This window comes from Rhamphochromis sp. 'chilingali', assembly GCF_963969265.1.
Source record: "Rhamphochromis sp. 'chilingali' genome assembly, chromosome: 19".
NCBI lineage: Eukaryota > Metazoa > Chordata > Actinopteri > Cichliformes > Cichlidae > Rhamphochromis > Rhamphochromis sp. 'chilingali'.
Genome location: NC_137946.1, coordinates 18,636,457 through 18,708,545, shown reverse-complemented (window position 1 = coordinate 18,708,545; position 72,089 = coordinate 18,636,457). Strand labels below are relative to the sequence as shown.

General features: G+C 43.1%; 3 protein-coding genes, 1 long non-coding RNA gene and 2 pseudogenes across 7 annotated transcripts; 3 read left to right on the top strand and 3 right to left on the bottom strand.

Annotated features, from left to right (window-relative positions):
- Window positions 1–2,274: 2,274 nt before the first annotated feature.
- On the bottom strand, window positions 2,275–6,933 carry LOC308387139 (olfactory receptor 5AP2-like; the record flags this gene model as incomplete). The annotated part of the gene is made up of 5 exons (XM_080867036.1): window positions 2,275–2,441; window positions 2,568–2,676; window positions 5,477–5,547; window positions 5,814–5,953; window positions 6,923–6,933. 5 exons carry the CDS (start codon window positions 6,931–6,933, stop codon window positions 2,275–2,277), a joined length of 498 nt encoding a protein of 165 aa, XP_080723162.1.
- A 1,048-nt stretch (window positions 6,934–7,981) lies between these two features.
- Window positions 7,982–9,896, top strand: LOC308387309 (putative nuclease HARBI1). Its single transcript, XM_080867253.1, has 4 exons — window positions 7,982–8,599; window positions 8,676–8,788; window positions 8,874–8,985; window positions 9,066–9,896. The coding sequence occupies exons 1-4, from the start codon at window positions 8,167–8,169 to the stop codon at window positions 9,446–9,448; spliced, it is 1,041 nt and encodes a 346-aa protein (XP_080723379.1). The 5' UTR covers window positions 7,982–8,166; the 3' UTR covers window positions 9,449–9,896.
- Window positions 9,897–21,382: 11,486 nt separating this feature from the next.
- LOC308387138 (olfactory receptor 1500-like) lies at window positions 21,383–22,363 on the top strand (the record flags this gene model as incomplete). Its single annotated transcript, XM_080867035.1, has 1 exon — window positions 21,383–22,363. The coding sequence occupies one exon, from the start codon at window positions 21,383–21,385 to the stop codon at window positions 22,361–22,363; it is 981 nt and encodes a 326-aa protein (XP_080723161.1).
- Window positions 22,364–36,403: 14,040 nt separating this feature from the next.
- On the top strand, window positions 36,404–65,034 carry LOC308387096. Of its 2 annotated transcripts, none has more exons than XR_013969887.1 (3): window positions 36,404–36,517; window positions 64,597–64,815; window positions 64,897–65,034. It is a non-coding gene; the product is annotated as an uncharacterized lncRNA (long non-coding RNA). The 2 variants fall into 2 exon arrangements; XR_013969888.1 differs by lacking the exon at window positions 36,404–36,517 and adding an exon at window positions 64,367–64,519.
- LOC308387292 (olfactory receptor 1500-like) lies at window positions 37,525–38,251 on the bottom strand (annotated as a pseudogene). The gene has a single exon. The product of its transcript is annotated as an olfactory receptor 1500-like (transcript).
- Window positions 61,122–61,848, bottom strand: LOC308387291 (olfactory receptor 1500-like; annotated as a pseudogene). Its single transcript has one exon. The product of its transcript is annotated as an olfactory receptor 1500-like (transcript).
- Window positions 65,035–72,089: the final 7,055 nt, after the last annotated feature.

Here is a 72,089-nt window from a genome sequence, read left to right as displayed (position 1 = left end):
CCCTCATCACCTCTGTGGATTCATTCCGCTTCCTGGGTACCACCATCATCCAGGACCTGAAGTGGGAGCCCACCATCACCTCTGTCATAAAGAAAGGCCAGCAGAGGATGTACTTCCTGAGGCAGCTGAAGAAATTCAACCTGCCAACACGGACGATGATGCAATTCTACACTGCAATCATCGAGTCCATCCTCACCTCCTCCATCACCGTGTGGTACGCTGGAGCAACTATCAGGGACAAACAGAGACTGCAGCGTGTTGTGCGCTCTTCTGAGAAGGTGATTGGCTGCAGACTCCCATCTCTGCAGGACCTATACACCTCCAGGACACTGGGGCGTGCAGCTCGGATCACAGCTGACCCTTCTCACCCTGGACACAGTCTGTTTGACCTGCTCCCTTCAGGCAGGAGGCTCCGATCCATTCACACTAGAACCTCTCGCCATAAGAACAGTTTCTTCCCCTCTGCTGTTGGACCCATGAACAATAACCATATGACTGTTCCCACCACTAACACATGACCCTACACTGTGTTTACTGCATCATTCCGTGTTTGGCACTGATCACCACCTGCACTCATGTATATATCTATCTACTTAGCACTTTTAATTTTTATTTTTAATGTTTATTTAAGCGTTATCTGACAGTATGTTTTGCACTAAGTACTGCAGCAATTTCCTAATGTTGTAAACCCGCTCAACATTTGGCAATAAACCCTTTCTGATTCTGATAGTGGAATTGTAAAGTGCTTTGAGAGTCTCGAGAAGTGCTATATAAATGCAATCCATTATTATTATTATTATTATTATTATTATTATTATTATTATTATTAATACTGTATACTATACATTAAGACAGAGAAGCCCCAAGAATCAGACGAGCCCCTGTGAACAAGCACTCAGCACCAGTGGTAAGGAAAAACTCCTTTTTAACGGGCAGAAACCTCCAGGCTCAGGGAGGGGCAGCCATTTGTCGCGACCAGTTAGTGTTGAGGGGGGAGAGAGACTACAAAATACATACTGTGTAGAGGAGCCAGAAATTAATCATAATAAATGATATGGGTGGTGTACAGAGTAGGAGAGGTGAGTGAAGAATAACATTCAGTGCATCATGAGAAGGCCCCCAGTTGCTAAGGCCTTTTGCAGCACAACGAAGGAACGGCCTAGGGTCACCTGATCAATCCTGGCTATAAAATTGATCAAAAATCTTCTAATCACTATTAACTTTTTGATTAACATACATAATTATTTACAAGCTGGAAGACAAAGAAACAAAAATGTACTGACATTCTCAGAGCAGACAATAAAACAGGCAGTGTATTTTTACAGTTACAATTTTAAGGACAGCTGACAGAACAAAGTACAACAACAAAGTGTAACACAGAAAAAAGTGCTTTTATGCATACCTGTTTGAACAACAATAAATATATTTCAAACAATAAATATATACTGCAGTTACATTTTTAAAAAGCAACTCCTACATTTGACCAAAGTCGTCACTGACACTGTCACCAGGTGATGGTTTGAGCCTCAGATGGGACCTTTCAATGTGAGGTTTCTATGTGCATGAGTTCTTTCCAGGGTTTTTTTTTTCGTACATTTAAAAGTAACTAGCACTGTATAAACTGTGTGTATGTGTATAAACTGTCTGTATAAACTGGCCATAGTTGTGAATGAGTGATGTGTAGCTGCCTGTTTCTCTATGCTGGCCCTAATAAAGTATTAGAGGTATACAGCTGGCTCAAGGCTCACACTAATATTGCGTTCACACAATATTAAGCAAAGTCCGAAATTCAAAAACTATATAGGCTCAAAAAGATAATGTCAAGTACACAAAAAATTGCTCATCATTAAATTCAGAAGAGTTCAAGTTGTCCCTGACAGGAGACATTAACATAACTTGATGCACAGGAACTGAATTTGAAAACACTCCTTTTAAAATGGAAATATGATGTATCCCTGATTATTTGCAACATATGTATTGTCATTTTCTTCTATTATAGGGCAAAACACAAATACAACATTTTTGAAGACAGAGATATGTGATGCACAGAAACATACCTTCCAAATCCTCAAAAAAAAAAAAAATCTACCTCTTTGCTAGGTGATGTGTTTTAAAATCAACCACAATTTGCACTGTGAATATTGAATGTACCACTTCTGTTCTGTTTCAAAGTACTGCAACATATGAGCCTTTTTTAATTTCATAGTCATTCCTTAAATAATAAAAACACTAACTCAAAAGACTAAAATGAAAAAAAGGAAGTTTACACTTTTTTCATTTGACCTTTCTAATTTTGTAATGTTTTATGATTCTTAACAACTTTCTCAGAGATTCTTTGATTTCTCGTGTCTGAAGAACATATATGATAGGGTTCAGCATTGGAGGAAAGACTGAGGTCAGAGACAGGTTTATGATTCTGGCATTTGGCTCTATGTTTGCACCTAGAGTAAATGTGATTAATATTGGAAGGAAATAGATTGCCACTAATGAAAGATGAGCTGTGCAGGTTTTAAAGCCCTTCGTTCTTTCTCGAACTGTGGCTACTTTAGCTAAAGCATAGCAGATACACAAATAACTCAACAAAACAATTGTAAGAGGAAGCCAAAGAATAAGAGCTGGCAAAATCTTAGCAATTACATAGCTGGGTGTATAATCATTGCATGCAAGTCGGTACATCTGACCATGGTCACAGAAATAGCTTTTAATAACAACTGATTCACAGAAGGAAAGCCTTGTAAGAAGGCCAATTGCAATTAGTATAAAGGTAATGGCCGATACCCAGAAAGAGGCAATTAAACAGAACATGAGCTTGTGAGTCACCTTCAGTTGATAATGCAGTGGGTAAACGATCGCCATAACTCTGTCATATGACAGTGCAACCAGATTTAGAGCTTGCAATGAAAGGAATATATAGCAGAAAAACAGAAATGTCAAGCAGTCATTATAGGAAATGTGGGGGTGATTAAACAAAAAGATATCGAGAACCTTTGGCACCATGGCAGAGTTACCTAATAGATCAACCAATGCAAGATTGAAAACTGCAATATATTTCGGTGTTCTTAGATTGTGATCCAAATATATTGTGGCCATGACAGCTGTGTTTGCCAGGACAGAAATAATATAAACAAAAAACAGAAAGGCATAATAATATTTTATATTAGGAATGCCAATAAATCCACTTATAATGAAAAATGCAGGACGAAAAAAAGTGATATTTTTCCCAAGTGCAGAGTTAAAAAAGTCCATTGTAAGATTTCTGCCAAGCTTATATTGCCCAAGTGCTGATGAGACAGGTGGCAGCACTGGCTGACTGGGTTTTGTTATGCACATGCAGTACACCAGATGATGAAGCTCTTGCATGCTTTAACTGTTTGCAGATCCCCTCAATGTTTATCTTCAGGCATGATCCCATGAGTGTATTCTGCAACCTGTTTTTCCCACAATATTTGCATGGTGTGTAAAATGTACATTAAATTCAGTTCAGTGACCTGATTATTCAAACCAATAACTACTAATAATAAGAAGACAACAGAAATTCCCATATATATATATATATATATATATATATATATATATATATATATATATATTTATTTATTTATTTTTTTCAGAAATTTCAAAAATGGATTTGAGTTCAGGGCTTCTTTTGTCATATCTTACATTTTATACTGTACCAAATGTTTTAATTAGTTAAGGAGCGTTTAATAACTGGACTTGTAGTTCTCTGTAGCGATGCTGTTACAATACTGGTAGAATGTGATTTGGCATCATCTTGCTAAATGCTCAATTTGGCAAGGCCTCTCTTGAAAAAGATTCTTTCTTTATGGCTACATATTTTGCTCCAAAACCGGTATATATTATTCACTGTTAATTTGATATTTACAATATGCGATTAAGCCATAGCATCCTTTTTCTTAAAATTGCAAGTATATATATATGCACACGTATGCACACGTAAGCCAGTTTGAAAATGTACAATTTTAAGGAGTAAATAAGATGACATATCCTCAAGTATGTTTTTTATAGTTATTTTAGTATGATGAAAATAATTCTCAAATCCTCTCACACAGACTTACTTGCTTAATCATGTTTGTTTCCATAACAAATACCCAATATCCATAAAGTCAGAAAGAAAACAAATCATTTCACAAACATTTTGAGAGGCAGCCAGCAAGAATTGTGTCGTGCCGATACCAACATTAAACTTCATACTTCTTGAATGTCAGAAGTATGATGTATGAGGGTGTGTGTGAGTGTTTGAAGGTTTTATTTAAAAAATAAATAAATAAATATAGGGAATTGAATGCTATGACTTTGAAAACTGAATTTGAAGCATTTATATGATATAGAACACCCACAAAAATATAGCCAAAGAACATTAAACTTTTTGGATTTTCATTTGTATTTACACTCAGGGGAAGTTTCCCATTTTATATCATCAGTTTTATACAGTCCCAAATTTTTTATTTTATTTATTTATTTATTTATTTATTTAGTTACATTTTAGATTTTTGTGCTTAACTGATGGGTAAAAACAAATGTTATACAATGTTCTAACTAGCGTGAGCTACATTATAGTCAAGGATAAACTCAGTACATTCGGTGCCTGGAAGTACACCCAAGTTGCAAAAAAATGTCTACTCGTGATCTCATTATACTACTCAATTATCTACTCAATATCTACTCACTACAGTACACACACTCATAACTGTACCTGTGAGAAGCCCGTAGAAAGAAATTTTTATTTTGTGAGAGTTTTAAGGCAAAGGAGGGTGGAATTGACAAAATCTAATATGAAACCTTGTATTTGGTGCTTTTGCTTCCTTGCAAGAATAAATGTCCATTATTACAGTTTTTGGCTGTTGTTGTCTTTTGTCAATTTTTATTCTCACACTAACGTTTTAGATCATTTTGCTTTTCGGTGAATAAAGTAGTTATATTGTTTATTGTTCCAAATGAAATCTTGATGCATAAAAGACTGCAATACTGTGTATGAAATACTTCGCCTACATATTCAACTTAAAAAGAAAAAAAAATAGAATGAAAGAATAGAAATCGGGAACTACAAAGGTTTAAGTCTAAACACTTCCAATTTAGCCTGCGCTCTAGCTTTCAACAATCTTCTCAATGATTCTTTGATCTCCTGTGTCTGAAGAACATAGATTATTGGGTTTAACATGGGAGGCATGACACTGGTCATAGAAAGGTTTATGATCCTTGCATTTGGATGTATTACACGCCAAAAAACATACACAAATATAATAGGAAGGAAATAAATTGCCACTAATGAAAGGTGACCTGTGCAGGCTTTAAAAGCTTTCACTCTTTCCCTAAATGTAGAAATTTTTGACAAAGAATAACCGATACAGCAGTAACTTCCCACGATAAATGCCAGTGGAAACCCAAGAATTATAACTAGTGCCAAACCAGCAATTGCACGATTGGGGGTAACATCATTGCAGCCAAGACGATACATAGGACCATGATCACAATAGTAGCTCTGAATAACAACAGACTTACAAAAAGAAAGTCTTGTGAGAAGGCCAGCTGCAATGAGTACAAGAATTGTGGCAAAAAGCCAGAAAAAAGTGATCAAAGATAAAATGAGCCTGTGGCTCACTCTCATTTGATAGTGCAGCGGGTACATGATAGCCATGACTCTGTCAAAGGACAATACAACCAGATTAAAACCTTGCATTGAAATGAAAGTAAAGCAGAAAAACATGAAAGTCAAGCAGTCATTGTAGGAAATATAATAATGGTTAAACAGAGAAATGTCAACAACCTTAAGCACCAAAGCAGAGCTACTTAACAGGTCTGTGTAAATGCAAGATTAAAAACTGCGATATATTTAGGACTTCTCAACATACGATCCAAAATTATTACAATCATCACTAAAGTGTTCCCCACCACTGAAAAAATGTAAATAAAACATAGAAAGACGAAATAATATCTAATATTAGGTATGCCAATGAAACCACTTATTATAAAATATGCAGATTGCACAAAGGTGGTGTTTTTCTCAACAGCTGAGTTCAAAAATTCCATTAGATAACCCTCTGTTAATCTTCTATAATTCTCTGTGCTCTATCTTCTTAGGTAGCCTTTGTTCTCTGATATTTCAGTAAAATTCAGTTTATCAGTATATCTTAATATCACCTGTGAAGGTTCAAAGTGCTCCTTCTATCCTGTTTTAATATCTTAATTAATATATTCAAGTTTTAGTTTTCTGTTTAGTTTTTCTGTTCTAATGTTTGAAATTTTGGATTCCTGTTTTAATTTTTTTCATTGTTCTATGGTTTGACTGATTTGATTGCATTGTAGCATTGCTGAATCTGGTTTCTGTTTTTGGCTATTTTAGTGAATAGTTTTTGATTGGCATTAGAGTTGCAGTCAACATCCCTGTGTGTCTGTTTGCGGATCCTTCACTCTTGTTTTGTGTTTACCAGTGTTGGGTAAGTTACTTTAAATTAGTAACTTAGTTACATTACTAGTTACTTCTATCAAAAGTAACTCAGTTACTTCAAGTTACTCGTTACTTTCAGAGTAACTAGTTACTAGGGAAAGTAACTTTGGTTTTACTCAGAATCCTCTTGTTAATGTGTTGCTTTCGTAACTGGATATCCAGCAAGATTGCCAGTCTTCTAGCTTGCTTACTTGCCACAAGTGCACTGTGCCACCTACCAATAGAAAGGAAAAAATAATGTGCACACTTCCACGAGAGAAATCCCACGTCTGATTCTATCCTAGCCTGCTTTTTACATCCAACACAAAAACTGCAGTCGTGGTGCTTTCGATTGTACTCAGAACTCGGAAATTCTGCCTTCCGAATAGGAAGATGTAGGTAACACCAGACTGCAGATGAGCTGCATACAGGGCTGGACTGGGACAGAAAATTGGCCCGGAGAATTTGATTAGAGACCGGCCCACCATTATAGGAAAAATCATAAAGCCTTTGAATGAAAATAAACACTGTTGTGACAGTGATGTTCACTGTTCTGATGGTATATATGTATCAGTCTATCAATCATTTGTTGTAAGATTCAGATAATTATTTATTAAAAGCTAGACATTTTAAATGAGAATAAGAAAGTATTTCCTTGTGCCCCCCTTTCCCTGTTAATGCCCTACCTGCCCCCTGGCAACACTTTGCTAGACCCGCCCCTGCACAGTTACCAGCTGTCAGCTACTTAGAAAAGGATCCTGGTGTTATTTATCTCTCAGAAACAGTTCATAACTTCCCTTCAACTCATTCATGTCACCTAAAAGGTAAACCTGTTTCTCCATCACAGCTCTGATGATTCAGTAAGGACATCTCCTGGTTTCATCTTCATGTTTCCCCCTCACCACATATCCAAACCGTATCATGACCAGCAGCTTTACAGCTGTGGCTCCAGCAAACATCAGCTGATACTAGAAATTAATATTAAATAAATTCTAACAACAGCTGATCAAGCTTAAACGTGCTGCTGTTGTTTAGCGCGACATCCGCTGGTTTCCTCTTTCTGGCGCAAAGTGGGTGATAAATAAACAAGAGAGAAAAGCCGATCAGCTGATCATTGATCAGTTTCATGATTGAAGTAGCAACAGGAGAGGGAGGGGGAGAGAATGAGAGAAGAAGAGGCAGCTGTGCAGCGTAAACACAGAATAACTTCAGCTTTGTGTCTTTTTCATTGTAGCTGAAGTCCGGGACAAACTGTTCCTTTTCACCTCAATACGAAACGCGTAATATTTTCTCTGAATACGAGACGATTATGGGACGGTTGGCAACTCTAATATTTAACCTTATGAACAAAATAAAGTTCAACATCAGTAACATAGCACCCACCCAGCTGTATAGAAACCCCGTCATGCTAGCTAGCACGCAGTACGAAAAAGTCAGCATAACGAAAATAAACTCCACCTAAACTTGGTTTATATCTGACCCAGATGGACTGCAGGGCCCTGTTTCAGGAAGCCGGTTTAGTGGAAAAACTGAGTAAGTATACCCTGAGTTAACGAAAACTCTGGGTTTTCGGTTTCACAAAGCGAGTTCAGCTGCAGCCTGAGTGAGTCACTATGACGACACACTCCGTGAAGCTAACCTGCCCCCTAGCAGGTTTACTACAACTAACCCTGACTGTCTCCGCCCCTTTGTCGGAAACCTGACAGTAGGAAGTGTCGGACATGGCGTGCCACTTCCTTGAAGAGCCAGTAGATCGTGAAGCCCAAATTCTCCGCAGAGCTCTCCGCCGGGAGAGAGTGATCAGAGCGCGTTTGGACATTTTATCATTTCCTGATGATTTTCTGTGCGAACGTTACCGTTTCTCAGCACAATCTATAAGTTATTTGGATAACATCCTCAGGCCATATATTACGCATGTGACACATTGCGGACATGCTCTCAGTTCATTGCATATTATTTGTATTGCACTTCGGTTTCTTGCAAACGGGAGCTTTCTGTATAATATTGGTGACGCTGAGCACGTTTCCAAGGCTACCGTCTGTCGGGCAGTCAGGAATGTTACAGTTGCACTGAAACGTCTCCTGTACTCGTCTGTGGTGTTCCCCGGTCACAGACCCACAAGATTTATCAAAGAGGGATGCCACAAAATTGCAGGTATCAGGATGACCAAAACTTAATGTATGATGTGGTGATACTTGAACTACTACTTAAATTGCACATTTATTTTCAGGGTTCCCAGGCGTGATTGGCTGTACAGATGGCACTCACATTCCAATCATTGCTCCTTCAGTAAATGAAGGAGACTATGTGAACAGGAAGTCTTTCCACAGCATTAATGTACAGGTACATAGTTCCCTGTAGCATTTCAAACTAACAAATTATTTCATTATAGTAATGGATGCTAATTTGTGTTCTCTGCACTGTGAAGATCATATGTGATGCTGCCAACATTATCACAAATGTGGAAGCCAAGTGGCCAGGCTCTGTCCATGACTCACAAATATTCCGTGAATGTACACTGAGCACAAAATTTGGACATGGTGAGTTGAGAATACTTTAAAATATATAAAGACCAATTGCTTCAGGGACATTTGAACTGAAGTGTACCCTTCTGTCTTAGGAGAGTTCACTGGCTACTTGCTTGGTGATAGGGGGTATCCATGTTTACCCTATTTGCTTACCCCTTACCCTGACCCTGAACCGGGCCCACAGCAGCGATATAATCTGGCTAATTGCAGGACAAGAGCCAGAATTGAAATGACTATCGGAATGCTTAAGGCCCGGTTCCAGTGCCTGCAAAGACTCAGGGTCACCCCAGAAAGGGCATGTGACATTATTGTGGCATGTGTGATTCTTCACAACATTGCCACAATTAGAGGAGAACACTGTCCTTCTGAACCAAACATCAGCAGTGATCCAAACCATGAACATCCTGACCCTCCCACGGACATACAAGATGGAAGCGCAGTCAGAGACACCATATGTCACAATCATTTCTTTTGACCCATCACCTCAACATGTTGAAAGAAGAATAAACAGATTTTTTGTTCAACTGGCTTTATTGGTCGCCTGTATTTCCTGTACACAATGTATTAAAAGATGTAAACCTCATAAAGTGTCTCTGTTGCTTCCTCCTCTGTAACAGCTGTCAATGTTTCTTCATTATTTTCCTGTAGTAAAGAAATAGACAACATTGCTGTTCTACTGTAAACTCATATAATCTGTGGAGTATTACTCACAACTGCATGTTGGTCTGGCTCAACAGGAGGCTGCACCAGATGCAGTACACCACCACCATCAACTGATAGAATATGAGGTTTATACAGGTCACTTATAACTTACAAGGGACCAAATGGCAATTAACAAACATACCAAGCACCTTACACTTCATTGTCATTATGCTCTCAAAGACAACCAAGGCTGAGGGAAGGCAAAATCAGTCGGAAAATAACTTCACTACAGAATAATTCATTATGGTAAAGAGTTTATCAAATGAATGTGTCGCACTGCAAAGGTGACTGTGAAGAAAGGATGTATGCACATCATGTATTATTTTGAATTTACCCCTTATGTAGGCACTTGTGTCTTGCGGGGTTATTGACTCAGAGGATGTCCCCGCAGAGATGCCTTCAGCCACAGGGCGCCCACTGTTTTGGCTGAGGGCCAACTGCTCAGCCTCTGTGAGTGGTGGTGGTGGAGGACCCCCACCTGTTTTTCGGGCCTCCGCTTTTTTTCTGTTGGCTATAACGGGCCACATTTGAGCATACAGAGTAAGCAAATATGTACTTGTAATGTGCTCAGATAATTTCAATAAGTGCTTACAGAAAGAAAATTAATGTAGCCTCTAACTGCAATTAATTTACATGGGACAAACAGACCAAGCACTATGGCTCATAATACAATTACACCTTACCTGTTTGGACTATATTTTTATATTTCATTTTTACTTGCTGCCAGGCACGTTTGGGGCCTGTTGGGTTGCACCTGCACTCACATCACATCACAAAATAAAATGTATAAAATAACAAATAAAATAACATATGATAAAATAACGTGTTAAATGGGTGGAAATCCCTAGATCAATGTTTATATTAACACTCATGCATTGACTCTGTCGGCTATGTTTTGCCATGCATGCTCCCTTTCTTTTGCAGCTGTGGCTGTGTTACTTTTTTCCGCGGAATTTGCATGTTATCGGCATATGCTGCCATCAGAATTTCGGCCTCAAGCGCTGTGAAATACATTGACCGCGCCTTCTTTCCCTCCGTCTCCATGGTGACTCGCTTAATCTGTGCTCCGCTTATCAGGGCTTTATGTATCCTCGTCCGCGCGCTTCACTTGGGGTTAAAGCAACTCCGCGTTGACTGAACTAATTGTTATCAGCCTTTCTGAAACGGAATATTCCGAGTTGGACAGTTCGGGGTTACTCAACCGTGAGTGTCGTTTTTCACTCTGAGTTTTCCAAACCGGCTTCCTGAAACAGGGCCCAGGTCATAACTTCTTACCTGAAGTTCAGTTCACCTGACACTCGCGGACCAGCGGCCGCTTCGGGTCTCTTCTCTTGCCTCCCTTTTCCTTCATCCACCTGCTGGCTTCCACCACTTGCTAATGTTATTGAATCTGTGGAAGCTCCGCGATAGCCACCACACAAAGTAACGAATAACGAACCTATCTAAATCCCAGTAACGAGTAACGCGTTCCTGGTTTTGGCATAATAACTAGCCACCGTGCTCGTTACCACAATAATAACGTAGTTACTGTAACGCGTTACTTAATAACGCGTTAGTCCCAACACTGGTGTTTACACCTCGGTCCATTTGCATTTCCTTATCTTTAAATCCTAAGTGTTAGCATTCATATTAGTCTATTAGTCTATTTTGATTACTCCCTGTTTTACATTAAAGGTTTTTTTTTTCTTTCATGTCCTCTCCCCCTGATTGTCCTGACTGTTTTCACATGTCTTGGCTCCCTTCTTTTTCTAATTCCCAATCAGCTATTCATATATACAAGTGGCAGTTACATCAGGACAAGCAAGGCAAACACTTCATGCCTTGCCATAAATTAAAAGGTTTCAAATTAAAATGATCTTACTCTTTTAATCTCACACTGCTCTGTCATAAAGCTCCTCACCTGTGAATCAATATGTGCATCAAACATTTTTATTATTGCTGCCTTGTGGCCACTGTCAGATATTGCCACTGAAAGCTGCACTTACTTCAGTCTCATAACAAAGTGTCATTTCTGCCCCTGACAGCGTGTCGTACCCCATTAAAAGTGACTGGAGCTGTAGGTTCTAAGGGCAGCAGCTTGTTTCTGGCACATGCACATTGTATATAAACCAATGGTCCATAAAACAGGCAAGTTGAACAGGTACAGGCTCAGCAACACTTTGAGATCTATGGAAATATCTCAATTTATTACATGTAACTCAGCTGTTTTGCCAAACTCTCCCTTTACTTTCATTAATATTTTAATCTCCCCTGTAGATATTGACAGGTAACTACATCATACATTGCCTTTGAATTCAGCGGATAAGTTTGACTTATCTGACTGCTTTGTTTCACTGAATGCGCCTTATAAACAGACCCATTCATCAACAGTGCGCCTTATAATCCAGTGCGCCTTATGGTCCAAAAAATATGGTAGGTAAATAGTGGAGGAGTGGCTTTATAATAAAGCCTACTTTTTGTTTGTGTTCAGGGCATTGAACACAGTGCAGATGTCACACAGTGGAAATTTGTGTTCGTTTTAGGGTTTTTGTTGTTTTGATTGTAATATATTCGTGCATACAGTACTGATTTTATTTGCATGGTTTTACCCTGATATTTATGTTGCATGTTTTAGTGTTGTTGCATGATATTATTTTAATCCACTGTTGACTGGGCGGACAATAGCAGGCAATTGTTGAAGTGTGGGCGTGCCCTGAGGCAGCCGTGTTTGCAGTAATCGAGAGCCCAAGTGTGGAGTGCAGCTGGGCTGTGTGGCGACGCGCCCATTAGGAAGAAACAGGGCTGAGACAGGAGGTTCCTCCTTGGTTTTCTGGCTGGCGTGGTCTGTCCCTCAGAAGAGGAATTTCTATCCTGGTTTTAAAGATAAGAAACATTTGCCCGAGCGTGGCCAGACAGTGGTATTTTTTTTTTTTTTTTTTGCATAGTGTATATTTATTCCTGTCGGCAGGGATTTTAGCATACTGAAAATGTTTTTATTGCATAAAGGTCCTTTTAAAATTGTGTTTGTAATTCTGAATTTCTTCATTCTTGGGAATAAATGGTGTATTTAAGACCTGCTCAGTCTCTGCACCCTGAGAACTGATTTACTTGCTCCCCTCGTCCTTGTACGTGAAAGAACTTTCAGGTGGGATATTTAGACCTACCAGCCTTAGTAGCTACACAAACAACAACTTCAACACAAGTAACACAAAACTACTTATCCTATTTATCCCAGGGTTTATCAATCTATCTAGGAGTGCATTTTAAGGCACACCTAGATAACTCTACCACTGCATCGACTTAACACCAGAATTCCTCTTTGTCTTCTGGCATGTGAGGCATACACATTCACATTTCAACATTATCCCTTTGATTTCCAGCTGCAAACTCACAGTTCCATATAAGACTTCTTTGTGCTCTTCAACAATATTCATATACTTTTGGTACAACAATTTCAAATGGGTGGCTTTGGCTCAGGAGGTAGAGCAGGTCTGCTAATAATTGGAAGGTTGGTGTTTTGATCCCCATCTGCTACAGTCTGCATGCCAAATGTCCTTGAGGCACTAACCCCAAGTTGCTCTCTGATACAGTGGTATGCAGAAGTTTGGGCACCCCTGAAAATTTTCACGATTTTTCTTCATAAATCATTGGTTGTTTGGATCAGCAATTTCGAACACAATGATATTTGAGAAGTCAAATGAAGTTTATAGGATTTACAGAAAGTGTGCAATGGTTACCTAAATGAAATTAGGCAGGTGCATAAATTTGGGCACCCCAACAGAAAAATTACATCAATATTTAGTAGATCCTCCTTTTGCAGAAATAACAGCCTCTAAATGTTTCCTATAGCTTCCAATGAGACTTTGGATTCTGGTTGAAGGTATTTTGGACCACTCTTCCTTACAAAACATCTCCAGTTCAGTCAGGTTTGGTGGTTTCCGAGCATGGATGGCCTGCTTTAAGTGACACCATAGATTTTCAATAATATTCAGGTCTGGGGACTGAGATGGCCACTCCAGAACGTTGTACTTGTTTCTCTGCATGAATGCCTTAGTAGATTTTGAGCAGTGTTTAGGGCCATTGTCTTGTTGAAATATCCAGCCCTGGCGCAACTTCAACTTTGTGACTGATTCTTGAACATTGTTCTCAAGAATCTGCTGATATTTACTGGAATCCATGCGACCCTCAACTTTAACAAGATTCCCAGTACCTGCACTGGCCACACAGCCCCATAGCATGATAGAACCCCCACCAAATTTTACTGTGGGTAGCAGGTGTTTTTCTTGGGATGCTGTGTTCTGTTTCTGCCATGCATACTGCCTCTTGTTATGTCCAAATAACTCAATTTTTGTTTCATCAGTCCACGGCACCTTATTCCAAAATGAAGCTGGCTTGTCCAAATGTGCTTTAGCATATCTCAAGAGACACTGTTTGTGGCATGTGCGCAGAAAGGGCTTCTTCTGCATCACTCACCCATACAGCATCTCCTTGTGCAAAGTGCGCTGAATATTTGAACAATGCAAAGTGACACCATCTGCAGCAAAATGATGTTGTAGGTCTTTGGAGCTGGTATGTGGGTTGACTCTGACTGTTCTCACCATCCTTTGCCTTTGCTTGTCTGAGATTTTCCCTGGCCTGCCACTTTGGGCCTTAAACAGAACTGTGCCTGTGGTCTTCCATTTCCTCACTACATTCCTCACAGTGGAAACTGACAGCTGAAATCTCTGAGATAGCTTTTGGTATCCTTCCCCTATGATGGAACAATCTTTGTTTTCAGGTCATTTGAGAGTTGTTTTGAGGCTCCCATGTTGCCACTCTTCAGAGAAGATGCAAAGAGGAGAAAAACTTGCAACTGGCCACCTTAAATACCCTTTCTCATTATTGGATTGACCTGTGTATGTAGGTCAAGGGTTAGTGAGCTTACCAAACAAATTTTGTGTTCCAATAATTAGTGCTAAAGCTATTTAAATCAATAAAATGATAAGGGCGCCCAAATTTAGTTTAAGTAACTATTGCACATTTTCTGTAAATCCTAGAAACTTCATTTCACTTCTAAAATATTATTGTGTTTGTCTACTATATGATATATTTAAATGAAATTGCTGATCCAAACAACCAATGATTTATGAAGAAAAATCATGAAAATTATCAGAGGTGCTCAAACTTTTGCATACCACTGTATATCCATCAGAGTATTAATGCATGTGGATGCTAGAAGCAGCAGTAGCAAACTTTCCACCAGCACCATGTTGACGAGCAGCGCTGGACCTGAACTTCAAACCATTCTGACGTCATTCTATACGTTTTATTAAGCAAAGATTTTACACTAGGATCCCCTACATGATGAAACTCTCATTTGTCTAGGCTAGGAATTAGCACTAGGATTACACTGATTTATGACACCTCCCTTCATAGCTGGGTTCTGAAAAAAAAATGGCATACAGCCACTTACAGTATAACATCAAAGTACTGGAGAATAGTGTTACTTTTCACTGGTTTTCCATGTAGTTACAGCTTGAAACCTTGGGGTTGCTTTATGTTGTGTTTCTTGGTTATTTAACACTTGATCTGAATCAACTTCAGATTTAATTGAATCCTGAAGTGCATAAACTTTTCACCACACATTTATGGCACACGTAGATGTAAGGTGTTGATCTCAGAAACAATATGTTTGTTTTGACAAATGCTAACCGAGCTCAGATACGAGGGACACATTTCAGTTAAATACATCCATCTTTATCTGTGGCATAAATTGCAGAGATACTTAAATTGAAAAAAAACATGGCAATGTATTATCCAGCATATTTTTCATTATAAATTTGGTATAAAACATTAAGGGGTGTGTATGGAATCCAAATATAATAAATCTGATATGTGTTTCTACAAACAATAGCTTGATTGAGTATACAGATTGTATACATATATAATCACACAGCTTACCTCAGAAATACTGTAATAAAGTAAAGTCTGAATGAACTTGACTTCACAACAATCTTAACTCCCTAGGTTGGAAAATCTCTGTTTAATGAGACTGTTAATGAGCTGTTTGTTGCCACTGCTCTCGCGGGATGATGTAATGTCCTGAAAGGTTAGGTAAACACTTTAACAGCCAAGGGAGAAGGATTAGGGAAGTTGGTAGGTACGCAGAAAGAAAACAAGAATTACATTGCCTCATAAAATTAAATACATTTCATGACATGGGTGTTAAAGAAAAAAGGGTGTCATATTCCACTGAAATCTTTAAGCCTAACAAGGCAAATTTACATGTGATTTTCAATAATAGGCTACTTCAATGTAATTGCCTTTTGACTTGAAACGGGACCAGTGCAGAATTTAAAGGCAAGTCGAATTTATTCATTAGCACAGCGGTCCCCAACCCCCGGGTCTCGGATCGGTACCGGTCCCTGAGTCGTTTGGTACCAGGCCGCGAGAGTTGAGGCTCAGGTGTGAAATGTATAGTTTTCAGGGTTTTTATCGGTTTTCAGCGTTATTTTGTTATCGTTTTTATCGTTTACTCGGTTTTCCTTGATCTTTTCACGTGTTTTATGAATAAATTTTCTTTTTTTCGGTACCGTTACTAGATTAATTTTGTTGTATTTATCCGCGACACCTTAAAGGCCGGTCCATGAAAATATTGTCGGGCATAAACCGGTCCATGGCGCAAAAAAGGTTGGGGACCGCTGCATTAGCACATTTTAAAACAACACTTTTGTTACTGTATATGTACATATATATATGTATATACATATATACAGTATATGTATATACATATATATACGTATATATACATATATACATACATACATACACATACACATACATGGAACGCCATAACCAAGTGACCGGCACAGATGTTCCTGTACACTATGCCGGTCACTTGGTTATGGCGTTCCATGTATGCCTTGCCTGCTAGCATCTTGCACCCTGCTGTTATTTGCTGGATTGTCTCTGGGGCATCTTTACACAGCCTGCACCTGGGGTCTTGCCTGGTGTGATAGACCCCAGCCTCTATGGATCTTGTGCTCAGAGCTTGTTCTTGTGCTTCCATGATTAGTGCCTCTGTGCTGTCTTTCAGTCCAGCTTTGTCCAGCCACTGGTAGGATTTCTGGATATCAGCCACCTCCTCTATCTGCCTGTGGTACATACCGTGCAGGGGCCTGTCCTTCCATGATGGTTCCTCGTCTCCCTCCTCTTTCTTGGGTTTCTGCTGCCTGAGGTATTCACTGAGCACTCGGTCAGTTGGGGCCATCTTCCCAATGTATTCTTGGATGTTCGTTGTCTCATCCTGGACTGTGGTGCTGACACTCACCAGTCCCCGGCCCCCTTCCTTCCGCTTAGCGTACAGCCTCAGGGTGCTGGACTTGGGGTGAAATCCTCCATGCATGGTAAGGAGCTTTCTTGTCTTTATGTCAGTGGCTTCTATCTCCTCCTTTGGCCAGCCTATTACCCCAGCAGGGTACCTGATCACGGGCAGGGCGTACGTGTTGATGGCCCGGATCTTGTTCTTACCATTCAGCTGACTCCTCAGGACTTGCCTGACCCTCTGCAGGTACTTGGTGGTTGCAGCTTTTCTAGCGGCCTCTTCATGGTTCCCATTTGCCTGCGGGATCCCCAGGTACTTGTAACTGTCCTCTATGTCTGCAATGTTGCCTTCTGGTAGTTCAATGCCCTCAGTTCTGACTACCTTCCCTCTCTTTGTTACCATCCGACTACACTTCTCCAGTCCGAACGACATTCCAATGTCATTGCTGTATAGCCTGGTAGTGTGGATCAGTGAATCGATGTCTCGTTCACTCTTGGCATACAGCTTGATGTCATCCATGTACAGGAGGTGGCTGACAACTGCTCCGTTCCGTAGTCGGTATCCGTAGCCAGTCTTGTTAATGATCTCACTGAGGGGGTTCAGGCCTATGCAGAACAGCAGTGGGGACAGAGCATCTCCTTGGTAGATCCTGCACTTGATGGTGACTTGTGCTATGGGCTTGGAGTTGGCCTCTAGTGTTGTACGCCACATCCCCATTGAGTTCCTGATGAAGGCTCTTAGGGTCCCATTGATCTTGTACAATTCTAGGCATTCCAGTATCCAGCTGTGGGGCATTGAGTCATAGGCCTTCTTGTAATCAATCCAGGCAGTGCACAGGTTGGTCAGTCTGGTCTTGCAGTCTCGGCTGACTGTTCTGTCTACCAGTAGCTGGTGTTTTGAGCCTCTGGTATTCTTGCCAATTCCTTTCTGTGTCCCGCTCATGTATTGACCCATGTGCCTGTTCATCTTAGCCGATATGATGCCTGACAGGAGCTTCCATGTAGTACTGAGGCAGGTTATTGGTCGGTAGTTGGAGGGGACCGGTCCCTTCTTGGGGTCCTTGGGGATCAGGACCGTCCGACCTTCGGTTAGCCATTCCGGGTGTCTCTCGTTAACTAGCAGCTGGTTCATTTGTGCTGCCAGATGCTCGTGGAGTGCAGTCAGCTTCTTCAGCCAGTAGGCGTGAACCATGTCGGGCCCTGGTGCTGTCCAACTCTTCATACTGGAGACCCTTTCTTGGATATCTGCCACTGTGATGGTTACTGGACCCTGTTCAGGGAGGTCGCTGTGGTCTGCCCTCAGATCCACTAGCCACTGAGCATTGCCGTTATGGGTTGCGTCCTTCTCCCATATGCTCTTCCAGTATTGCTCCGTCTCCAGCCTTGGTGGTGCTGTTCTCTTATTGTTCCCTTGCCACTGAGAGTACACCTTTGCTGGTTCTGTGGAGAACAGCTGGTTTATTCTCCTGCCTTCTATCTCTCTGGTGTACCTCCTCAAGCGGCTGGCCAAGGCTGTGAGTCTTTGCTTGGCAGTTTCCAAGGCCTCAGGTATGGACAGCTTGCTGTATTTCTTAGGCACCTTATTTGTCGCACCTTTCTGCAACTCTGTTAGTTGGCTAACCTCCCTCCGTGCTACTTTGATCTTGTCCTCTAGCCTCCTTCTCCATGGAGGGTACTGCCCCTTGTCGCTGTTCAACTTGTAGCCAAGCATCTCACTGATCACTGCTGCCGTATTGTAGATCAGCTTGTTAGTGTCGGTAATCGTGGTTGTATATATATATACACATATACATACATATATACACATATACATATATATATACACATATACATATATATACATATACACATATACATATATACACATACATATATATACATATACATATACATATATATACACATATATACACATACATATATATATATATATATATATATATATATATATATATATATATATACACATATACATATACACACATATACATATACATACATATACATATATATATATATATACATATACATATATATATATATACATATATATATAAATATACACATATACATATATATATATACACATATACATATATACATATATATTAGGGGTGCAACGATACTCGTATCGATATTGAACCGTTCGATACAGTGCTTTCAGTTCGGTACGCATATGTATCAAACAATACAAAATTTTTAATTTATTTTATCAACATTCCTTCTGACGATGCTGTCTGTGTTGAGCGCTCAGTGGCTCTGCGCTCGACAGTGCAGCCTAGGCGGAGTAGTCGAATGCAGATTCACTGAGCGCAGGGCAAGCTAGCGAGACAGAAGTTAAGCTCTCCTTGCAACATGGCAAATTGAACCTCCCCCACCCTCATTCAGATCTGGCGTTTGGAACTATTTTGGTTTTCATGTGACGTATGACCCTGAAGGTAAGCGCGTCATGGACTAAAGTAAAACAGTATGTTGGATGTGCCATGCAATGCTCAATTACATGGGTGGGAACTAGTGTGTTAGCGCAGTTTGCTCGTTAACATGTTGGCCGTCCAGCCCCATGCACGGGGCGATCCGCGGTAGCTCATTAACGGAGATTTGCCGTATTGTGGCATTAACGCCGTTTCAACGAGATTAACGCTGACAGCACTAGTGGGAACACAACGAATATGACTGCACATTTACTCCGACAGCATCCTAGTGCAAAGACAAGTGGAAGCAGACAAAAACAAGCACGCATGCTACAAACTTTACCCGAGTCATTTAGACAGCCGTTAGCACATGATTCTCCTTATGGGGACCTGATATGTTTAATATGCTTCTGAGAATACCCCAGAAGAAGCGTATAGTATAGCTTTTGTTTTGGAAAGAGCCATTTCTCTGTAATAAACTCTCCATCAGAATTTTTTTATTTTATTATTTTGATGTTTCAGCAACATTTAATTTAAAAACTGTAATTTTGAGTTAAAAGAAATATTTATAATTTTAATAAATTACAAATGAAAAAAGGCATGAACATTTTTTTTTGTATTGAAAAAATATATAACCATATAACCAAAGTATCGAACTGACCCGAACTGTGAAATACACACACACACACACACACACACACACACACACACACACACACACACACACACACAATTAGATAACTCCCCCTTAATATGCTTCAAGCTCGGGTCCTCTACCAGAGGCGTGGGAGCTTGAGGGTCCTAGTCTACCAGTCGTTGGTGTTTTGCACATCTGGTATTCTTGCCAATCCCTTTCTGTGTCCCAGTCATGTATTGACCCATGTGCCTGTTCATCTTAGCTGCTATGATGCCTGACCTGTACCCAATCTCGGATGTCTTCCTGGCTCACCCTTGCTGTAGCATGTGTGTTGTGCCTTGTCAATCTCTAGCTGTGAGTACAATCCCTTCTTCTGAATGTTGAAACTCCGACTGTGAAACAACTAGTAGCTCAATGTGGATGTTGTATATTGAAGATTCCATCCTATTCGTGTAGCGCCTTTCGCCGGGGTTACTTGCATAGTAGCATTCCAACAACGCCCCATTTTCGTCTCTTGCCTACCAATGCCTTCTTGTTCCAGTAGCCCACTTCTCATCAGGGTGCCCTGGTTCCTCAACACCTGACACGGACCTTGTTGATCCGGGCAACAAGCCGGCATGACTTCACATTTATCTCTAGAAAGAGAGAACACATTTATCCTTTTTAGTATTTTTTTTTCTTTTTTTGATAGGGACAGTAGAGACTGACAAGAAATCGGAGGGAGAGCTGGGAAGACATGAAGCAAAGGGCCAAAGGTCCTATTCGAACCCAGGCCAGCCACTCTTAGCCATACGGCATATGGTCACCTGCTCAGCCCACTAAAGCTAAACCGGCACCCAAGAGCATATTTATTCTATATGGGTTTCTCTTCACCGGCTCCCCGTTAAATCTAAAATCAAATTTAAAATTCTGCTCCTTACATATAGTCTTGAATAATCAGACTCCATCTTATCTTATTGACCTTATAGTGCCGTATCACCCCATTAGAGATCTTTGCTCTCAGTCTGTGGCTTACTTGTGGTTCCTAGAGTATTTAAAAGTAGAACTGAGAAACAGAGCCTACAGCTTGAAAAGTTAAAATCCTATATCAAACAAAGAAAAGAAAATAAAACATTTACATTTGGAAACTATAGTGTGTGAAAATACACACACACACACACACACACAAACACCTATGTGTGTTAGTAGTTATGGGTTTAAAAGCATAGGCCTTTTTGGAATAGGTGTACAATACACTTAAGGGAGACACTGAGGGGATCTGCAGATAGTTAGAACTTCATCTGGGGTACTCCAGTTTGCATAAGAGAATCATAATGTGCAGTACTGCTGTCTGCATTATCAGAGCTTAGGCAATATAAGATTGTAAGATTTTTTGCCAATGGATCTTTTCAACTCTGCACTTGGAAAAAATATTACTTTTTTGCGCCCTGCATTTTTCATTATAAGTGGATTTATTGGCATTCCTAATATAAAATATTATTATGCCTTTCTGTTTTTTGTTTATATTATTTCTGTCCTGGCAAACACAGCTGTCATGGCCGCAATATATTTGGATCACAATCTAAGAACACCGAAATATATTGCAGTTTTCAATCTTGCATTGGTTGATCTGTTAGGTAACTCTGCCATGGTGCCAAAGGTTCTCGATATCTTTTTGTTTAATCACCCTCACATTTCCTATAATGACTGCTTGACATTCCTGTTTTTCTGCTATGTATTCCTTTCAATGCAAGCTCTAAATCTGGTTGCACTTTCATATGACAGAGTTATGGCGATCGTTTACCCACTGCATTATCAACTGAAGGTGACTCACAAGTTCATGTTCTGTTTAATTGCCTCTTTCTGGGTGTTTGTCATTATTGTTGTACTCATTGCAACTGGCCTTCTTACAAGGCTTTCTTTCTGTGAATCAGTTGTTATTAAAAGCTTTTTTTGTGACCATGGTCAGATATACCGGCTTGCATGCAATGATTATACACCCAGCGATATAACTGCTTGGATTTTGCCAGCTCTTATTCTTTGGCTTCCTCTTACAATTGTTTTGTTGAGTTATTTGTGTATCTGCTATGCTTTAGCTAAGGTAGCCACAGTTCGAGAAAGAATGAAAGGTTTTAAAACCTGTACAGCTCATCTTTCATTAGTGGCAATCTATTTCCTCCCAATATTAATCACATTTACTCTAGGCGCAAACATAGAGCCAAATGCCAGAATCATAAACCTGTCTCTGACATCAGTCTTTCCTCCAATGCTGAACCCTATCATATATGTTCTTCAGACACAAGAAATCAAAGAATCTCTGAAGAGGTTCTTAAGAATCACAACACACTACAAAATTAGTAAAGTCAAATTTAAAAAGTAAGAATAAATTTGGCATAAGTATTTTTACCCCTTTGTTTATTTAAGGAATGCTTATAAAATAAAAACTGTGTTGAATTATGGTTAAGTACTTCCAAACAGAACCCAAATTACAAATGTCACACTTCACGGGGGAATGTGCGTTTGAGTTTAAAGCACATGTAGCAAGATTTGTGATTTGTAATTTTTTAAGCAATTGTAATAGTTACTGTTAGGACCAACACAGAGAGACATATAGATACTTATTCACAACTATGGCCAGTTTATGAACCATTTATCATTACATATACAAAATAAATAAAATAAAAAGGAGTTGACAAGTCATGTATGGAAAGGTGAAAGATTAGGTTCAAAGCAGGGACCTTTATGCTGTGAGGTGATAGTGATAAGTAATCACATTTATCTTTAGCCTAATGTAAGGGTTGCCTTTCTGAGATGTATGCATTGCAACATGACATATGCTTGTTTATTTGTTTGTTTTTTGTTTAAAGGGAATTTATTAAAGCCCCTATATAACTAAATAAATACACTTTAATGACTGTTTAAACATATTTAAACATTGTCTGCTCTGAGAATATGTCAGGAAGTATTCCAACTTCTCTTTCTTCCACCTTCTATGTGAATATCAGGAACCTTTGATTACTGTTTCAAAGAATGTCCAACCAAAATATAAATATTATGTAAAGGACTGACTAAACTGGTAGAAACCTAGAAACTTTATTTTTTGTGGCAAATAAACTGAATCATTGTGTAGTGACCCGATTGAGTAAATTCTACTCATAACTCTATGATCACATGGTTTAATGAAGAGGAACAGACAGCTACTAAATGTGACAGGCTGTGTGGTTATGTTGTAACATTGGTTCTCTGAGCGAAACAAATTAAATATAGGGAGTTGTTTTCCCTTCTGTGTCCCTGCTGTTTGTTGTTATCAGTTTTTATTTGCAGGCAAGGTTTTCTACTTCTTTGTACATTACATACATACTTTCAACAACTTCCCACCTGGAATTTTTGAGTCCTTAAGTTGATGCTTTGATTAGTATTCATTATATGAATATGATAAGATAAGAAAATTATTATTCTCTCACTAATAAAATCAAAAACATTGGTGAAAAAGAAGTTAGAAATGCACAGGAGGAATCAGTAATACTGAACAGTCCAATTGCTATCAGGCAATCAATTTACGCTGTACAGTTTCCAAGGGATTTGCAGTTACAATGTAGCTATGATGTAGTTTTCCTGCTAAAGCATAAGTCAGGTGCCCTAGCCACCCTCATTTGGGGAACTGGATTCAGTACAGGGGGAGGCTAGACTGCACCCACCCTAGGAGTAGAAACAGGGCGTGGCTGAGCCCTAGCCACCCTCATCTGGGAAATTTTGATGGGTGCGGGGAAGGCAGGACTGCGGCTGCCCCGGGGAAAGAAACATGAGAAGGGTGCACTCAGGGATAACCACTGGTATTTACAGTCTTTTGGGAAATGTGTTTTCCACAAATCCAAAACACAATCCATCTCTCATCTTTCACAGTTTCTTCAGTCATTAAACGGAGCCTGAGCAGAGTCTCAGTATCTGGGAGACCTGATTCGGCGACACAAAAAACATTTTCAACATACATGTCCATGAACACTAGGGTTGGGCGACTGGACGAATATATTGACTGTCATAGATAGACTGAGCACAACGGTGATCGTTTTTACAAGGGTGATTTATTGATTTATTTATTTGCCCATGAGTAAGTTTGCTAATAATGATGAAGCTAATAGAAACCGTCAACAGAAAAAAAAAATAATAATAGCGCTGTTTTAATAGTACCCTCTTTCATCTGCGAGTAAATGCACCCTCCTCAGAGTGCACCCAAATGCTTGTTGATGGAGCTGCAGAAGCAGAAACCGAGCATACTCAGCTGTGGGGCACGTACATGCTCATGCAAGTTAGTTGTATTTGAATACTTTGCTCACACGATACGTCTGCACAATAGGCTCCCCATCTTCAGACCACATGCCTGCCGAGGAGTTTGTCCGTTGCTGTGGTGACATGGACTTGGAAGGACTTTAGAGGCTTTGCCGCAGCAGCGCCAACATGGATGTTGAAGGGCTTAATGGCAGTGATAGAGCTGGTGAGTATGCCGCTGGTGAGAGACGCAGGTTGCTGACTCTAATCAGTTCAGAACAACGATGTTGTGGGTGATGCTGGCAAGCCGAGACGGTAGGCAATCCATAAAACCTGGGTTGGCCATAGCAATCTGGGCCAACTGAGGCCCTTCTCTTTTCTAGTGGAGAATATCCATATGATGCGGAGCGGAGTAACACAGACACCAAACTCAAAATTGTTGCTAAACTAAAGGTCTGCTGGTTCCAACATATTCAGGTGGAAACAAAACTTGACTAAATCGGAAAACTGGAGAGTGATACAAATGGAAGACAGGAGTAAACTAAAGCAAAACGTACTAAGACTAAACTGGGAAAACTGGACTAAACTAAACACTAGGGACATGTAACATTAACTTGGAATACTTAAAGATGGAACACCTGAGCATGAAGCATGACAACCAGAAACATGGTGTAAGGTGAGCAGATGACCTGTCAATGAACAGAGGGAAAAATGAAACAAAATATACACACAAGGGTAATTAGGGAGAGTGGAAACATATAGGTCTATTCATCCCAGCCAAATTCCTAACAACACAGAGAAAGCAAAATGATGTGTTGGAGTTTAATTACGACGAGGAAGAATATGAAATCTTCATACCTCCCTCTTAGGCTGCCAAGCCTAATGTTACGACCACTCTTCAGGATGAGAATTAGAGCACACCAGCCTCTCCCACTGCAAAACATGTATAAACGTTTTACAGTGGGAAACGCTAGGACAAATGTATTAACTGAGACCACCAGATCATATTAAGAAGGGAAGAAATTGCGCAGGCCATAAGGGTAGCAAAACAGTTACTCTCCGTCTTCTTGGAGCTACTGGAAGAGGTAACTGTCTCTTGGAAGGACTGCCCATTCAGCAGCAGAAGCCCTATACAGGGGGATTCTTCACTTAATTTTGAGGGCATGGGGAAGCACGCCTTACTCTGCATGCCCCCTATGGAACAGTTAGTCACAGCCCACCTCCATTTGGGGCTGGCTATGGCCTCCTCCAGGACCCCCAGAATCCCATCAAAATAAGACTGTTTTCAGTCCACCATGACTGAAAGGAGCAGAGCCAGATTGCTCAACCTGAGAAACCTCTTAGAGAGGAAGGAGGACATCTTGGACATGTTGATCATGACTGACAACATTTTTGGGACTCCTCTGGCTTCCATGCAGCAGAAATGTGAGGTGAGGAAGAGGGATGATGAGGCCATCCCCGGAAAACTGAGCCAACGACATCTCTGGCCCTGTGATGAATGTTCGCGTGATGAAAGTAGTAACCCAGCCTCCCACTCAGTTCAAGATCCCAAAACAAATGAAGCCCCAGCCAGCCCTTGCATCTCCACTCAGGCAACAGACGAGTGCGGGCTGTCAGCTTGTCAGTCACCAGGCCAGAAAAAAGAAGTAGGCGGCCTAACAGCCCTTCCTTTCCCACAGGTTCAGAAGCTGAATGTTCCCCATTCACTCGCCGTGTTCTGGAGTGTGTTGCAAGGGCGGTCATCGACCACTCGCACACACATGGTCTGGCTGAGAGGTTTGTCAGGTTCAGCCATCTGGACCATCCTTCTTTTTCTTTTTTCTTTTTTTTTTTTTTTTGCCTGTCCCGTTTGGCTCTTTTGCCATCAGAATTGTTGTCTAAAGGCAAAGAAAGATGCCCAACGGATTTACTTTACCAAATTGACCATCCCAGCCTTGCCGTAATGGTCCATTTGATTCACCTTTTATTGTTTATTTTATTTTCACTTACTGAATACGGGACAGACTTGACTGGGGGAAAGAAGGGGAGAAAGAAAGAGGGAAAGAGAAACAGCTGAGAAGAGGGACGGGGGAGAAGGGCAAAAAACAAAAACCAACAGAACGGGCAGGAAAAAAAAGAAGAGAAAAAAATGCATATATCAATCACCTGGGTCACCTGCTGAGAAAGAAAAAAGAAAACAAGCAGAAGAGAACAAGAGTAATAGAATAAACAACATCACAATGATATATGGGAATATGACAGTAAATACTAAATATTAAACATTATTGTGCAGCACATAAGATCAACAGAACACAGTGTGCTTTGAGGTAGGAGCCAAAAAGGGTGTAATTTGTGGGTGTGATCACTCGTGTGTACACCTGTGAGCATGGACGCATTTGTTTTTTGTTTTTTAAAAGGTTCCTTCATGTAATGATCTGCTAGAGGGTGTGGGGGGGCCACAGCCCCGTCCTCCAGGGCATGAAGCAGGTATGGAGGAGATCAAAACTCCAGACATCCAGAGGCCCCCAGAACACAAGAGACCAAGGAAGACCAACAGAGGGGCAGCCGCGCCACTGTCCCAGAAAGAGCTGAGGAGAGTCCCAGATGAGGGCTCACTCAGCAGCCGCGGAGCAGAAGCCAGGGGGAGTTGCAGTGACGCGCCCGTGAGCTCCGCCGGCAGCCAGCCGCGCCTGAGTGACCGAGCCCCAGGCCGAGAGGCCGGGGGCAGCCCACCTCCGAAGTGGCCCGAGCGAGCCCCAGGCTCCAGGCCCCGATAAGCAGTCGCCAAGGAGTGAGCCGGTGTGTACCTGGACGCCCATCCCCGGACACAAAGAACCACCAACGCACCGATGTCTGAGGGGGTCCGCCACTGGCAGGGGAAGTGGTGGTAGGGGGAGATAGGCCTCCAAACCTTGGAGGGCCTGAGATGTCCCCAGAGAGGTGGCGCCTGACACCCAACCTGACATATAGACACAGACATACAGGCACACACATATACAAACATCCATTCCCACCCTCATGCTCTCATATGCACTTACTCCACACTCAACCAACGTGGAGACAGACATAAAGAGACGCTGTACACACGATCACACTCCCCAAGCGTACTCTACAAACCGGGTCTAGGTACCCTTGCCCCTGGAGGGGGGAACTGCACCCAGACCCAGGTGGTGTTACCCTTTTCCCTGCGGTGGGGGGAGGCAGACCGCCCTGACTCCGCAGCAGCAGGAAGGCCCCACACTCCAGACCGCAGTCGGACGGCCAACTCCTCCTCCTAGCCCCCCCGCTCCAGCAGGTCGCAGAGAATGGGGGTGAGAGAAGACTCCGAACCTCCCTCCACCCGCTCATTGTAGTGTTGATGCATGTGTGTTCTAAGGTGCATTTAAAACCCAGGAGGGAATGGAGCTCCTTCTTTACACCCCCCCGATATCTCCCACTTTCTCCAGAGTGAGGGAGAATCATCACATCCTAAGTTTGATTGCTCGGCTCTGGCCAACTGTGCATTGGCTGACAGAGCTTCTGTGCAGGCAGCCGTGGAAACTCCCGCAGAGCAGGGACATGCTGATGCAGGCAGAGGGGACAATTTTCCACCCACATCCAGACACTTTAGGCTTTTAATCTATAAGCAGGTCACTCTAAGCTGATAAGGCACTATTTTAATGAATAAAAAACAAAATGTAACGGGTGTATTAAAAAATCATTTATATTTCACCAAAGATCAATCCTCTAGTGTTATTTTGCTTTGTCAGTATTGGTTATGTATATGTGTTTATTTATACCTACTCAATGTCTGTATTTGTATTTTGGGAGCTTTTATTTTGTTTGTGTGACCTTTGAATTCTCACAAAGTCACTTCCTGTGGTTACGCGCTATTCTCCTCAGTCGGCTAGCGGCCGCTGAGGCGAGGTGACTGTACACTAGTGTTTCCTCGGATGCAGAGCAATTAAACACAGTTAAAGATAACAAAAGTGATTCAAACACTGCTCATTCCCTTTGTGCATTTTGTCTCACAGTTTTGTTGGATGTTTTAGTGTGAATTGTAGTGATGTGCGATACCACTGATTTTCTTTCCGATCCGATACCAAGTAATATCCAGGGTGGTATCGACGATACTGATCCGTACGGATACTTAGTACAAAAACTTTTTTTATTTATTGTATCTCAAATTATAGCATCATAATGATTACAGGACATCAGATTACTTGTTCTTATCACTTAATAATGCAGGGTTCATCATATAAAAATAAAAAAACTTAAGTTGTGCCTGCATGCAGCACTAAAGGACTCCGTGAGAGACGTCTATCTCGCGCTAGCAGCACCTGTCCCTCTCCTCCTTTTCAGTTCGCCTCAACATACGCTCGTCATATTCTGTGATATGATTTACTCTGAGGTGTTTGACGAGGTTAGTGGTGTTGCCACAACCATACATGCCAACCCTCCCGATTTTTCCGGGAGTGTCATGGTCCTGGGTCATTTTGACCCAGTGTTCTTAGTTTTCCTGTGGTTTTGCATTTCGTTCCTTATGTTCATTGGATTGTTTGGTTTGGTATTTGGATCCCCCCTTTATCCATGTTGGTATTGTGGTGTTTGTTCTGGTACCGTGTTTCCGTCCTTTGTGTTCTGTGTTCTCCTCATCCCCTCGTGTATTCATCCTTGTTGTCTGTGAAGGTTCTCAGTCATCCAGGTCATCGCTTTTCTTTGCAAGCTCCTTTGACTACGATGACCTGGATGACTGAGAACCTTCACAGACATATTGCCGTACATTTTGGGAGGAACACCCTTCAACTGGTGCGGGAGTATGAAAGGGAATCAAGGAAACTAGCGGATTATAGGAACCATCTCCGTTTCAACCTAAGATGTAGACAAAGCAGAGTTGTTCCTAAGAGCCTGCACCTTGGATCCACTGTCAGGGGATACAGAGCAGACTTGATTCTACATAGAGCACAAAATCACCTTTTAAGTGAAAGGATAAGACAGGTCCATTTCACTATAGATGCCCTCCAGATCAAGATCAGCCAGACCCTGCAGGAACTGGAAATCCTTCTACCCTCTCCAATCTTAGAAGAGGTTTACAAGTTTGTGGACAAGGCTCAGCGGGCCCAACACTCTAAAGGAAAAGAAAGACAACACAGGAAATTTCACACCTTGCTTTCAAAAACACACACTCCTCATCCTGAACCTACACAACCCAGAGAAGAAAACACACCTGAAGTCAGTCAGGAGAAATGGGTTAAGAACTTTTCAGACAGGATTCTCACTGAACCTGAAAAGAGAGTATTAGCCAAAGGACTCAATTTTGCCATTTCTCCACAACAGTTGCCCATAGTGGACCTCATCACAGCCACAGAATCTGCCATACGGATTAATAAATTATCACAGACAGAAGCAGAGCAAATCAGAATGAAAGTCTCAGCCACGCTCTCCAGTGCCAAAGTCCCTCCATCCAACCTCACAATACAGGAAAAGAAGGCCGTCGCTTCCCTGAGCAAAGACCACAACATCACTGTTTTACCAGCTGATAAGGGAAGATGCACCGTGGTCCTAAACACTACAGATTATCATACAAAGATCACTACTCTCCTCAGTGACAACAATACCTACGAAGCCTTAAAGCGAGACCCCACAAGCAGCTACAAAAAGAAAGTTATAGCTTGCCTTCAAGACTTTGAAAAGGACAAAATTATTGACCGCCTTACATATCACCACCTTTACCCAGGGTAATGCCATACCCTGCATTTACAGATTTCCTAAAATCCACAAGGAAGCGGTCCCACTCAGACCCATAGTCAGTAGCATAAACTCAGCCACTTATAACATTGCTAAACACCTTGCTACCATCCTTGCTCTTCTCGTGGGGAACACCCCACACCACATCAAGAACTCCACCGACTTCACCGACAAGGTCCAGAAACTTACCCTGGATCCAGATGAAACCATGGTGTCCTTTGATGTAGTCTCTCTCTTCACTTGCATACCCACCACGGAGGCCGTGGAGACTGTCAGAAAACGACTACAAGAAGACAGCTCCTTGGAGGACAGGACCAACTTCACACCCGATCAGATTTGCACACTGTTAGACCTCTGCCTCACCACTACATATTTCAAATACAACGAAGGCTTTTACAGACAAAAACATGGCTGTGCCATGGGCTCCCCCGTGTCACCTATTGTAGCCAACCTTTATATGGAGGAAGTGGAAAGGAAGGCGCTTGGCTCTTTCAAAGGAAGAGTACCCAGCCACTGGTACAGATATGTAGACGACACCTGGGTCAAAATCAAGACACAAGAAGTGGAATCCTTCACTGCTCACATTAACGCTGTGGATAAAAACATCAAGTTCACCAGGGAAGACACAAAGGACAACTGTTTGCCTTTCCTGGACTGCGCTGTGCACATTGAAGAGAACGGCAACCTCAACATCAAAGTTTACCGGAAGCCCACACACACGGACCAGTACCTCCTCTTTGACTCCCATCACCCTCTGGAACAAAAACTTGGAGTAATTAGGACCCGACACCACCGGGCAGAACATGTTCCTGCTAAGCCTGAAGGAAAAAAGAAGGAACACACACATGTAAAGGAAGCACTCAAAACGTGCGGCTATCCTAAATGGGCGTTCTTAAAGTCAGCAAAGAGGCACAGAAAAGAAGATCAGACACCAGCGAGGGAGGATAAGAAAGACAGACGCAACAACATTGTCATCCCCTATGTAGCCGGTGTATCAGAAAAACTCAGGAGAGTTTTCTCCAAGCATGACATCCCAGTGTATTTCAGACCCAGCAACACGCTCAGACAGAAACTGGTTCACCCGAAAGACAAAACGCCAAAACACAGACTTAACAATGTGGTGTATGCTGTACAGTGCAGCGAGGAATGCCCAGACCTCTACATTGGAGAGACCAAACAGCCACTTCACAAGCGCATGGCACAACATAGAAGAGCCACCTCCACAGGACAAGACTCAGCAGTCCATCTGCATCTTAAGGATAAAGGACACTCTTTCGAGGATGCCAATGTTCACATTTTGGACAGAGAAGACAGATGGTTTGAAAGAGGAGTGAAAGAAGCCATCTATGTCCACTGTGAGCGACCATCTTTGAACAGAGGCGGTGGTTTACGACACCAACTCTCTGCCATCTATAATCCAGTTTTGAGATCCCTTCCCAGACGCCTTAACGCCCACTCACATCCTGGGCCATCTGATCTCAGGAATTCGCATGATAAGGTGGGGCCAGGTTTCACAATGAACTCACCCGAAACTCTGGCTGATTGGGACCCACACCCAGTTTCACACCTTGGCTCAGGCGATTAGAGGATCATCAGGGGGTCCTTTTGTCCCTCTTTGGGGGGATACTCCCACTAGGTTTATATCTGGGACTCTCCACCATTTGACCTTAGAACTGAAGAAGCTTCTCGGATGAGAGGTGAAACGTCTTCAAGTAACTTAAAGAAGTCCAGACGCTTTTCTTTGCAAGCTCCTTTGATTCATCCTTGTTCTATGCCTGTCTCTCTGTGCTCTTCTCTGTGTACTGTGTTGTGTTTAAGGTCCACATCTTGGTGTCAGTATTTTCAGTTTCGTGTCCTCCCTGCCCGGTCATGAGTAATTGTCTTCAGCTGTGTTCCCCCTGTGTTCCCACTTCCCTCATTACCTTCTGTGTATTTATGTCAGAGTGTCCCTTTGTTCTGTGTTGTGTCGTCCCTCTAGGTGGCGTGCATTTACCGTGTCTTCCCAGCGCCTCAGCTTTAGTTGCTCCCAGTATAGTTTTTGTATGACTTCTTATGTTCCTGTTAATAAAGACCTGCCTTTGAGTTCATCCCCGTGTGTCTAGAGCCGTGCATTTGGGTCCTCTCTTGCCTTCACACAGCCGCCGCATGACAGAACGACGCAACCACGAAATGGACCCAGCAGGCTCCGCCCGTGAGGGAGATATTCTCCATGTACAGAGTCTGGTGCAACGAATAACCCACGCCTCGGACTCACGGACAATTTCCGTCGGACTTAACACCATAAAGGCAATAATCGAGGGAAACCCTTTCCTTCACCAGCTCACCTGCTATGAAGGTTTTATCGACGAATTGAGCCGAGCCAAGGAGGCATTACAAGCCCGTGAGCTGGAAGACAGTGTCCGTTCCCGGGATTCCACACCACAGCAACTGCAGTCGGAGATCTCCACCCGTCAGCCGTCGCAGCAGCAGACGGGGCTCTCGGTATCGCAACAGCGGCTGCTAAAACGAGAGGGTTTTTCGGCGCCGCTGCCGCGGAGCCCTTCTCCATCCCCTCTCAGCTCTGACCGTCGCTCTCCCGCTGCTTTCCTAGCAGCGATGTGGTCGGATGATGAAGAGGAGACCGTCACTCCCGCATCATCACCGGTTTCCCCCGTCACCTCCGTTCCCTCATCAAGGAGGAGACGCCGTCCACGCTGTCACCGGTCCTCTCCTCAGCCGGATTCCGGGATTACTGAGCAACCGGCTGGGGTGAGTGACAAAGACACTTTTTCTGTTCACTCTGAGGCTAGCTCTCACTAACCTGAATGCAGGAATGCAAACTCTGTGACTCTTGCCATAGGCTCTAAAGGCTCACGATCTGTAAATGTTGAATCCGAACCCGAACTTCTTATGGACCTTTGTACTGCCCAGAGGGTCAACTCAGAGACCGTTTCTCCTACGTTTGGACTCATACTCGAGAAAGATTATCCTTCGCTAGTGATTCCTCGGTCTAAAAACTCGAAGTCAGCATTTCCTGAGTTAGAGACACCTGTTTCAGTGCCCTTTACCTGTGTGTCTGCTGAGGATGATTGTTTTGCAGTTAAGCTCACCACTGGGGCTTTACAACCTGCCTCCTTAGATGGTAAAGCAGTAAAATCCAAGACTGTAAATGTTCCTGTGATAGCTCGACCCCAGCTCGTTACTTCTGAGCCATCACCCCCGGGGATTGTCCATTCTGACGTATGTACTGATTCAAATGTTCTTGAGTCAGGGGGCTCTACACCCACCACTGTTTTCCCTAGGTTTACTGCTTCCAGCGATCTGGAGGTAAAAGACTTTGTTTCATCTGCCTCTCCGGTGCACAGACCTGTGTTTACATCGGCTATTAACCCCTCCTCTGTCAGTAAAAGTATGGTTAGCTCCGAAGAAAGAAGCTCTAAGACTGTTGGTGCATCAGCTGATCACATTTCTCTAGAGTCTGTAAACACTGAAGGCAGTGCATTAGTGCCTGTAAGCTACAGCTTTAGCACACTTAATGCTATGAAGTCAGAGCGCTGTTCCTCATTCGATCACTCAGGGCAGGGAATTGATCTCTTGCAGACTGTTCTTTCTAGGCCCGACTCCCAGGCCCCTTGTGTTTTAGGGATAGCTAAAACTCCCCTGCACCTATCTCAGTTCCCCAGGTGAGGGGGGCTGGCGCCCAGCTGGTCCCTGTTCCGGTTTCCGGGTCGACTGAAGCTCTGCTGGTCCCTGCACCCGTATCAGCTCCTCGGGTGGGGACAGCAGCCGCTCAGTCCCTGCCGAAATCTGTGCCAACCGCTGAGGTGAGGCCCGCCAGGACCCAGCCGGTCTCTGCACCTGTACCTACTCCTCAGGTGGGAGCGACTGGTGTCCAGCAGGTGCCTGCACCTTTCATCCGCGTTGTAGGCCCAGAGGAACCGACACCGCCACCTGTCCTACATCCGCTCCCACACCCAACATTGCACTTAGCTGCACAGGATGCCCCTCAGTCAGTCAGTCAGCCTTCTCCTCAGTGCACAGTCCAGCCTTCTCTCCAACCGCCATTACTACCACTAGTTCAGTTTGCTACCCAGTCTCCCTCAGTTCAATCGCTAGCCACGTCTCCTGTGTCCCGGCTAGCCACGTCTCCTGTGTCCGCTGGAGGGTCCGAGGGGCCCGTTCAGCCTCCTGTCTCTGCTGGAGGGTCCGTGGGGCCCGTTCAGCCTCCTGTCTCTGCTGGAGGGTCCGTGGGGCCCATTCAGCAACCTTCCTCGTCTACTGGGGGGCCCGAGGAGCCCGTCCAGCCACCAGCTGCTCCACCAGCAGCCTCATCCGCGTTTGCAGCAGCAGTGTCATCCATGCCGGCACCTGCTGCAGCGCCTCCGTCTTCAGCTTCCACGCCGCCGCCAGCTGCAGCCTCAGAGTCTCCGTCCCCGGCTTCCACGCCGCCGCCAGCTGCAGCCTCAGAGTCTCCGTCCTAGCCAGCTGCAGCCTCCGTGTCTTCGTCCTCGCCAGCTGCAGCCTCCGTGTCTTCGTCCTCGCCGTCGCCTGGTCCAGCTTCGGCTTCATCCTCGCCCGGTCCGGCCTCCGCTTCAGCTGCTTCATCCTCGTCTGGTCCGGCCTCCGTGTCTTCGCCTTCGGCGTCGCCTGGTCCAGCCACATCTGGGTCTGCGGTTTATCGGCCATCTTCCAGGCTACTGGTCGGGTGTCATCGCCGTCGTGGGCGTCATCGCCCAGTGGCCCCCAGACCCCTTTCGCCTGATTCGCCGCCACTGCCTTCCGCGCGGCCGGCCCCCAGACCTCCTTCGCCTGGGTCGCCGCTGCTGCCGTCCGCACGGCCGGCACCCTGAACTGTTCTTTTTGGACTCATGTTTTGTTTTGGGACTTTCTTGTGTTTTGGTGTTTTGTATGACTTCTTATGTTCCTGTTAATAAAGACCTGCCTTTGAGTTCGTCCCCGTGGGTCCTCTCTTGCCTTCACACAGCCGCCGCATGAAAGGGAGAATCCCAAATTTCAGTGCCCCTCCCGAAAATCTCCCGGAGCCACCGTTCTCCCGAATTTCTCCTGATTTTCCACCCGGACAACAAATTTGAAAAACCATATCGCAGAATTCATAGCGCGGCCCAGCCAATTCCAGCTACTTAGTTTTAATATTACTCTTATTTCTCTTTCTGAGTCGTGTTGAAAATAGCTTCCGTAATATACATCAGAGTTAAAGAGAATATAGTTTGGTCGAAGATCAGACACCAGCGAGGGAGGATGAGAAGGACAGACGCAACAACATTGTCATCCCCTATGTAGCCAGTGTATCAGAAAAACTCAGGAGAGTTTTCTCCAAGCATGACATCCCGGTGTACTTCAGACCCAGCAACACGCTCAGACAAAAACTGGTTCACCTGAAAGACAAAACTCCAAAACACAGACTTAACAATGTGGTGTATGCTGTACAGTGCAGCGAGGAATGCCCAGACCTCTACATTGGAGAGACCAAACAGCCACTTCACAAACGCATGGCACAACATAGAAGAGCCACCTGCACAGGACAAGACTCAGCAGTCCATCTGCATCTGAAGGATAAAGGACACTCTTTCGAGGATGCCAATGTTCCCGTTTGGGACAGAGAGGACAGATGGTTTGAAAAAGGAGTGAAAGAAGCCATCTATGTCCACTGTGAGCGACCATCTTTGAAAAGAGGCGGTGGTTTACGACACCAACTGTCTGCCATCTATAATCCAGTTTTGAGTTCCCTCCCCAGACGCCTTAACGCCCACTCACATCCTGGGCCATCTGACCTCAGGAATTTGCATGATAAGGTGGGGCCAGGTTTCACAATGAGCTCACCCGAAACCCTGGCTGATTGGGACCCACACCCAGTTTCACACCTTGGCTCAGGCGATTAGAGGATCATCAGGGGGTTCTTTCGTCCCTCTAGGTTTAAATCTGGGACTCCCCACCATTTGACCTTAGAACTGAAGAAGCTTCTTGGATGAAAGGTGAAACGTCTTCAAGCAACTTAAAGAAGTCCAGACGCTTTTCTTTGCAAGCTCCTTTGACTACAATGGCCTGGATGACTGAGAACCTTCACAGACATAGTTTGGGATTGTAATATTACAATATGGCCGTTAATGGGTGTAAGAAGGCCTGGAATGGGAACAAAGAACTGGGGTGCAGAGCAGGAGGACAATCAACCCCCACCTCCAGGCCAGGAAGCAAGAGTTACTGAGGGTGAGGGGCAGACAAAGGGGTCAAACGGACACTACCTTAAAAGGAGATGGGGGTCGGGGTGTCAGCACCCTTGGCCACTGTACTAGTGTATTTCCATTGTGGGGGTGTTTACTGTAGGGGGGAGGACACCAGAGGTTATAACTGTAACTGTTGTGTGGAGTTCTTTAGATCAGCCTTTAGCATAGGACTGCATAGGATGCAGTGTGCTGATCTCCAGATGGATCTGTAAGAATAATGGGTAATAAAAGGATTGTGTAAAACATGGAAACATCTCAGCGTGATTTCTACCAGGACCAAAAGAATTGCAGACACCGGCGTTGTCTCAACAGTCGCAATTTTTTTTTTAACATATTTTCAGGTGAGAATGTTGCTGTGTAAACTTCAAATATCTGAGCCGACCGACACATCATCTTCAAACCCGCGCGATCTTTCGCTACTCGGGTTAAACATGATATATAAGTTACTTTGATAACTTAAAAATGTTATTGTTTGGCTTTTTCAGTGTTTTATTTGTTCATGAGTAAATCGGTTTGGCTGAGATTAAAGTTATTAGATTAGATTCAATTTAATTTAACTTTATTAATCCCTCGGGAGGGTTCCTCCGGGGCTTTCACACAGCTGAATAAACATCAAACAGAAAATGATTAAACAGAAGTTTAAGACGGTCGAGAGTTTACGTCAGCGCCCGGTTATATTTTAGATAGCAAGGAGCAGACAGCAGAGTTTCACTCTACCGAGGGAGCTCGTGCCATACTACCCGGCTTTATTTAGACCGCGAAGGCCGGGTCCTCAGGTGGAAGCAGCCTGTGAATTTGGACACCACCGCTGTTTCCTGGCTGGCCAATAATAACGGTGACATTTAATGTATTTTATCCGATAGATAAACCCTGTAAAATGCTTTTAACCCCCCCCCCCCCCGGCCCAACATCCCTTTTGAATGTCAAACAACAAATTCAAAGAAAATACTAAAACTGCTACTAAAACTGACTAAAATTAAAATAATGTCTATATCTTAGTCCTGAAAAATACAAAGGAGCAGAATCTCTTTAGTCACAGAAAGACTAAATCTTTTATATCAGATGGCAGAGGGCACTGCAGACATTCAAGTCTAAATCCTTTTTTAATATTTTGTGGCAATTTTGGATGTAACTCGAGTTTTCAGCAACTTCTTTAATGACTCTTTGATCTCCTGTGTCTGAAGAACATAGATAATCGGGTTTAACATGGGAGGCAATACAGTGCTCATAGAAAGGCTTATGATTCTAGCATTTGGATGTATTACACTCCCAAAGATATACACAAATGTAAATGGAAGGAAATAAATTGCCACTAATGAAAGGTGACCTGTGTAGGTTTTGAAAGCTTTCACTCTTTCCCTAAATGTAGAAATTTTTGACAAAGAATAGCCAATACAGCAGTAACTTCCCACAATAAATGCCAGTGGAAACCCAAGAATTATAACTAGTGCCAAATCAGCAAATGCACGATTGGGGGTAACATCATTGCAGCCAAGACGATACATAGGACCATGATCACAGAAATAGCTCTGAATAACAACAGACTTACAAAAAGAAAGTCTTGTGAGAAGGCCAGCTGCAATGAGTATAAGAGTTATGGCAAGAAGCCAGAAAAAAGCGATCAAAGATAAAATGAGCCTGTGGCTCACTCTCATTTGATAGTGCAGCGGGTACATGATAGCCATGACTCTGTCAAAGGACAATACAACCAGATTAAAACCTTGCATAAAAATGAAAGTAAAGCAGAAAAACATGAAAGTCAAGCAGTCATTGTAGGAAATATAATAATGGTTAAACAGAAAAATGTCAACAACCTTTGGAACCAAAGCAGAGCTACTTAACAGGTCTGTAAATGCAAGGTTAAAAACAGCAATATATTTAGGACTTCTCAACATGCGATCCAATGTTATTACAATCATCACTAATGTGTTTCCCACCACTGCAAGAATGTAAATAAAACACAGAAAGACAAAATAATATCTAATATTAGGTATGCCAATAAAACCACTTATTATAAAATATGCAGGTCGCACAAAGGTGATGTTGTTCTCAGCAGCTGAGTTAATCAATGCCATGTAAAGAGCTTCTGTTAATCTTCTATAATTCTCTGTACTCGTTTGTGTAGGCTGCCTCTAGTTTGTGAAGGCTAGCTACAAATATAAGCAGAGCAACTTTGTGCTCTGATACTTATAGCAGTACTCTGTTCTCTTGTGTACTGCTCTCCTCATGTGTGTGCATGTGTGCATAGGGTACACAATTCAGCAGCCAGCCAAACACCATTCAAAATACAGGAGTCAGATTATAGCGTCAAAGCTCCAGGTGCTTTATTTTAGGTTGCAGCTGTACAGCAGGTCACAGTGGTTGTATTGGACTACCTGGGTTCACAAATGTTATCCACCCACTTAAAAAAAAAGAAGAAAGAAATAGGCTTGGAAGCCAGTGAAGGGAAGCAAGGATAGGTTTAATATGTGACTGCTGGCTAGTTTTCGTTAGCAGCCTTGCTGCTGCGTTCTGAACTAATTGAAGATGAGCTATGAAAGAACTGAGAGATGTACGTGAAAAGTGAATTGTAATAATCAACACAGGAGAAAATTAAAGTGTGTACTAAAAGTTCAAGATGACAAACTCACAGTAAAGGGTTGTTGTTCGCAATATTTCTCAGCAGACAAGTATCACATGTGGAGTTCCCCAAGGTTCCATCTTGGGACCCCCTCTGTTTAACATCTACATGCTCCCACTGGCACAGATTATAAAGAACAACAAAATAAACTACCACAGCTATGCAGATGACACACAAATATATATCACAATGTCACCAGGAGACCGAGGCTCTGTACAGGCTCTTGGTAAATGCATTGAGGAAATTAATGACTGGTTGTGCCACAATTTTCTCCAACTAAACAAAAACAAAACTGAAGTAATAGTCTTTGGCGCCAAAGAAAAACGATTACAGGTCACCAGAGAACTTCAATATATACATCTAAAAACCACAAACCAGGCGAGAAATTTGGGTGTAGTGATGGATGCAGACCTAAACTTAGAAAAACACATTAAGACAATAACAAAATCAGCTTACTATCACCTCAAGAATATTTCAAGGATAAAAGATCTGATGTCTCAACAGGACCTGGAAAAACTAGTCCATGCATTCATCTTTAGTAGGCTTGATTACTGTAACAGCATCTTTACAGGTCTACCTAAAAAATCAGTCAGACAACTACAGCTCATTCAGAACTCTGCTGCTCGAGTCCTCACTAAGACCAAAAAAGTGGACCACATCAGTCCAGCTCTGAGGTCCTTACACTGGCTGCCTGTCCGTCAGAGGATAGACTTTAAAGTTCTGATGCTGGCCTATAAAGCTCTGAATGGTTTAGGACCAAAATACATCAGTGACCTCCTAACCCAGTATGAACCTTCCAGATCCCTCAGGTCATCTGGATCCGGTCTTTTATCAGTTCCCAGAGTCAGAAGCAGACACGGAGAAGCTGCATTCAGCTTTTATGCTCCTTATATCTGGAACAAACTCCCAGAAAGCCTCAGATCAGCTGAAACACTCAGTTTATTTAAATCCAGGTTGAAGACTCACCTATTCTCAGCTGCATTTGAATAAAGCACCAAATCCACACTTTTAAGCTTAAATTTCAAAACTTACACTAACTACTGATTTTATCTACTGTTCTGATTTTATCTGTTTTGATTTTATATACTGTTTTGTTTGTTTGTTTGTTTGTTAAGTGGGTTTAGAGCTCTGGGTAGCTCCCCAGCTGGGTCTAGACTGGGTCTAGAGAGTATTTTAAATTCAGGGAATTTAAAATAGAAAGTAGCTCGTCCACAGAAGGACTGGTAGCTCCCCTTACGATAAGGGTTTAGATCGCGCGAACAGGTGTGAAATGTGTGTGTTCAGTTAGTTTGTTTGTTTGCTTGTTTTAATCAATTTTAAATCATGCTTTTTATTTGTTTTTGTTTCTAATGTCTCTGTAAAGCACTTTGAATCACCTTGTTGTTGAATTGTGCTATACAAATATATTTGCCTTGCCTTGCCTTGCCTTGCCTTCTGAATAGGAAGATGTAGGCAACACCAGACTGCAGATGAGCTGCATACATGGCTGGACTAGGACAAAAAATCGTCCCGGGCATTTTGACTAGAGACTAGAGATGGACCGATCCGATATTACGTATCGGTATCGGTCCGATACTGACCTAAATTACTGGATCGGATATCGGAGAAAAATTAAAAATGTAATCCGATCCATTAAATATCACGAAAGCACCTCACAAAACTTAACTTAAGCGTTAAGCTTAACAAACGACTGCCTCTTCTTGCTGCTACTTCAATCATGAAACTGCTTAACGATCAGCTGATCAGCTTTTCTGTCGCGAGTCCGTGTCTCTAGTTTGCTTTTGGCCCACTTTGCACCAGAAAGAGGAAACCAGCGGCTGAACAACAGCAGCACGTTTAAGCTTGTTCCTGCAGCCGCATCTGCAGCACCACCCGTTATATACTCACCCATATCAGGAAGAACATAATAATCCCTTATTAAGTGAAAACTAGAGATCAAAGTAGTTTAAAGTAGTTTAAAAAGGTTGGAAACAGAACCCACCGAATAGATATAAATATAAGAAGTACAAAAATAAAATAAACAAAGGCAAAATTACATTAGAACTTATTTTTAACGTATTGAAACTAATAATAGCAAGGATAACAACCTGTATACTGATATTAACAATGGAACATAGTTGGCATGACGACCATGCCCAGAATGTATAGAATGAATAAAAGGAAATAATTCACACGAAAACCTATTAAATAAAATAGAGAGATGCATAAGGTACATTAAGGCTGTGTTATTGTTCAGCCAAGGAAAGTGTGTGAAAAGGTAAGTGTCTCCAGCTTGGGAAATGGTGAAACTGCAGATCACCCGAAGCCCTTGATGGATACAAAAGAAAATATAAATAATATATTATAATAAACTGCCTGGTTCGACATGCAACAGAGAGAACGAATGTGACCGAAGGTTGGATCTGAGATGAGGCAAACAGAAGACCGGTCTAAAAATGTAGGCACAAACCTGTTCAGAGAAAAAGCAAATCTGTGCAGATTGGATGAATTCTAAATTATCTGTTTGCTGAGTAAGATGATCCTAACTATTAAATTGGCTCAGTAGTAGTATAGTGGTATACACTAATAAAATATTGTAATATACTATTGTTATAATATAGAAAGAAAAAGATGATAATATTAATAATGATATAATATTAATATGAAGAGGCACCTTAGTCAGTTATGATGTGAGGTGGACAATTGTTATGAAGTAGTCTGCATCAAGCTTAAGGTTTGCTCAAACTCAGTTTAATGACATATGATGTGAAGAAAATAAAGAAAATATCTAAACTAATTAAGTGCATAGAGGCACTTGACCTGCTTGAAAAACCTGTCATTCATCCTAGATGAAACATTGCTGAGATATAGAGCACACCTATAATAACAACTAATAAGCCAAACCCTGTAGAAAACAGCTAAAGCTACAGGATTGAGAAGCTGAATTAAATATGTGGACACTGCTAAGCTGATGAGCATGTTACACATTTCCTTTTATTTTTTATTTATTTGTTTTTTTTAGAGCAGAAGCTGCATACTACTAAAAGCATGCAGCTGTCTGTGAGCTCAGTTTTTTCCCCTCACACTTCTGCTCTGTTTGCTCTGTCCTGACTCATGTATGTGTTACGATCCAATGTTGTCAGTGTTTTGTGTTAGGCGTGACTGTTATGTGTTTCCTGTTTTACTTTGAAGGTCTGTTTTATCTCAGTGTGTTCAGTTTACGCTTCCTTGTCTCGTCAGTTCTGATTTGCCCCAGCTGTGTTTCCCTCCTGTTGTCCATTCCCTGATTGCTCCCTCTATGTATTTAAGCCCTGTGTTTCAGTTTGTCATGGGTTGTGATCACTGTGGTGTTGGTATCTTAGTTTTGTAAATAGCTGTAAATAGATTTGTAAAGTAGCAATTGAGTATTTTTTTTTTCCACCTTGTATATATTGTTCACTGCAGCAGCCAGGTAGGTGTGAGAAGCCATTTTTGTTGATTAAGTTTTCTCCTGTTTTTGTTTAGGAAGTTAGGTAAGTGAATTGTCTTTTGTTTGGTTTTTCATTTTGGGTAGGAAAGCGTAGGGACCATTAGGGAGTTTTGTTTGTTATTTTTGGCACTGCTCACTGCTGAAGCAAATAAATAGCTGCTTAGCATTTTTAAAGATACTATTGTTTGGGTTCTTGTTTTGGGTGGAGTGTGGTGGGCCAATGTTTTGTTGCGTTCAGGACACGCCTAGACCTAGAACGTAACATAAATGGGGGCTCGTCCATTCGCTGGAGGGTCCGAGGGAGGGACTGCTTCAGCCTTCCGTCTATCTTCGCTGGAGGGTTTGTTTGATTATTTTATTTTGTTGGTTTGGAAATGAATTTGTGACCATACTTGTGGATCACAGTGACACATAGTGATTAGGCATATGATTTACAAATGCCTAGTTTTAGAGCTGTGAGCAATGCAAAGTTTAAAAAAAAAAGTGTGTGTGTGTGTGTGTGTGTGTGTGTGTGTACACACACACACCCCCACCAACTTCAAAGTTTGAAATATGTAAGATGTGTGAATTCTTTGAAAAACTAGAAATTATCTAAAAATGCCTTAGGTGAAAATGTAGTGTTGCAGCTGTAGAGAAGAAAGAAGAAGCATTCAGTAACTTAAAAATAGGCATTACAGACAAATACAGTTTTAGCATTGCCTGACTATGATAAGCCTTTCTACTTACGTGTAGATGGGGGAGCAGGTTATATGAAAGCAGTGATAACACAGGCATTTGGAGAAAAACAACGCCCGTTAGCATCCCTGGTGAAACTTAGACTTGTGTAAATTAGACTCTGTTGCGTCAGGCCTGCCTGCATGTGCAAGCCTGTGTAGCAGCAGCAGAGGCAGTAAAAGAGTCAGCTGCACGTATGCAGTCATACGTGCATGTGAATTGCACGCAGGCCAAAATATAAATATATACGCTGACAGCCAGTATGTTTTTTTTTTTTTTTTTTTTGTTTTTTTTTTTTCAGCAGTGCACCACTTTGCAAAAATTTGGCATAACGGAGGTATGGTCACCTCTACGGGTAACTCAGTGCAACACGGCAGCTTATTAAAAACCTTATTGGAAGTGATCACCTTGCCAAAACAATTGGCACTTTGCAAATGTGCAGCACATCGAAAAGACAACTCTATTGTCACAAAAGGAAATATTTTGCAGATCAAGCAGCAAAACAGGCTGCACAACAATCGGCAGAGCTACTAGTATCCGACTACTGCCCACAAACACCACTTGACGTACTAAGAACTGAACAAAAAGCTGCAGACAACCACTGAACAGAACAAGTGGCTGAAATGTGGAGCACAACTGAAAGATGACTTAATGGTCTGTGATGGAAAACCAATATTACCAAAGTCTCTACACAAAACAGCAGCCTTAGTGACACATGGAGTAACACATGTGTCAACAGGAGGGATGGTATAGATAATCAATACACACTTTTACAATATAAATTTTGAAACTTCAGCAAAAGAATTTGTAAGAACATGCCTAATCTGTCAAAAACACAATCCACAAGGAAACTTAAGACCTAAGAGAGGCCAGTTCTCCACACCATCCACATGGATTTTATTGAATTGAATGAATGTCAAGGATCAAAATATGCCTTAGTGATCATAGATGTGTTTTCAAACTGGCCAGAGATTTATCCAGTGAAGAAAGTAGATGCAATCTCAGTTGCAAAATGTCTATGTAATCATTTTATTCCAACATATGGTATCCCTTCTCTGATAAGATCAGACAATGGGACACATTTTGTCAATGATGTGATCAGTAAGGTCTCTGAAGCACTAGGATTCAGCATAAGAAACCATTGTGCTTATCAACCACGGAGTGCAGGGTTAGTAGAGAGAACTAACGGCACCATAAAACAGAGACTCAGAAAATGCCTGAAATAGATTAAAAATGCAAAGAGTTTAGTCTATTTAAAAGGCAGTGTGTGTGAGAGGATTATGAAATTGTGTGAATGATGCTACATTTTAGATCTAAAGTTAGTAGAATTACAGAGGGTTTGTAGATTGTAAATACAAAATGAGTTTGATTAGCCTGTAGAAACACAAAAGTGAGTAACAGGAAGTGTGTGTGTGACAGGAACTTTGCATGCCCATAAAAGGAGACTCACTGTGACAAGTGAGCACCCAGAGAGAAAAACAGAAGAAACAGACTCTAGCCAGATGAAGCAAATGGAGGTTTTAAGAAAAGAAACGAAAATTATATTAATGGTATGGTTTAGTGTGTCAATACAGGTCCCAAATAAATAAAGGTGGACTTTTCTCAACCTGGAATTTTGAGTACAGCAGCAAAACCATAGATTAACATAATTGGGAGAAAACAGGCCAGAGTTTGGCTTAAAATTTTACAGCTTGACCTCCCACTTGTCCCGATCCTGAGAAGAAGCTCAAAGGACAGTCAATCTCCTGATGAAGACCAACAGAACATTGTGGACTTAAAGAATTAATAGCAGGCTGGTAAGAACAGTGTGACATAACTGTTTAAAGGCACTGAATGTGATATTTTGCCAGGCTGGGACTTAATCTAAAAGGAAAATACTGAAAAGAAATGGAGAAGAAACAGATTGTGTTTGCTGGAGATTCAAGACAACAAAGGACACTTTGAGAAGGGTACAGGGGCCAGTGGGAAGGTGAAGCCCAGAGAAGTATAATTGGGTTGAAATTGAAGCCTGAACTCATGATGGTGTTTAGAGATGTCCACCAGAACACAAAAAAGAGGTAAACAAAAATATATAACACACATATACAAATTGTTACATGTGAAATTATTTTTGGAAAGAATCAGAAGTAAGATGGTTTGAATCAGACCTCAGTGAAAAGATGCATGAATTGATGCAAGTGAACCACTAGACAAATCTGTTAGAGAGACAACTTTAGCAGAATGGGTGGCAAAACTAGTAGAAAACAGGGATATTGTTTTGAACTGCCGTGCGACGCTTCTCCAGTCTTTTGCAGATTACAACCAGGCGATTGGTACGGTGGCCCCTAGAGACAAAGCACGTGCAAACTCCAAAACACGTGCAAACTCCAAAACACTTGCAAACTCCAAAACACTTGCAAACTCCAAAACACTTGCAAACTCCAAAACACTTGCAAATTCCAAAACACGTACTGTGGAATACACCAGGCACAAATACATGCACACGCAGGTATGTACTGCCAATTTCCACATTTATTGATTTGTTTGTTTTGACAGCTGACTCAGTCGCACAGCCTGACAGCTCATGAGCCCAGCTGATCTCCTCGCCGCTCCTCCCCGTCTCACTATAAACACAGCGGAGGGAGACCATCATCAGTACATAAACACCATCAGCTGTTCTTACCGGCCTCGCAGCGCCGCCCTGTTGAGCCTTCTGCTCTACTCCTCCCCGGCAGCTGCGCCCGGGGCCACGCCTCCGCCACACACCCCCACCGCCCGTTCGAGGCCGGGGAGCCGTCCGGCGAGCCAACTCCCCCCCTCGCGAGCGAGAGAGGAAATCGGCCACCGCCATCTGTGCCCCCGGCCTATGGATCACCTTGAACTTAAAGGGCTGCAATGCCAGATACCACCGGGTGATCCGGGCGTTGGCATCTTTCATGCGGTGGAGCCACTGCAGCGGGGCGTGGTCCGAACAGAGGATGAATGAGCGTCCCAGGAGGTAATAGCGCAGGGAGCCGACCGCCCACCGGATGGCCAGGCACTCCTCCTCCACGGTGCTGTACCGGCGCTCGCGCTCCGCTAGCTTCCGGCTGATGTACAGGACAGGGCGGTCAGCTCCCCTCACCTGCTGAGACAAAACGGCTCCCAGCCCTCTGTCCGAGGCGTCAGTCTGCAGAACAAACGGGAGGGAAAAGTTAGGAGTGTGAAGCAGCGGCTCCCCACAGAGAGCGTTTTTCACTCGCACAAACGCCGCCTGGCACGGCCCCGTCCACTGGACCAGATCCGGGGCACCCTTTCGAGTGAGATCGGTCAGGGGGCTGGTTAGCTGCGCAAACCCCGGCACAAAGCGACGATAGTAACCCGCCAACCCCAAGAACCGTCTCGCCTCCTTTTTCGTCCTGGGGCGCGGGCAGGATGCGATAGCCGCCGTCTTCTCCACCTGTGGCCGCACCTGCCCGCCCCCCAGGTGGTACCCCAGATACTGCACCTCCCTCCGTCCAACCGCGCACTTCGTCGGATTGGCCGTGAGCCCCGCCCCCCTCAGGGACTCCAGGACCGCGGCCACCCGCAGCACATGCTCCGCCCAGGTGTCGCTGTGGATGATCACGTCATCCAGGTAGGCGGCAGCATACGCCGCGTGCGGACGCAGTACCCGGTCCATGAGACGCTGGAAAGTGGCCGGGGCCCCGAACAGGCCGAACGGGAGTGTCACGAACTGGTATAAACCGTACGGAGTGGAGAAGGCCGTTTTCTCCGTGGCCTCGGCAGACAAGGGAATCTGCCAATAGCCCTTGGTTAAGTCCAGCGTCGTGAAAAAGCGGGCCGTGCCTAACCGGTCCAGGAGCTCGTCAACCCGAGGCATGGGGTAGGCATCAAAGCGTGACACTTTGTTCACCCTGCGATAGTCGACACAGAACCATATAGACCCATCCTTCTTCGCCACCAGAACGATGGGGCTACACCAGGCGCTGTGCGACTCTTCTATTACTCCCATCCCTCAGCATTTCCGCCAATTCCCTCTGCACGATTTTTCGCTTATGCTCCGGGAGCCTGTAGGGCCGTGAACGCACCGTCACGCCGGGCTGCGTCACGAAATGGTGCTCGATGAGGGACGTCCGCTCTCTGGGCCTGTGTGAGATGGTCATCACAAGGGAGGGAGGTGGGAATGATAGAATTTGGCACCTCAGGCCCCAACTCATCTCTCTCCTTCACCAGGCTCACCAGAGAAGCGGTTTCGACCTCTCGCCACTGTTTGAGGAGATTGAGGTGATATATCTGCGCGGCTCCTCCCCTGTCCGACCGAGCGACCTCATAGTCCACGTCCCCGACACGCCGTGTGACCACAAAGGGACCTTGCCACTTGGCGAGCAACTTCGAGCTGGAAGAAGGGAGTAACACAAGCACTTTATCCCCCGGTGAAAATTGCCTGAGTCTAGCCCCTCCTTTATACAGGCGTTGCTGATGCTGCTGAGCCTGGAGCAAATGTTGAGGCTGTCATTTTTAGCATCTACATGGATGTTAAAATCCCCCACAATAATTATTTTATCTGAGCTCAGAACTAAATTAGATATAAAGTCTGAGAAATCAGACAGAAACTCTGTGTAAGGCCCAGGTGGACGATAGATGATAACAAGTAAGACTGGTTTCTGAGTTTTACAGCTGGGGTGGACGAGGCTAAGCATCAGGCTTTCAAATGAATTAAAAGTCTGTCTTGGTCTTTCATTAATTAATAGGCTGGTGTGAAAAATTGCTGCCACACCGCCCCCTCGGCCTGTGCTTCGAGATTTCTGGTAGTTAGAATGACTCGGGGGGTGTTGATTCATTTAAACTAACATAATCATCCTGCTGCAACCAGGTTTCTGTAAGGCAGAGTAAATCAATTTGTTGATCAATTATTAAGTCATGTACTAACAGAGACTTGGAGGAGAGAGACCTAATATTTAATAATCCACATTTCACTGTTTTACTCTTTGGTTCAGATGTGGATACTGTATTGTTCTTTCTTTGTAATTGTTTATGTTTAAGTTGTTTGTTGCTGGGTTTTAGTTTGTTTTTTGTCTGTTTGGGAGCTGACACAGTCTCTATGGAGATGGGTTTTTGGGGGGATAGCAGGAGGAGAGAAGCTGCAGAGAGGCGTGTAAGACTGCAACTCTGCTTCCTGGTCCCAACTCTGGATAGTCATATTTTGGGGGGTTTAATAAATTTGTCCATATTTCTAGAAATGAGAGCTGCTCCATCCAAAGTGGGATGGATGCCGTCTCTCCTAACAAGACCAGGTTTCCTCCAGAAGGTTTGCCAATTATCTATGAAGCACACATAGTTTCTGGGACACCACTCAGACAGCCAGCAATTTAAGGAGAACATGCGGCTAAACATGTCACTCCTGGTCTGATTGGGGAGGGGACCAGAGAAAACTACAGAGTCCGACATTGTTTTGGCAAAGTTACACACCGATTCAATATTGATTTTAGTGACCTCCGATTGGCGTAACCGGGTGTCATTACTGCCGACGTGAATTATAATTTTACTGAATTTACGTTTACCCTTAGCCAGCAGTTTTAAATTTCCTTCAATGTCGCCTGCTCTGGCCCCTGGAAGACAATTGACTATGGTTGCCGGTGTCTCTAGCTTCACATGTCTGAGAACAGAATCACCAATTACCAGAGTTTGACCCCCGGCGGGTGTGTCGACAAGTGGGGAAAAGCGGTTAGACACATGAACGGGTTGGTGGTGTACCTGGGGCTTCTGTTTAGGACTATGCTTCCTCCTCACCGTGACCCAGCCGCCCTCTTTCCCCAGCTGCTTGGGGTCTGCCGGGGAACAGCTAGGGGGGCCTACGCTATCTTCGGCTGCACCAGCTACAGGGGCCTGGCTAGCTATGGGTGAATGAAGGGTGCGAAGCCGAGTCTCCAATTCAGTAATCCTGGCCTCCAGAGCTGCAAATATGCTACATTTGTTACAGATATCATTACTGCTAAAGGAGGCCGAGGAGTAACTAAACATCTGACACAATGAGCAAGAAAGTGCAGGAGGGACAGGTGAAGTAGCCATGGTGCTAACGAGTCGTCTACGAGCTAAGCAAAGCTAGCGAAACAGTACAGAGACAGTGAGTGAATACTTTGGCTATAAATTAGGTAGTGAGTACACAGAAAGTGTGCTTCGGATGAAGCACGTGAAGATTATACTATGAAAAAGAATGTATTTAAAAGTTGTTAATTAAATTGCTAAGCAAATAAGCTACTCAGAAACACCACTGTGTTTGAGCAGGAACAGGAAGTGATACTCTACCGCAGAGCGAGCGAACACCAAGTGACAGCGCCACCAAGCAAATCTGTTCTACTCTTTGGTTCAGATGTGGATACTGTATTGTTCTTTCTTTGTAATTGTTTATGTTTAAGTTGTTTGTTGCTGGTTTTTAGTTTGTTTTTTGTCTTTTTGGAAGCTGACACAGTCTCTATGGAGATGGGTTTTTGGGGGGGTAGCAGGAGGAGAGAAGCTGCAGAGAGGTGTGTAAGACTGCAGCTCTGCTTCCTGGTCCCAACTCTGGATAGTCATATTTTGGGGGGTTTAATAAATTTGTCCATATTTCTAGAAATGAGAGCTGCTCCATCCAAAGTGGGATGGATGCCGTCTCTCCTAACAAGACCAGGTTTCCTCCAGAAGGTTTGCCAATTATCTATGAAGCCCACATCGTTTCTGGGACACCACTCAGACAGCCAGCAATTTAAGGAGAACATGCGGCTAACCATGTCACTCCTGGTCTGATTGGGGAGGGGTCCAGAGAAAACTACAGATAAGCTAACGTTTTTTCCTTTTAAGGAGTTGTTATTGAATTCTATACATGCCACGCCTGTTGTTGTTTGAGTATAAAATAAAGGAAGTACTGACGCCCCGCGCGATTCCTCTGTGACACACACACAGTGCACACGTTGGTGCAGAGCAGATCGGGAACGTGTCGGGGCATCGCCCATGTACATGTAAAATCTTTGAGTCTGTGTTTCTTGCCTCCTAAGAGTTTTCTCCTCACAGTTGGCAACTCTAATAATTAACCTTATGAACAAAATAAAGTTCAACATCAGTAACATCATAGCACCCACCCAGCTGTATAGAAACTCCATCATGCTAGCTAGCACGCAGTACGAAAAAGTCAGCATAACGAAAATAAACTCCACCTAAACTTGGTTCATATCTGACACAGATGGACTGCAGGTTATAACTTCTTACCTGAAGTTCAGTTCACCTGACACTCTCGGACCAGCGGCCGCTTCCGGTCTCTCCTCTTGCCTCCCTTTTCCTTCATCCACCTGCTGGCCTCCACCACTTGCTGTTGTTATTGAATCTGTGGAAGCTCTGCGATAGCCACCACACGAAGTAACGAATAACGAGCCTATCTAAATCCCAGTAACGAGTAACGCGTTCCTGGTTTTGGCATAATAACTAGTTACCATGCTCGTTACCACAATAATAACGTAGTTACTGTAGCGCGTTACTTAATAACGCGTTAGTACTACCACTGCTCATTTTACAGACCCAGCTAGTCTTAGAGTGTCCAACAAGATTTTGACGTGATGTAATATAGGCGAATATTGTGTTTTCCTGACAATGGACCTGACCTCTGCCTTTCATTCTGTTGAACATTATATTTTGCTCGACTGGCTGAGACGTTCTACCTGAGTTTGCATAGCTTCCACCTACAGTACATACACATGCACTTAGTGGGGTTAGGTTAATTGGTGATTACAAATTGCCCATTGGTGTGAGTATAAATGTTTTTCTGTGGTTTTTTTTCTTCTTTTTTTAAGTTTTAGCCTGTGGGAGACAGGTGTCATATCCACAAAACCTTCTGTAAATTAATAGCATTAATCCCACATGAGCCTCGCTCCATATGCAGTTACATGTTGTCATAAATGCTGCCAATGGAGCTTGCGTTGTTTGACAATTTTCTCTCCTTCAAGCAGGTCTGCATGATTGAATCTGAAAGCGTTATGTAAAATTTTTGCTGGAAAATGATCGCAAACTGAGCTTCTCCACATTACAATGGGCTCTGGACAAAGTCACTTATTTGGGACGCAACCAGATAGGGAGTCCCTACCTAAAAGGATTCAGCGAGGTAATCCATTCTAAAATTCTATTTTTGTTTTTTTTGAAATGTCATCATATTGCTGGCAGTAGAAACTTAATGCGACACGACAGGTTCAGCTATCAACAATAAACATGGGGACTGACTGGACTGACAAAAACTTGACTGACTTGACACCAATGTGCAAGATTGCACCTCCACCCACAGAGCAAAAAGGGTGGAGGATGAAAGCAACATCTTAGTTTTGCATGTCTTGTAGGCCATGCAGATCTTTTGGTTGCCAGTTTTTTCTGTGTCTGTTTACAAGCAGTGTGTTAATATGACCTTCTATTGTTTACAATGCAAAGGTCACTGTGAGGAAGTGTGCATACAAGATGCACTGGGCTAACATCTACATCTACTTTTTCTACAGCAGAACAGCAGAGGGTTAATCATATGATTTAATCACATGATTTGCAGCAGGAAACACCACTGGCCAATTTTCTAAACACAGGTTTACAGGCCTGGAGCAGAGCTACTCCATGGGAGAAGCCCTGGAATCTTTAAGAGAGACTGGGCAACTTTATTGTGCATCTCTAATTGTTTTGAATTGACACATGGCAAGGACCATGTGGCAAAAGGGGTTTGTCAGGGTAGTTTTAATTTTTAATTACAGGTGCAGTGACCAAACTGATGGAAGGAGATTATTCATAAGATGCAGACTGAGACCTGGAGAGAAGGCTTCAAGAGCAGCAGATGGGCGACCAGTCTTATCCCCAGAGATAAGAACAAGAGCTATTGAAAAGGCACATGGGTTACAGAGAGAGCACAGCTTGCCTGGTGGGTACGTCTGAAAGTGATCAAAAGAAAGTGGGCGAAGCCGAAATGGACAGGACATCGCACGCTGTTTGACTGAAGGGCAAAGGGGAAGCCGGGTAGCACTGGAGCCAGTGTGCAGTAGCTGAGGAGCCAGGAAGGTCGGTGAAGGAACAAGGAGCAACTTGAGCACCAAAGGGGGAATCGAGCCCTGACTCAAATGAGTTGGAGAACACCCAGACCTCAACCACGGGGGCAAAGTAATCCCGTGGTCTGTGGCCAGGTCTCAGGGTAGTCTCCCCCTGAGACTGAAGAAAGAAGAGGAGGAAGAACGCAGAGACTCACCCCACCCTGGAAAAAGAAGACTGAGTGAATAGATGTTGAAGGTTGTCTACTCCACACCACCCTATTCAAGCAGTTAAACTGATTTTATCTTAGGAAGTGGGAAAAGCATTCACACAAAGAGAGTCTGTCAGGTTTAGGAAACCAGTTTTCCCCCAGGATGAAGGACACGTGTGATGTGATCTCTCATTGGAGAGAAAAAAAGGGGGATTGTTGAGAATATAAATAAATAAACTTAAGTTGTGCGCTATTTGAACACCTTGCCTGCCTGCAGCACTAAAGGACTCCATGAGAGACGTCTGTCTCGCCCTAGCAGCACCTGTCCCTCTCCAGAATTCATAGCGCGGCCCAGCCAATTCCAGCTACTTAGTTTTAATATTACTCTTATTTCTCTTTCTGAGTCGTGTTGAAAATAGCTTCCGTAATATACATCAGAGTTAAAGAGAATATAGTTTGGTCGAAGATCAGACACCAGCGAGGGAGGATAAGAAGGACAGACGCAACAACATTGTCATCCCCTATGTAGCCAGTGTATCAGAAAAACTCAGGAGAGTTTTCTCCAAGCATGACATCCCGGTGTACTTCAGACCCAGCAACACGCTCAGACAAAAACTGGTTCACCCGAAAGACAAAGCGCCAAAACACAGTCTTAACAATGTGGTGTATGCTGTACAGTGCAGCGAGGAATGCCCAGACCTCTACATTGGAGAGACCAAACAGCCACTTCACAAGCGCATGGCACAACATAGAAGAGCCACCTCCACAGGACTTAGCAGTCCATCTGCATCTAAAGGACAAAGGTCACTCTTTTGAGGATGCCAATGTTCCCGTTTGGGACAGAGAAGACAGATGGTTTGAAAAAGGAGTGAAAGAAGCCATCTATGTAAACTGTGAGCGACCATCTTTGAACAGAGACGGTGGTTTACGACACCAACTGTCTGCCATCTATAATCCAGTTTTGAGTTCCCTCCCCAGACGCCTTAACGCCCACTCATATCCTGGGCCATCTGACCTCAGGAATTTGCATGATAAGGTGGGGCCAGGTTTCACAATGAGCTCACCCGAAACCCTGGCTGATTGGGACCCACAGACAGTTTCACACCTTGGCTCAGGCGATTAGAGGATCATCAGGGGGTCCTTTTGTCCCTCTGTGGGGGGATACTCCCACTAGGTTTAAATCTGGGACTCCCCACCATTTGACCTTAGAACTGAAGAAGCTTTTCGGATGAGAGGTGAAACGTCTTCAAGCAACTTAAAGAAGTCCAGACGCTTTTCTTTGCAAGCTCCTTTGACTACGATGACTTGGATGACTGAGAACCTTCACAGACATAGTTGGGGATTGTAATATTACAATATGGCCGTTAATGGGTGTAAGAAGGCCTGGAATGGGAACAAAGAACTGGGGTGCAAGGCAGGAGGACAATCAACCCCCATGCCAGGAAGCAAGAGTTACTGAGGGTGAGGGGCAGACAAAGGGGTCAAACGGACACTACCTTAAAAGGAGATGGGGGTCAGGGTGTCAGCACCCTTGGCCACTGTACTAGTGTATTTCCATTGTGGGGGTGTTTACTGTAGGGGGGAGGAGACCAGAGGTTATAACTGTAACTGTTGTGTGGAGTTCTTTAGATCAGCCTTTAGCATAGGACTGCATAGGATGCAGTGTGCTGATCTCCAGATGGATCTGTAAGAATAATGGGTAATAAAAGGATTGTGTAAAACATGGAAACATCTCAGCGTGATCTCTACCAGGACCAAAAGAATTGCAGACACCGGCGTTGTCTCAACAGTCGCAAAAAAACTTCACCTACTCACACAACCATTGTTCACAGCCGCTCGTCAGTGGAAATGAAGAGCACCTGCTGCTACTTCCTCTTTTATACCCTCCATTGGGTCCCCTGGGTCCTAAAGACTTCCCCATTACACTTATACATATTTTCAGGTGAGAATGTAGCTGTGTAAACTTCAAATATCTGAGCCGACCGACACATCATCTTCAAACCCCCGCGATCTTTCGCTACTCGGGTTAAACATGATATATAAGTCACTTTGATAACTTAAAAATGTTATTGTTTGGCTTTTTCAGTGTTTTTTATTTGTTCATGAGTAAATCGGTTTGGCTGAGATTAAAGTTATTAGATTAGATTAAATTAAATTTAATTATATTAATCCCTCGGGAGGGTTCCTCCGGGGTTTTCACACAGCTGAATAAACGTCAATCAGGAAATGATTAAACAGAAGTTTGAGACGGTCGAGAGTTTACATTTACCCCCGGCCCAACAGCCCTTTTGAATGTCTCCCTAGTATGGCCACAACACCTCACTCTTGGAGCACTTTTTTGCCACATGTATCGCAAACCACGTCTCAGCTGTTTGTGAAGGTAAAATACGTCCGCACATGACTCCAATTACGCTCAGCCATTGCTGTGAGTCAAGGGGCTGCGAGACATTTATACAGCCGTATTTCACACATGACTGAAAGGTGGAAGAGGAAGTAGTTCATTTGAATGTAGACAATCCGAATGTTATTGTTTCTTTCCACTGTGTTCCTGTTAATGATAAACTACAAATTTAATCTAAATTACTAAAACATTGATATTTTAATGTGAGAATCCCACAACTTAGACATTCACATTACTCACACTCTCATTACACATACATATAGGATCTTGGGGGTGGGCACGATACACGGAATCCAAAGTACCATCAGGGTGTACACCCCACCCCTGGCGTCGTTGCCCACCTCTCAATGTTAAATACACGTAGACATTGAGGGCCAGCAGGAGGGACCATGCGCTTACCTGCTGCTCTCTGGCAGGTAGCTCCATGCCCTCCTGGGTTTTAAATGCACCTTAGAACACACATGCATCAACACTACAATGAGCGGGTGGAGGGAGGTTTGGAGTCTTCTCTCACCCCCATTCTCTGCGACCTGCTGGAGCGGGGGGGCTAGGAGGAGGAGTTGGCCGTCCGACTGCGGTCTGGAGTGTGGGGCCTCCCTGCTGCTGCGGAGTCGGGGCGGTCTGCCTCCCCCCACCGCAGGGAAAAGGGTAACACCACCTGGGTCTGGGGGCAGTTCCCCCCCTCCAGGGGCAAGGGTACCTAGACCAGGGGCTTAGAGTACGCTTGGGGAGTGTGATCGTGTGTACAGCGTCTCTTTATGTCTGTCTCCACGTTGGTTGAGTGTGGAGTAAGTGTATATGAGAGCATGAGGGTGGGAATGGATGTTTGTATATGTGTGTGCCTGTATTTCTGTGTCTATATGTCAGGTTGGGTGTCAGGCGCCACCTCTCTGGGGACATCTTAGGCCCTCCAAGGTATGGAGGCCTATCTCCCCCTACCACCACTTCCCCTGCCAGTGGCGGACTCCCTCAGACATCGGTGCGTTGGAGGTTCTTTGTGTCCGGGGATGGGCGTCCAGGTACACACCGGCTCACTCCTTGGCGACTGCTTATCGGGGCCTGGAGCCTGGGGCTTGCTCGGGCCACTTCGGAGGTGGGGTGCCCCCGGCCTCTCGGCCTGGGGCTCGGTCACTCAGGCACGGCTGGCTGCCGGCGGAGCTCACGGGCGCGTCACTGCAACTCCCCCTGGTTTCTGCTCCGCGGCTGCTGAGTGAGCCCTCATCTGGGACTCTCCTCAGCTCTTTCTGGGACAGTGGCGCGGCTGCCCCTCTGTTGGTCTTCCTTGGTCTCTTGTGTTCTGGGGGCCTCTGGATGTCTGGAGTTTTGATCTCCTCCATACCTGCTTCATGCCCTGGAGGATGGGGCTGTGGCCCCCCCACACCCTCTAGCAGATCATTACATGAAGGAACCTTTTAAAAAACAAAAAACAAACGCGTCCATGCTCACAGGTGTACACACGGGTGATCACACCCACAAACTACACCCTTTTTGGCTCCTACCTCAAAGCACACTGTGTTCTGTTGATCTTACAGTGGGGCAAAAAAGTATTTAGTCAGCCACCGATTGTGCAAGTTCCCCCACTTAAAATGATGACAGAGGTCAGTAATTTGCACCAGAGGTACACTTCAACTGTGAGAGACAGAATGTGAAAAAATAATCCATGAATCCACATGGTAGGATTTATAAAGAATTTATTCGTAATCAGGGTGGAAAATAAGTATTTGGTCAATAACAAAAATACAACTCAATACTTTGTAACATAACCTTTGTTGGCAATAACAGAGGTCAAACGTTTACTATAGGTCTTTACCAGGTTTGCACACACAGTAGCTGGTATTTTGGCCCATTCCTCCATGCAGATCTTCTCGAGAGCAGTGATGTTTTGGGGCTGTCGCCGAGCAACACGGACTTTCAACTCCCGCCACAGATTTTCTATGGGGTTGAGGTCTGGAGACTGGCTAGGCCACTCCGGGACTTTCAAATGCTTCTTACGGAGCCACTCCTTTGTTGCCCGGGCGGTGTGTTTTGGATCATTGTCATGTTGGAAGACCCAGCCTCGTTTCATCTTCAAAGTTCTCACTGATGGAAGGAGGTTTTGGCTCAAAATCTCACGATACATGGCCCCATTCATTCTGTCCTTAACACGGATCAGTCGTCCTGTCCCCTTGGCAGAAAAACAGCCCCATAGCATGATGTTTCCACCCCCATGCTTCACAGTAGGTATGGTGTTCTTGGGATGCAACTCAGTATTCTTCTTCCTCCAAACACGACGAGTTGAGTTTATACCAAAAAGTTCTACTTTGGTTTCATCTGACCACATGACATTCTCCCAATCCTCTGCTGTATCATCCATGTGCTCTCTGGCAAACTTCAGACGGGCCTGGACATGCACTGGCTTCAGCAGCGGAACACGTCTGGCACTGCGGGATTTGATTCCCTGCCGTTGTAGTGTGTTACTGATGGTGACCTTTGTTACTTTGGTCCCAGCTCTCTGCAGGTCATTCACCAGGTCCCCCCGTGTGGTTCTGGGATCTTTGCTCACCGTTCTCATGATCATTTTGACCCCACGGGATGAGATCTTGCGTGGAGCCCCAGATCGAGGGAGATTATCAGTGGTCTTGTATGTCTTCCATTTTCTGATGATTGCTCCCACAGTTGATTTTTTCACACCAAGCTGCTTGCCTATTGTAGATTCACTCTTCCCAGTCTGGTGCAGGTCTACAATACTTTTCCTGGTGTCCTTCGAAAGCTCTTTGGTCTTGGCCATGGCGGAGTTTGGAGTCTGACTGTTTGAGGCTGTGGACAGGTGTCTTTTATACAGATGATGAGTTCAAACAGGTGCCATTCATACAGGTAACGAGTGGGGGACAGAAAAGCTTCTTACAGAGGACATTACAGGTCTGTGAGAGCCAGAGATTTTCCTTGTTTGAGGTGACCAAATACTTATTTTCCACCCTGATTTACGTATAAATTCTTTACAAATCCTACCATGTGAATTCATGGATTGTTTTTTCACATTCTGTCTCTCACAGTTGAAGTGTACCTCTGGTGCAAATTACTGACCTCTGTCATCATTTTAAGTGGGGGAACTTGCACAATCGGTGGCTGACTAAATACTTTTTTGCCCCACTGTATGTGCTGCACAATAATGTTTAATATTTAATATTTACTGTCATATTCCCATATATCATTGTGATGTTGTTTATTCTATTACTCTTGTTCTCTTCTGCTTGTTTTCTTTTTTCTTTCTCAGCAGGTGACCCAGGTGATTGATATATGCTTTTTTTTTTTGCTTTTTTTCTTCTTTTTTTTTCTTTTTCTGCTCATTCTGTTGGTTTTTGGTTTTTGCCCTTCTCCCCCGTCCCTCTTCTCAGCTGTTTCTCTTTCCCTCTTTCTTTCTCCCCTTCTTTCCCCCAGTCAAGTCTGTCCCATATTCAGTAAGTGAAAATAAAATAAACAATAAAAGGTGAATCAAATGGACCATTATGGCAAGGCTGGGATGGTCAATTTGGTAAAGTAAATCCGTTGGGCATCTTTCTTTGCCTTTAGACAACAATTCTGATGGCAAAAAAGCCAAACGGGACAGGCCAAAAAAAAAAAAAAAAAAAAAAAAAAAGAGAATATAGTTTGGTCGAAGATCAGACACCAGCGAGGGAGGATGAGAAGGACAGACGCACCAACATTGTCATCCCCTATGTAGCCGGTGTATCAGAAAAACTCAGGTGAGTTTTCTCCAAGCATGACATCCCGGTGCATTTCAGACCCAGCAACACGCTCAGACAAAAACTGGTTCACCTGAAAGACAAAACTCCAACACACAGACTTAACAATGTGGTGTATGCTGTACAGTGCAGCGAGGAATGCCCAGACCTCTACATTGGAGAGACCAAACAGCCACTTCACAAACGCATGGCACAACATAGAAGAGCCACCTGCACAGGACAAGACTCAGCAGTCCATCTGCATCTGAAGGATAAAGGACACTCTTTTGAGGATGCCAATGTTCACATTTTGGACAGAGAAGACAGATGGTTTGAAAAAGGAGTGAAAGAAGCCATCTATGTCCACTGTGAGCGACCATCTTTGAACAGAGACGGTGGTTTACGACACCAACTGTCTGCCATCTATAATCCAGTTTTGAGTTCCCTCCCCAGACGCCTTAACGCCCACTCATATCCTGGGCCATCTGACCTCAGGAATTTGCATGATAAGGTGGGGCCAGGTTTCACAATGAGCTCACCCGAAACCCTGGCTGATTGGGACCCACACACAGTTTCACACCTTGGCTCAGGCGATTAGAGGATCATCAGGGGGTCCTTTTGTCCCTCTGTGGGGGGATACTCCCACTAGGTTTAAATCTGGGACTCTCCACCATTTGACCAACTGAAGAAGCTTTTCGGATGAGAGGTGAAACGTCTTCAAGCAACTTAAAGAAGTCCAGACGCTTTTCTTTGCAAGCTCCTTTGACTACGATGACCTGGATGACTGAGAACCTTCACAGACATAGTTTGGGATTGTAATATTACAATATGGCCGTTAATGGGTGTAAGAAGGCCTGGAATGGGAACAAAGAACTGGGGTGCAGGGCAGGAGGACAATCAACCCCCACCTCCAGGCCAGGAAGCAAGAGTTACTGAGGGTGAGGGGCAGACAAAGGGGTCAAACGGACACTACCTTAAAAGGAGATGGGGGTCAGGGTGTCAGCACCCTTGGCCACTGTACTAGTGTATTTCCATTGTGGGGGTGTTTACTGTAGGGGGGAGGAGACCAGAGGTTATAACTGTAACTGTTGTGTGGAGTTCTTTAGATCAGCCTTTAGCATAGGACTGCATAGGATGCAGTGTGCTGATCTCCAGATGGATCTGTAAGAATAATGGGTAATAAAAGGATTGTGTAAAACATGGAAACATCTCAGCGTGATCTCTACCAGGACCAAAAGAATTGCAGACACCGGCGTTGTCTCAACAGTCGCAAAAAAACATATTTTCAGGTGAGAATGTAGCTGTGTAAACTTCAAATATCTGAGGCGACCGACACATCATCTTCAAACCCCCGCGATCTTTCGCTACTCGGGTTAAACATGATATATAAGTCACTTTGATAACTTAAAAATGTTATTGTTTGGCTTTTTCAGTGTTTTATTTGTTCATGAGTAAATCGGTTTGGCTGAGATTAAAGTTATTAGATTAGATTCAATTAAATTTAACTTTATTAATCCCTCGGGTGGGTTCCTCCGGGGCTTTCACACAGCTGAATAAACGTCAAACAGAAAATGATTAAACAGAAGTTTGAGATGGTCGAGAGTTTAAGTCAGGGCCCGGTTATATTTTAGATAGCAAGGAGCAGACAGCAGAGTTTCACTCCACCGAGGGAGCTCGTGCCGTACTACCCGGCTTTCTTTAGACCGCGAAGGCCGGGTCCTCAGGTGGAAGCAGCCTCTTAATTTGGACACCACCGCTGTTTACCGGCCGGCCAATAATAACGGTGACATTTAACGTATTTTATCCGATAGATAAACCCTGTAAAATGTATTTACCCTCCCCCCCCCGGCCCAACAGCCCTTTTGAATGTCTCCCTAGTATGGCCACAACACCTCACTCTTGGAGCACTTTTTTGCCACATGAATCGCAAACCACGTCTCAGCTGTTTGTGGAGGTAAAATACGTCCAAACATGACTCCAATTACGCTCAGCCATTGCTGTGAGTCAAGGGGCTGCGAGACATTTATACAGCCGTATTTCGCACATGACTGAAAGGTGGAAGAGGAAGTATTTCCTTTTAATGTAGACAATCCAAATGTTATAGTTTCTTTCCACTGTGTTAATGATAAACTACAAATTTAATCTAAATTACTAAAACATTGATATTTTAATGTGAGAATCGATATATTTTTCGTATTTTTCACATTTTTTTAGTATGTGACACGTGGTATTGTACGACTCTAAAAAAATAAATGATTATAATGGAAAGCAGCTATTACAATTTCATTTTACTATGGTCATGCAAGAGAAATTACTCTGGTATTACTTCACTTATATTTTTATTGTTGAATATTTTTTTTTCAATTATATTAACTTGTAATTTCAATTCTATGGTCATTTAGATTCTATAATAGTACCATAACAGTGACACACGCAGGTACTGAAACAACAAATTCAAAGAAAAAAGAAGATTGCTGCTATTAAAACTGACTAAAGTTAAAATAATGTCTACATCTTACTCCTGAAAAATACAGAGGAGCACAATCTCTTTGGTCACAGAAAGACTAAATCTTTTACATCAGATGGCAGAGGGCACTGCAGACATTCAAGTCTAAATCCTTTTTTAATATTTTGTGGCAATTTTGGATGTAACTCGAGTTTTCAGCAACTTCTTTAATGACTCTTTGATCTCCTGTGTCTGAAGAACATAGATAATCGGGTTTAACATGGGAGGCAATACAGTGCTCATAGAAAGGCTTATGATTCTAGCATTTGGATGTATTACACTCCCAAAGATATACACAAATGTAAATGGAAGGAAATAAATTGCCACTAATGAAAGGTGACCTGTGTAGGTTTTGAAAGCTTTCACTCTTTCCCTAAATGTAGAAATTTTTGACAAAGAATAGCCAATACAGCAGTAACTTCCCACGATAAATGCCAGTGGAAACCCAAGAATTATAACTAGTGACGAACGAGCAAATGCACGATTGGGGGTAACATCATTGCAGCCAAGACGATACATAGGACCATGATCACAGAAATAGCTCTGAATAACAACAGACTTACAAAAAGAAAGTCTTGTGAGAAGGCCAGCTGCAATGAGTATAAGAGTTATGGCAAGAAGCCAGAAAAAAGCGATCAAAGATAAAATGAGCCTGTGGCTCACTCTCATTTGATAGTGCAGCGGGTACATGATAGCCATGACTCTGTCAAAGGACAATACAACCAGATTAAAACCTTGCATAAAAATGAAAGTAAAGCAGAAAAACATGAAAGTCAAGCAGTCATTGTAGGAAATATAATAATGGTTAAACAGAAAAATGTCAACAACCTTTGGAACCAAAGCAGAGCTACTTAACAGGTCTGTAAATGCAAGGTTAAAAACAGCAATATATTTAGGACTTCTCAACATGCGATCCAATGTTATTACAATCATCACTAATGTGTTTCCCACCACTGTAAGAATGTAAATAAAACACAGAAAGACAAAATAATATCTAATATTAGGTATGCCAATAAAACCACTTATTATAAAATATGCAGGTCGCACAAAGGTGATGTTGTTCTCAGCAGCTGAGTTAATCAATGCCATGTAAAGAGCTTCTGTTAATCTTCTATAATTCTCTGTACTCTTTTGTGTAGGCTGCCTCTAGTTTGTGAAGGCTAGCTACAAATATAAGCAGAGCAACTTTGTGCTCTGATACTTATAGCAGTACTCTGTTCTCTTGTGTACTGCTCTCCTCATGTGTGTGCATGTGTGCATAGGGTACACAATTCAGCAGCCAGCCAAACACCATTCAAAATACGGGAGTCAGATAATAGCGTCCAAGCTCCAGGTGCTTTATTTTAGGTTGCAGCTGTACAGCAGGTCACAGTGGTTGTATTGGACTACCTGGGTTCACAAGTGTTATCCACCCACTTAAAAGAATAATAAAGAAATAGGCTTGTCCCTTGTCTTCTTGGCAGCTAAAGGTCAATCTCATAATTCCCATTCATTGCTAAGACTTATAATATTATTATTGTTAATAATAATAACTTAATTATATCACCCTTTCGAAACATCAAGTTACAGTGCTTTACAGCTTTACGCATACATGGCTAGAAGGCCATGGTTAGATCCAAAAGGTCGGCTGCATTGATAAGGTGTGCAGGGGCCTGTCCATGTAAAGTTTATATGTTAATAACATAATTTAAAGTGGATTCTGAATTTCACTGGAAGCCAGTGAAGGGAAGCAAGGATAGGTTTAATATGTGACTGCTGGCTAGTTTTCGTTAGCAGCCTTGCTGCTGCGTTCTGAACTAATTGAAGATGAGCTATGAAAGAACTGAGAGATGTACGTGAAAAGTGAATTGTAATAATCAACACAGGAGAAAATTAAAGTGTGTACTAAAAGTTCAAGATGACAAACTCACAGTAAAGGGTTGTTGTTCACAATATTTCTCAGATGAAGGAAACAAGACTGGGTAACCTTTGAAATATGACTTTCAAAATTCAAGTGTTCATCTTGGTATCAAAAAGGATACCAAGGTTTTTAACCAGATGATTTGATGGTATTAGCGAGGGCACTGATGTACTGGCTAACTTTGAATGTTTGGGCCGAGCACTAGAACCTCAGTTTTACTTGAATAATGTTACGTTTCGGTGTGTCAGTGTTTTGTTTTTGCATGACTTATGTATTTCCTGCTTTACTTTGAAAGTCTGTGTTATCTTAGTGTGTTCAGTTTACATTTTCCCTGTCTCGTCAGTTCTAATTTGCCCCAGCTGTGTTTCCCTCCTGTGGTCCATTTCCTGATTGCTCCCTCTATGTATTTAAGCCTTGTGTTTCAGTGTGTCATGGTCGCGATCTCCCCCGTGTTGTAAATAGTTTGGTGTTTTGTTGTAAATAAATAGTCTGTTGTAAATAGTTGTGAATGGGTTTGTTAATACTTTCGTCATGGGATATTTTCGTTTTGGGATTTTGGTGGAGAGCCTTCGTGGTTTTATTTTCCTTATCTTTGTTTTTCTACGTTGCACCCCGGTTGCCTAGGCCGGGGTGTAACAATTGAGATGCAGGAAATCAGAATACATCCAATTAGCAACACATGAGCGGTGCAGATGAGAACATACATTGATTAATATGAATTCATATTACTCATTTTACAGACCCAGCTAGTCTTAGAGTGTCCAACAAGATTTTGACGTAATGTAATATAGGCGAATATTGTGTTTTCCTGACAATGGACATGACCTCTGCCTTTCATTCTGTTGAACTAGAGATGGACCAATCCGATATTACGTATCGGTATCGGTCTGATACTGACGTAAATTACTGGATCGGATATTGGAGAGAAATAAAAAATGTAATCCGATCCATTAAATATCAAAAAAAGCACCTCACAAAACTTGCGACATGGCGTAACTCAGCTCATAAGCGTAGCACCTGTGCAGTGTGTCACGTGATAGAGCAGCTTTGTGTATTTGTAGCCTCGCTACTAAACCAGCATTTCATCTCCGAGGAAGTTATCCCAGAGAGCAGTAAAGCAAGTGTGTAAGTTCATCTCTGAATTTTTTTAAATCATTCCCATGTTAAGCTTAGCAACCGATATATGGAGCAACTGCCTCTTCTCTCGCCCTCCCTCTCCTGCTGCTGCTTCAATCATGAAACTGATTAATTATCAGCTGATCTGCTTTTCTGTGGCGAGTCCGTCTCTCTTGTTTGTTTATCGCCCACTTTGCACCAGTGTTACATCCCCCAGGAGGATGTCTCTTCTCCCTACTAACCCTTTGTTTTGTCCAGGCTCCACCTTCTCTGTCCTGATTGGATGCTGCGCAGAGTCCGGCTAATTGGTAATCAACAGAGCACTATTTAAGGCCTGTGGAGCTGTGCTTCTGTGCTCTCTGGCCATTTTGGTTGCCATACTTGTGCAGGCTTGCATGCCTTTGTATCTTGTATGAGCATTGTTGTTTCATGTTTGGACTGCTTTTAGGGGAGAGCTGCCTTTTGTTTTGACACCCTGTTTTCTCCTGTTTATGTGTTGTTAGGTAGGTTATGGTTATAGGTTGTATATTTTGTTTCTTTGGAGTTAGGTAAGTTTCCTTTATTTCTACATCAGGGATGTTTTGTTTGTGTCATGGTCCGGGTGAGTACGGGGTTTTTCCACTCCGCTGGGCTCCACCTTCAGGCAGAGACTCCAATCAGCTTCCACACCTGGTTCCAATCAAGTCACCAGCATATAAGACCAGCATTCACAACAGACCTCTGCCAGATCTTCTGCTAACTCATGTTAGTGCTAGGCCGCCAAGCCCTTGTGAGAACCCTTAACTACTGCTTTTCTCCTCACCGTGTTTTCTTTGTCATAGGACCCACCTGGCAGTCGCGCTTCCCAACCTAGACTACTCACATCTCCGCCTGGACGCTGGTTCTGTCATCTGGTTGCTTCCTTTCCATCATCGGACTACACCTGCCTGCCTCCCTGCCAAGTCCCTCACTCCAAGCATATTCTGGATCCTCTCTGGACACTCCTCACCCGGAACCCCCTGGACACCCCCTCCTCGCATGACACTTTAAACCTGCAACGCGTAAGCCCTAACCACCATAGTCTAATCCTTCAGCTGTGATTCACTAGACTGCCACTGACTACTTGTCTCCTCTCATTATAGTGACTGCGTACCTCCATCCAAGCCGCTGCCCCTTTTTTCCATTCCCGGATCCATCCGTGAAATCTAGCACCTAGTCATAGCACTCAGAGTTTCATGTTCACAGTTTGGCCTCACAGTTCTCAGTTCATAGCTTCCACAGTTCATAGCATTCATAGTTCATAGCATTCATAGTTTGTTTTTTTTTTTGTTTTTTTTTTCTTCTCTTTCTTTTTCTTTTTTTTTTATAAATATACCCGGAGCGGATTAGGAATCAGGTATTAGACGGTACCGATTGGCACCGTCTAATACCAGATTTTCACTGTATTTGCTCCACTCCCGCTGTCTAATGACAACTTACACATTTGGAATTAAAAACATTGTTAAACAATTAACGGACGGAACAACTTCGTTTGACTAAGATATTTTGAGTTATTTATTACTTGCCTGTATTTAGGGCTGCCACGATTAGTCGACTAGTCACGATTACGTCGACTATTAAAATTGTCGATGACTAATTTAATAGTCGACGCATCGTTTGAAGCTTTGTAAGATCACAAAAGACGCAGGAATAAGTAGTAGGATTTAAGAGTGTAATAACGGACTGAAACAGAAGATGGCAGCACTGCATGTACAAGGATACCAGCTGCCGTTAAACCCCAAAGAAGAAGAAGTAGCTCCGTCTCAGAATTCATAGCGCAGCCCAGCTCAGTTGTCAACAATGGTGGCCGCTAGTTAGTTTTTATATTACTCATATTATTCTTTCTGGGTCACAAAATAAACGTTTAACATATTTTCAGGCGAGAATGTAGCTGTGTAAACCTCAAATACCTGCTCAGTTTATCAAGACACCGCATATTTTCAAAAGCGCTCCGACGTTTTGCGCTCTGACGAGGGTAACAGACGTCTCACCAGCTCGATAGCTAGCCGGGGTTCAAGGCTCACTAGAGCCCGTGAGAACACCGGACTCCCGGCAAATCGTTTTCCAACCCACCGCCGTCTTTCGCTACTCAGGTTAAACATGATATATAAGTCACTTAGATAACTTAAAATGTTATTGTTTGGCTTTTTTTTTTAGTATTTTATTTGTTCCTGAGTAAATCAGTTTGGCTGAGATTAAAGTTATAGTTTTTACACAGCTGAATAAACGTCAAGCAGACAGCTGATTATCAGAAGTGTGAGATGCCGAGAATATACTCAGGTGTCCTGTTATATTTTAGATAGCAAGGAGTTTATTAAACTTCACCGAAACAATCTGCAAATTTCATTAAACTTTAATAAACTATCATCTTGTCTTTATTTTGGGGCGATTGTGGCTCAAGAGTTGGGAGTTTGCCTTGTAATTGGAAGGTTGCCGGTTCGAGCCCCGGCTTGGACAGTCTCAGTCGTTGTGTCCTTGGGCAAGACACTTCCCCCGTTGCCTACTGGTGGTGGTCAGAGGGCCCGGTGGCGCCAGTGTCTGGCAGCCTCGCCCCTGGGTGGCTGTGGCTACAATGTAGCTTGCCATCACCAGTATGGGTGGATGACTGGATATGTAAAGCGCTTTGGGGTCCTTAGGGACTAGTAAAGCGCTATATAAATACAGGCCATTTACCATTTTTAGTTAGCACATACCTTAAACACTTAAAGCTGTAAACTAATGATAGTTATATAAGAGCAGATGCTGCTGGTGCAATAAGCTGTATGCTGTATGTCCAATGGATGATGATGTGATTAGTCGACTAATCGCAAAAATAATCGGTGACTAGTCGACTATCAAAATAATCGTTTGTGGCAGCCCTACCTGTATTGTGGAAGATTCCGCAGAGGGAAATGGCAGTTCACTGAACACATATAACTTTCTCCGCGTTCCCGCCTCTTCACTTCTGGGAAGTTTGAGCATGCGCACTAGGCATCGGTTTTAGAGTTGTTGATTTAAAATAATTACATTTAATTGAACTGAAGAATGCAAATCTAGTTCATTAAACTTTTTGTTATTTTATGTTAAACCAACAACTGATAATGATTTAAAAACCTAAACTCAATATGTTCATGTTAAATAGACAAATGTCTATTGAATTAATCAAACAACTGCCTTAGTTGACTTTTTTGAGTGTAGTTACTTGAGCATTTCTTCTTCGATCGAACCAGCAAGGAAGAGATTTTTTCTTTTCTTTTATCTCTCCTTATCTTATAAAGTATGCACACAGTAATAAATATCACAAATGATAAGCACCATAATATAAATAAACAACACTACAGATCCTATAATCTGATTTCTGTCTTTTAGTTTAATAAAAAGTGAAGCACCAAACACTAGTTTGTGTCATTATCCAGATGTACATAAGCATGATTACACAGGTACTAGGAGCAGGTTTTGATTATCGATTAAAATCGATTCAGGCTTGGATAACGTGATATCGATTCATTAAAACCCTGAATCGATTTTTAATATAAATATTACTACATTTCAACCACCACCAAACAACTGAAACAGTAAATGAGAGCAGGTACACCGATTCTGCACAAAGACGTAAACACAAACCGTGGACCCGCCGACGCATCAGAATCAGCGAGATGTGGCATTCAAAGTTTCCTGCTTTGTAAGTTCACTAGGCACTGTAAATAAAGCACTGTGTTCACGCCCGTTTTGCCCGTTTTGCCTCCCTCTGTGTCTGCATTTGAGTCCACACCCACAGCCTGGACCTCTCGGCCGTAACAGTTTGTTATGTTGGCCTTGGCTCTCCCTGACGTTATACCTCAGTCTGAACCCAAATCCCATCACCAGTATTAAATAAACCTTCTAAAATTACCATCTTGGCTCCTCCTTCTCTATCCACCTTTATGTTCGTCCCTTCAACCCCCTAGACTAGCCAGGGGACGTAACAACCAGAAAGAGGAAAACAGCGGCTGAACAACAGCAGCACGTTTAAGCTTGATAAGGTGTTGTTAGAATTTATTTAATATTATATAACTTTCTAGACCAGGATCCTTTTCTACGTAGCTGATGGCTGGTAACTGTGCAGGGGCGGATCTAGCAAAGTTTAGCCAGGGGGGCCGATAGGACATGAACAGGGAGAAGGGGGCACAAAGACATACTTTTCTTTCTTATTCTCATTTAAAATGTCTCGCTTTTAATAAATAATTATCTGAATTTTACACCCAAAGTTTTAATCTTATGTAAAATATATAGAAGTCCATTACTGTATATAGTAACTGTTAAGTCTAATATACCCTAGTTAGCTATACTACTTTTTCCTTTGGGAAGGTACCATCTGTGCAGTCTGCAATTCTGTTGAAGAAAGATGTTGAATCTATTTAATTATTCTTGGAAAATAATTTATTTCTGTGCATTTTCTTTCCACACTGCATCAAATTAAAGTTGATTACGTCAATTAAGCATCATGGGGTGGGGGGTGGTTCCCTATGGTTTTTTTTTGCTGGGAGTTTGCAACCCTATTAGTTAGGTTGCTTAATATTTCTGCTAAGTACTCTTTAAAATACCAGAATAGTGAGGATGGAGTAGGTTTAAGTTCATTAGATTGATCAGTTTTGCTGAACTATGAAATATTTTGGGTGCAGTGTATTTTTTACATACCGGTATAACAGAATAGCTTTAGTGTTGTTGTTTATTTCAACTTGAGTATGAACTTATACAAAATGCAGCAAGATATTAAAAAAACAGTTTTATTGATTGAAAAACACACTACATCGGATTCATATTGGTATCGGCCAACATCCAAATTTATGATATCGGTATCGGACATAAAAAAGTGGTATCGTGCCATCTCTATGTTGAACATTATATTTTGCTCGACTGGCTGAGACGTTCTACCTGAGTTTGCATAGCTTCCACCTACAGTACATACACATGCACTTAGTGGGGTTAGGTTAATTGGTGATTACAAATTGCCCATTGGTGTGAGTATGAATGTTTTTCTGTGGTTTTTTTCTTCTTTTTTTAAGTTTTAGCCTGTGGGAGACAGGTGTCATAACCACAAAACCTTCTGTAAATTAATAGCATTAATCCCACATGAGCCTCCCTCCATATGCAGTTACATGTTGTCATAAATGCTGCCAATGGAGCTTGCATATCACACACAAGTTTTCTTAAAAGCAATGAATGCAATACGTTAATGATTTGTGAGAGAATGTCATGGTCTGTGGGAGCAGCTTAGGGGCTTTTTGCATTTTGTCATCAGTATTGTTCCCTGGCTTCTCTCCTGGGCGGAGCCACCTGGGCCGCACTTGAGCCCAAACCGCTGCCAATTACAGGAGGACTATTTAAGCCAGCGCTGCCTGCTACTGATCGCCAGTTTGTTCAGTTACCTACTGCAGTAACTTAGGGATAAGCCCTAAGACTACGATTTTATATATTTGGTTATGCTGGTATTTTTAAACAGTGCACTAAAAGTTTTGTTTGACCATTTTCTCTCCTTCAAGCAGGCATGCATGATTGGATCTGAAAGCGTTATGTAAAATTTTTGCTGGAAAATGATCGCAAACTGAGCTTCTCCACATTACAATGGGCTCTGGAGAAAGTCACTTATTTGGGACGCAACCAGATAGGGAGTCCCTGCCTAAAAGGATTCAGCGAGGTAATCCATTCTAAAATTCTATTTTTGTTCTTTTTGAAATGTCATCATATTGCTGGCAGTAGAAACTTAATGCGACACGAGAGGTTCGGCTATCAGCAATAAACATGGGGACTGACTGGACTGACAAAAACTTGACTGACTTGACACCAATATGCAAGATTGCACCTCCACCCACAGAGCAAAAAGCGTGGATGTTTCTTTTTTTTACAGGAACAGGAGGATGAAAGCAACATCTTAGTTTTGCATGTCTTGTAGGCCATGCAGATCTTTTGGTTGCCAGTTTTTTCTGTGTCTATTTACAAGCTGTGTGTTAATATGACCTTCTATTGTTTACAATGCAAAGGTCACTGTGAGAAAGTGTGCATACAAGATGCACTGGGCTAACATCTCCAGCTATTTAACAATTCCAGCTATTTAGTTTTAATATTACTCTTATTTCTCTTTCTGAGTCGTGTTGAAAATAGATTCCGTAATATACATCAGAGTTAAAGAGAATATAGTTTGGTCGAAGATCAGACACCAGCGAGGGAGGATAAGAAGGACAGACGCAACAACATTGTCATCCCCTATGTAGCCGGTGTATCAGAAAAACTCAGGAGAGTTTTCTCCAAGCATGACATCCCGGTGCATTTCAGACCCAGCAACACGCTCAGACAAAAACTGGTTCACCTGAAAGACAAAACTCCAAAACACAGACTTAACAATGTGGTGTATGCTGTACAGTGCAGCGAGGAATGCCCAGACCTCTACATTGGAGAGACCAAACAGCCACTTCACAATCGCATGGCACAACATAGAAGAGCCACCTCCACAGGACAAGACTCAGCAGTCCATCTGCATCTGAAGGATAAAGGACACTCTTTCGAGGATGCCAATGTTCCCGTTTGGGACAGAGAGGACAGATGGTTTGAAAAAGGAGTGAAAGAAGCCATCTATGTCCACTGTGAGCGACCATCTTTGAACAGAGGCGGTGGTTTATGACACCAACTGTCTGCCATCTATAATCCAGTTTTGAGTTCCCTCCCCAGACGCCTTAACGCCCACTCACATCCTGGGCCATCTGACCTCAGGAATTTGCATGATAAGGTGGGGCCAGGTTTCACAATGAGCTCACCCGAAACTCTGGCTGATTGGGACCCACACCCAGTTTCACACCTTGGCTCAGGCGATTAGAGGATCATCAGGGGGTCCTTTTGTCCCTCTAGGTTTAAATCTGGGACTCCCCACCATTTGACCTTAGAACTGAAGAAGCTTCTCGGATGAGAGGTGAAACGTCTTCAAGCAACTTAAAGAAGTCCAGACGCTTTTCTTTGCAAGCTCCTTTGACTACGATGACCTGGATGACTGAGAACCTTCACAGACATACACTCAACAAAAATATAAACGCAACACCTTTGTTACTGCTCCCATTCCCCATGGGATGGACGTAGAGACCTAAAATTCATTCCAGATACACAATATAACCATCCCTCCCAAACAGTGGTCACAAATCAGTCCAAATGTGTGGTAGTGGGCACATCTGCTATATTGAGATAATCCATCCCACCTCACAGGTGTGCCACATCAGGATGCTGATCTGACATCATGAGTAGTGCACAGGTGTACCTCAGACTGCCCACAACAAAAGGCCACCCTGGAATGTGCAGTTTTGTCTCACAGCAAAATGCCACAGATGCCACAAGCAATGAGGGAGCGTGCAATTGGCATGCTGACAGCAGGAATGTCAACCAGATCTGTCGCCCGTGCATTGAATGTTCATTTCTCAACCATAAGCCGTCTCCACAGGCGTTTCAGAGAATATGGCAGCACATCCAACCGGCCTCACAACCGCAGACCTCGTGTAACCACACCAGCCCAGGACCTCCACATCCAGCAGGTTCACCTCCAAGATCGTCTGAGACCAGCCACCCAGACAGCTGCTGGAACAATTGGTTTGCACAACCAAACAATTTCTGCACAAACTGTCAGAAACCGTCTCAGGGACGCTCAACTGCATGCCCGTCGTCCTCATCGGGATCTTGACCTGACTCCAGCTCGTCGCCGTAACAGACTTGTGTGGGCAAATGCTCACATTCGATGGCGTCTGGCACGTTGGAGAGGTGTGCGCTTCACGGATGAATCATGGTTCACATTGTTCAGGGCAGATGGCAGCTGAGAATGTCCCAGTTCTTGCATGGCCAGCATACTCACCGGACATGTCACCCATTGAGCATGTTCGGGATGTGCTTGACCGGCGTATACGACAGCGTGTACCAGTTCCCACGAATATCCAACAACCTCGCACAGCCATTGAAGTGGAGTGGACCAACATTCCACAGGCCACAATTGACAATCTGATAGACTCCATGCGACGATGTGTTGCACTGCATGAGGCAAATGGTGGTCACACCAGATACTGACCGGTTCTGGGTCCCCAGACCCCCAATAGCGCAAAAAACTGCACATTCCAGGGTGGCCTTTTGTTGTGGGCAGTCTGAGGTACACCTGTGCACTACTCATGATGTCAGATCAGCATCCTGATGTGGCACACCTGTGAGGTGGGATGGATTATCTCAATATAGCAGATGTGCCCACTACCACACATTTGGACTGATTTGTGACCACTGTTTGGGAGGGATGGTTATATTGTGTATCTGGAAT

What these genes read in the sequence shown, in the direction of transcription:
- LOC308387309 (XM_080867253.1), top strand. Translation starts at nt 8,167, where the DNA reads ATGGCGTGCCACTTCCTTGAAGAGCCAGTAGATCGTGAAGCCCAAATT. An exon ending in GGGATGCCACAAAATTGCAG is followed by an intron (nt 8,600 to 8,675) that starts GTATCAGGATGA and finishes ATTTATTTTCAG; the next exon opens with GGTTCCCAGGCGTGATTGGC. An exon ending in TCCACAGCATTAATGTACAG is followed by an intron (nt 8,789 to 8,873) that starts GTACATAGTTCC and finishes TGCACTGTGAAG; the next exon opens with ATCATATGTGATGCTGCCAA.